Source organism: Artibeus jamaicensis, unplaced genomic scaffold (genome assembly GCF_021234435.1).
Source record: "Artibeus jamaicensis isolate MK-2021 breed Jamaican fruit bat unplaced genomic scaffold, CSHL_Jam_final contig_240, whole genome shotgun sequence".
Taxonomy (NCBI): Eukaryota; Metazoa; Chordata; class Mammalia; order Chiroptera; family Phyllostomidae; genus Artibeus; species Artibeus jamaicensis.
In genome coordinates this window covers 4,048,279-4,099,915 of record NW_026521506.1, presented here as the reverse complement: position 1 = coordinate 4,099,915, position 51,637 = coordinate 4,048,279, and the positions used below count along the sequence as shown (strand labels likewise).

Here is a 51,637-nt window from a genome sequence, read left to right as displayed (position 1 = left end):
ACTATTTCATTTTGTGTGAAACTAACCCATAATTAGTCCAGTAAACCCTAATTAGAGAAATGATTCCTTGAGCTTATATGGAGGGTTTATACTTTTTGAAGTTCTTTCATGTACATTTACTCGTATAATCCTTGCAACAATTCTCTGAGGTAGGCCGAGCAGGGATTATTATCCTTATGTATTAACATTTTTGTTAAATTTCATTTCACATAACTTACTAAATACAGATTTAAACTCAATACTTAATATAGGTCTTTTTACTTAGGTCTTATAGATCACATAAGAACATAATGTATCTGAAAAGTTTACAGTGTAAAACCAAGAAAGTTATAATAGAGTACATTCTTTCACACAATCAAATAACAAACAAACCAACAAAAACCTTCTTGAAAGAGAAACAGGTTTTTCCAGATGAGTTAGGCCATTATCTTAATGATTAACACAGGCCCTTGTTAAATTTCTACTAGGAAATCCATGCACAATGTTTATTTAATAAAAAATAAAATGATTTTTAGCAAGTTTTTCTTCATATCAGAATAATTTTATGGGGAGAAATTTGGAGTCTTTTATTTCTAATACAAGTTCCTCTAAAACATCATGTGTTCATGAACATGTCCATGTTTTTTCCTCAGTACAATTGTCAGTAATCTGGCAGAAGCAGAACCTAATCACTGCCAAACAAAATTCCAATATTTAATGAGAAAATATATTTTTGATGCTTTAGCCAAAAATGTAAAACTTCTTACATAAGCTAGTGGAATTAAAAAGAAATCCTTAGTACCTAGTAACAGAATAAAGCTAAAGAAATTCAACACACAGACTTAAAGAAATTAACTCTGAAAATTAATTTTATGTAATACATATCTATAATTTTGCATATAAAATATATTTAAGTCAAAATTAACTTTTATATAACCAATGAATATCTGTAATTTTGTATATATTTTTGGAATAGTAAAAAGTTTATTGAAACAAGAATTATGTTTTGTAGAATGATCATTGTTTTTTCTTAAAAATATTTTTAAATTTATTTTTTAGAGAGAGCAGAAGCGTGGGGGTGAGAGAGGGAGGGAAACATTGATTGGCTGCCTTGCATGCCCCCAACTCTTGCACCCAGGCATGTGCCCTGACTGGGAATCGAATAGGCGACCCTTTGATTCACAGGCTGGCTCTCAAACCACTAAGCCACAGTACCCAGGGCAGCACAATCATTGTTGAAATACTATTACCTCAATTAATCATACCCTACTCTTTCTTTTTGCAAATTTAAATTCTTCTGGGAAGGTGTGGGTAGAGGTGGAAGAGGGTATAAGGGGGATACATGGTAATGGGAAAAAATATAGTAAAAAATAAACTATTAAAAATTGTCTGGGAAATTAAAAGGAAAATAATCAAAGTTTGGTTTTATTAGGTTCTTATTCTTTATTTGTTTTGAACTAATATTTTTCCAATATTTATTCATAAACCTAAAGTTAACAAGTATAGGACCATGAAAATTTTTCTTGGGCTGTCATTAATTATGGTGCATATAGGGTCTTGGAAATCTCAAATTAAACAGAGTAAGATTAGAAAAAACTCTAAGCAGACTAGCCCTATACAAAGCCAAATGGCCAGTTATGAAGTATTGTATTTGTTAAGCAAATTAGCAGTTTGCAAGAAAAGAAAACTAAGTTCACTAACTTTCGTCTAGCCTTAACTACCTTAAGAATTTTATTTTGGTGGCCCTGGCCAGGTAGCTCAGTTAAAGCATCATTCCGATATGCCAAGAATGTGAGTTCAATCACCAGTCAGGACACACACAAGAAGTAACAATGAATGCACACATAAGTGGAACAAAAAACTGACATTTCTCTCTCTCTCTCCTCCCTCTCGCCCCCTTCCTCTCTGTCTCTCTACAATCAATCAATAAAAACTGTTTTTAAATCTTCCACTTAAAAAAAGTTTTATTTTGGTAACAGTTTGAGACCAATATTGACCTATGAATGTGGATTTATGCAACTCTGAAGGCCTCTTCTTAGAGACTCAAAACCACTTCCCGAGTTTTCTTTGGGACTTTTGTGGCACAATTACTTAAAAATTTCAGACCTAAAAAGGTATTCAGAACTGTTAGTTATTATAAATTAGACAGGTTGACTCCTTCTAACTCTTAAATTTATCATTGTAACTTAACTCTTCACTGAAGCTTTAGCTCTTTCCAGAAGTTCAGGTCTCTTTTGTACAATATCAACTGATTGTTGTTTCACTAGCAGGAATCTTCAAATAGTTCATCCTTTTTCTCTTTAGAAATTACATTTTATTGATTATGCAATTACAATTGTCCCAATTTTCTCCCTTTGAACCCCTCTATCCAGCATCCCCCATTTTCTCAGGCAAATCGCCCACCATTATTCATGTCCACAGGTCATGTGTACAAGTTCTTTGGCTACTCCATTTCCTATACTGTACTTTACAGTCCCATGGCTATTCTGTAACTACCTATTTGTATTTCTTGCGGGAACTATCCTGTAGGTAGCTAACTGCTTTTCAGATTCTCTCTTTAGCCTTTGGCATTTTAATTATAATGTGCCTTGGAATGGGTCTCTTTGCATCTACCTTGTTTGGAACTCTGTGCTTCCTGGACTTGCATGTCTATTTCCTTCACCAAATTACAGAATTTTTCTTTCATTATTTTTTCAAATAGATTGCCAATTTCTTATTCTCTTCTCCTTCTGGCACCCATATGATGCAAATGTTGAAATGTCTTAAGTTGTCCCAGAGGCTGCTTACACTATCCTCTTTTTTTTGGATTCTTGTTTCTTCTTCTTGTGTTCATTGCTTGTTTTTTGGTTCCTTATGTTGCAAATCATCAATTTGATTCTTGGCTTCATCCCCTCTACTGTTGTTTCCCTGTAAATTGGTCTTTATTATAACTAGTGTATCCTTTGTTTCTGACTTGATCTTATTTATGTTGCTGAGGTCCTAAGTTCCTTGAGCATCCTTAATAACCAGTATTTTTAATTCTGCATCTGATAGATTGCTTATCTCCATTTTGTTTAGTTTTTTTTTTCCCCTGGAATTTTGATCTGTTCTTTCATTCGAGCCATGTTTCTTTGTCTCCACATTTGGCTGCCTCCTGTGTCTGTTTCTATGCATTATGTAGAGCTGCTTTGACTCCCTGTCTTGGTAGTGTGGCCTAATGTCGTAGGTGTCCTGTAGGGTCCAGTGGCACAGCCTCCCCATCACCCAAGATGGATGCTTGAGGTGCGCCCTTTGTGTGGGCTGAAGACACCCTCCTCTTGTAGTTGAGCTTTGATTGCTATTGGCAGGTCAATGGGAGGGACATACCCAGGCCAGTCAGCTGCAAGGACTGGCTGTGACCACTGTCCACCACCCCCTGCCCTCTGTGAAGGATCAGCTGTGCAGAGACAAGGTGGGGGCATTCCGACCTGGTCTGTTATCTGTCCACTGGGCACACTGGCCCTGGGGTTTCCTGGGTGGTGCAGGACAAGTTCAGTCCCAACCTGTATTTTGCCCGGGGCCACTCTGCCTGAGCTATAAGGCAATCTGAAATGATGGCTACTCATGCTGGGTTTGGAGATTTCCAGGCAAAGCCAAGCTGTGAATCTAGGCTGACTGCTGGTAGTGTGGGTCTGGGGCTCACTGAGGCCAGCTGTTGCTTGTTTGAGAGGATTTAGGAAGCTGTGAAGCATAAGCCAAGACCAGCCATTCATATGGAAAAGCACCTTGAGTGGGCCCTTAATTTGGGTGGGATGGAGTCATGGGGATCTGCAGAGTGGGAGCGTCAGCCAGGTTGATGGAATCTCAGACATGGCACCAGCCTGCTGGCTCTATGGCTCTGTCTGGGAAGGGTTCAGAAAACAGACAATGGCCTCTACTTGCCCGTCTGGGAGAGCGCCCTCACCTCCTGCCTTGATGCCTGACATTTCAGTTCTCCCACTATATGCCACTGGTGCCTTTCAAGCTGCTACCCTGGTGCTGGAGCTCAGAGGGACTGAGTCTGAGTAAGTCCGTGTGTGGGTTCAAGAACTTCTTGGGACTCCACCAATTTCTTCCACTGACTCAATCCCTACTGGTTTTTGCAGCCAGAAGTTGTGGGGACTTATTTTCCTAGCACTAAACCCTGGGACTCCTCATTGCCTAGATATCCCTCCCCAATTTTTATCCACTACACATGGATGCGGGATCAGCCTGGTCTGCATCTGTGCCCATCCTACCAGTCTAGATGAATGTGGTTCCTTTAATTCCGTAGTTGTCAGACTTCCATTGAACTTGAGTTCTGGGGGTTCTGAATAATGGTTGTTTTATATTTTAGCTGTAATTTGATGTGGTTGTGTGAGAAGGAAAGCTGGGTTTACCTATGCCACCATCTTGAATGTAAGTTCAAATAGTTACCCTTTCATTGCTTGACTGGAGTATGACAATGAGCAATGTGGGGCTATTCTGAACTTAGTAGCAGTGAAAGGTCTGAAGATTGATTTTTGTTACAAAATACAGAGTATTGTATGCAAGATAGTTTGCTGAAAAGTAGACTCAGATGGGGTCTTCAGTATGCTTTATTTTATGCTTCATGTTTTGGTAGCAGAACAGATAGACTGGATAAGCATTGAGTTACAAGGACAGAAAGTTGACCATGACAATCATCTCCAGAGAGTGATTTAATTTACAGGTTTCAGCCATTTATCTGTGGATTCAGACCCCATACCACATTCCACTGGTTTTCAAACTTTAGCCTGCATCAAAACCTCCTAGAGTAAAAAACAGTTGCACGGTTATATTGTTTTTGGTTTAAAAAAAAAAGATTTTATCTATCTTTAGAGGGGAGAGGAGGGTTAAGGAGAGAGGGACAGAAATATCAATGTATCATTGTCTCTCATGTGTCCCTTGCTGGGAACTGGCCTGCAACCCAGGCATGTGCCCTGATTGGGAATCGAACTGTGATCCTTTGGTTTGCAGGCCCACACTTAATCCACTGAGCTACGCCAGCCAGGGCATTTTTTAAAAAGATTTTGTTTGTTTATTTTTAGAGAGAGGGTAAGGGAAGGAGAAAGAGGGACTACAATGAGGTAGAGAGAAAGTGGTTGCCTCTTGTGCACCCCCCACTGGGGACCTGGCCTGCAACCTGCATGTGCCCTCACTGGGAATCAAATTGTGCCCCTTTGCTTCTCAGCCCTCCCTCAATCCACTGAGCTATGCCAGCCAGGGCACACCCTAGTTTCTCATTCAGCAAGTCTGAGATGGGGCCCAATGATTTGCATGCTTAACAAATTCCCAACTGATGCAGATGCTGCTAGTCCCCAGACTGTACTTTGAGAACCAACCACTAAGTATCCTTACACCATTCAGTTCTAACTTTTAATAAGTACATATAATTCTACAATCTTATAAGGAACTAAAATGAAATAGTGAGAAGACAGTTTCAAAAATAATATCGATTTTGAGGAGGTATATTTACCTCAATAAAAGGAATACAGATGACTTTAGTTCTTTAAATGTCCATCTAAATTCAGTTATATTGTGAGTTGAAATTCACATATATGTAAAAAAACCCTTCTAATCTGGTATAGGTACATAAGGTAATTCAGGGAAAATGACATATCTAGGATTTGCTTTTGAGTATGCCAGCAATAAAAGGGAGGGGGTCCTAAGGGAAACAATATTGGCAAAAGATTGACATTTGTTGGAGCTGAATGATGAGTATCATGGGATTTATTACACTTTCTACTTTTGTGTTAGAAAATTTCTGTGAGAAAGCTCTGAAAATTCACATCTTTATCGATATTCATTGAAAATGTAGTTGACATGTAAGAAGAAATGTGAACTGCATTTGAAACAAGGTCCTTACGATAACCCCAGAAACAGTGATAACATAGTCACTGTAGAGCCTAGACCTGAAATGCAGCTCCTGATCTAAATTCCCATGGTGGGCAGAAATAGTTAGGACAAGTAGCTACCTGAAATACCTACATCTAAACTCTCTGCCTTTAGGGATCCTTTATCCCCCCTCCCTTTTTATGCTATCAGATTGCTTGCAGCTTCTGAAAGTCTCTGGGTCACTCACTGCAAACCACACCCACATAAACCCTTCTCTGCCATCTGCCTCAAAGGGGCAGTGGCTTTTAGGTCCCCTGCTTGTTCAAACTTTGTTATGGTGACTATACTGTCTTGGGATAACCAAGCCAATTTTTGTGGGGAGGGGAGAGTTAATTATGATTCATATTTTAATGCATTTAAAAAATCAACTTTTCGCCCTGGCTGGTGTAGCTCAGTGGATTGAGTGTGGGCCTGTGAATCAAAGGATCGCGGTTCAATTCCCAGTCAGGGCACATGCCTGGGTTGCAGGCCAGTTCCCAGCAGATGAATGAGAGGCAACCGTACATTGATATTTCTCTCCCTCTCTCCTTCCCTCCCTTCCCCTCTAAAGATAAATAAATAAACTTTAAAAAAATCAACTTTTCATGCACTTACAGAATTCTGTTCCAACAAATGTCAATTCAGCTCCATTGAATGATTTCTTGGAGCTGAATGGATGTCTTCTTTAAAAAAATGATGACTTGTTGTGTACCTTAATACCTGGCTGAATGGCATAAGGTATATTAAGAAGGTTACATTTTAGTATTTTTAGGAAGGCAAGTCTTTTTTTTTTGTGGAAAAGTACAACATATTACAAAGTAGTAAGATAACATTTTAAAGAATAGTACTTTATTGAATATGTCTTATTCACAGAAAAATAAGCTTTAATCTATGACTGCCAAATTATGCAGTGGAAAGTAATTTTCTTAGTTTTCCATACTGATGGAAAGATTTCTACTAAATGAAAAAAAAAAGCCATAAAATTGTATTCACAAATATAGTACTCTATCTCAAAACATTTCACACAATTATTCACAACACTAATACAATGACATATCAATCAACCATTCATTCTCTCAGGTTAGATAAAGTAAAACAGCAATGAAAAACCACAAAATCTAACAAAAATTGCATACAAGCCTTTGTTACATCCAATCAAAAATGCAAATTTGTAACTAAGCACAGACACAATGACAATATATACTTATATAGTAATTTTAAATGTTACATTAGTGATACACACTACGAATGCAGTAAATGCAAAATCTATACACATATCTGCAAACTTTAGACTTCAAAATAGATTCTTACCACCAAACATTAATGTAGTATTACAATTTGAAGATATATGTATTTAAGATTGTCCTATTGTATTAGCTATAAAGTGTCATTTAATATGTAGTGAAAGTTATGGTATAAAAGAAAAAATAGTTGAAAAATAAACTTTTCAGACCTCTCAGGAGAAGTAGCTTGTAGTTTTTCACCTTCGAACTAAGTCCCAGTCTGGACTGCCACTAATTAGCTATATAGCTTTGAACAAATCACTTCCCTTTTGAGCCTCGGTTACCTCATCTGTAAAATGAGGGGGATGAATTAGATGCTCTCTAAGGTCACTTCTAGCTTTGATACCCTATGATTCTATTATGCTGCCAGTGAAATTCACATTGTGCTGAGTATATGACTCAAATTGAAACTGATTATGAAGGTGGGAATAAGCCAATTGTTTCTATTAGGAAAGCTCAACTAAATTTGAGAATTTTAAAAAGTTTTAAACAAAAATTTAAATATTTTTAAGGACATAACCTATTTATTTATTGTAGTTTACATGTTAACTATGAGGAACACCAAAAAAGATAAGTAAGAGTCACTGAGAGTTATCTACATTTTAGCCAATATTTCCAGAGTCAAGGCAAACTGGAAGGGTAACGAGAGTATTAGGAAGGGGACTAGTATTTATGGCAGGTATTTCACATACCTGATCTTGAACTCTCACAAATGTAAGATAGGCATTAATCTCATTTCACAGATGAAGAAATGGCTTTCTTTTTTAAAAAGCAGACTTCATGAAAAATAACCACACCTGTCCAATATTCCTCCCGTTTTCTTGTTTCTCTAATGGAAATGATACACAACCAATCCCATTTCTCCCACCCCTTCACCCTCTCCTTCCATATTCAACATCTGAATAACCAGGAAATAAAATAATTTGGATCTAAAGGGTACAATACATGCAAATAATGCTGTGGTGGTAGTCTCCCATTCAGAGAGTTCAAAATATCAATTTAATCCACTAAAATGAAAAGAAGAAAAACTATCAAAGTTTAAATATTAGAAAAACACAGAAGATCATAATACAAAGGGCCACATCACATTATATACACTTACGACACTTACCCCACCTCATCTTAGACCCTAACCAAAGGGGGGGGGGGGAAGCAATACCACACACACATAAAAACAAATCTAGCAAAAAAGGTGATATAAAGCCATTAATAAACTGGAATTTATAAACACTAACCCCATTTCTCAAAAATTAAGATAAAGCTTCTGATAACATACCAAATTGTTATGAATAAAGATAACTATTACAAATAACCTGACTCTTCACATGACTAAATGTAGTAAAATAGGTGGTGACTTTGAAATGTTCATACACACAAAAAAATATCTACATGTAGATAATGAAAACTACTCTGAGAAGGGGAAGCAGAGGTTTGGATCTGCTTATACTCTTGACCTTGCAAGTCATCATTTCTTGTGTGTTAGATAGGGAGAATCCAGTGCTTTTTAAAGTGGGAACACAAGCATTGGTTAAGTCTTAAAAATTTGGTTAAAAGGTGGAGTGCTGAGTGATTTAAGAACCTGAAGCAACAGCATTTCTAAACAATTCTTAAAATAAACTTGTTAGTCACATCAGCTTCATGCATTAAATTTCACAAGTCATGGGGAGAAAAAAAGGTCTTGCTTAATTCTAAACACATAAGTTTTAAAATAAGAGTTTTAATGAACTGAGGCCCCCAGAATGGGAAAAGCCTTATGTTAAAACAGTTCGGTCCTTAGCCAACAACTACACTGAACTAACTACCTCACTTGTAGCTGATGTGTCCTGGAAAACACATTTTTAAAAACTTTTAACACTTTCCTCCCCTTGCAATTTCAATGTAAAGCTTAAACTAGACATGCAAATTTTAACTTAATAAATATATAATAGTAAAACAAATCAGGGCAATCGTTATTTTAAAAATCCTCATTTAAATTTGCAATGCTTTAAATGAATATCACTTAAAGTAATAATCAACAGAGGTTAAGAGAACATGACAATACTCTTTCTCTTAGAAAATACAACAATAATTATAATTTTTAAGTCTTAAACTTTTCTCTGCAGTAAAATGCTTCACTCATCTTTACAAGAACAGGTGGTTGTGAGAATCTTGTAAAGCCTGGGTGAGCCCTGGCTAGCATGGCTCAGTGGACTGAGTGCCAGCCTGTGAACAAAAAGGTCACCAGTTCAATTCCCAGTCAGGGCACATGCCTGGGTTGCAGGCCAGGTCCCCAGTAGGGGGCACTCGAGAGGCAACCACACATCAATGTTTCTTTCCTTCTCTTTCTCCCTCCCTTCCCCTCTCTAAAACAACAACAACAACAACAAAAAAACAAAAAAACCCTAATCTTTAAAAAAAGCCTGGGTGGGTATTCTATGAAGGATTTTTAAACTTTTTAATCTATATTGATTCTTATTCAAGTTTTATTTTGTCTTTAGTATTTAAACAAATACTCTTCTTTCCTTGTCAATAGGTTATAATTTCCGAGAGGTTTTTAAGGATCTTGAGAAAACATTTATTTCAGAGTTATCTACTACTATCACTAGTCAAGAAAACAAAAAATGTTAAGTAGAGGACAGACATGACATTTTGTCTTATATACATCTTAATCATCCTAACAGCAAAAACTCACACGAAACTTTACAATACAAGATTATGAAAATCTCAACATGGAAAGCTTTCACTACAACTACAAGCAGTGTATAAACATGCTTCTACTTTTACCTACGTAAGCTGACAGATGTTTAAAATACTGGGTTAACAAACATCTTTTAGTAAAGTGACTTAGGCAGGCTTAAACTAGCAAGGATTAAGGATGAATCCTTACTAATTAATTGGAAGATCTGAGACATATTTTATATTTCATTTTACAAAATCAGGAATATTTATTTTGAAACAAGAGAAGAAGACATGGTCTACCTGTCAGAAAACTACCACTCAGAAATATTTTTCATCCACAAAGCAGGACAAACATAAAGACATTTAAATTTCACATTGGTACCAAAAAAGGTTAACTGTCCTGCCCTCTTGGATTAGAAAAACTAAAGCTGAGCATTAAGTAGTTTTGCAGGCATTTGAACATGCCTAAGCCTTTAAATCAGTAAAATACTTTCTAAAAATTCTGATTACAAAAGTAACACATACTTACAAAAATTCAAACAGAACAAAATGAAAAGTAGAAAGCGAAAGGCCCCTATAAAGCCCCTCTGGGACCCACCCCCCCACCCCCTCAAGAGAACCCACATTTAACAGTTTGGTACCTATCTTTTCTAATCGTTTGTTCTCTACATATATAAAATGCACATAACCTTCATTTGGCTCATTCAATACACGTAGGCTAGATGGCATTGTATCATCAAATACCCTTTTAACAATGGCAAAATCACTGTGTAAAGTCATCCACCAAAGTATGTATAATTTTAAAAGAAAATAGACAAAATAAATCTAAAGCATAAAGACTAGCATCTAAAAATAATGTCTATCTTTCCACCACTGTGGAACGATTCACTCCTTTTTCCACATAAAACAAATTATGTGATTGGAGAGATCAACTCCAATCTCCACTTTTACAAATAACACTCCACCTGCTAGGCCTATCTGAAAAAAAAAAAAAAAGAAAAAAAAAAAGAAAAATTTAGTTGATTCACTTACACTTAAAAGGTAGTCAGTGTACCACAAATACACATTGTGATCAGTTACAATATGATGCTTCTTAGTCTAGGGTTTCAATTAATAATAGAAAAAAAAAGAGGATAGATAATATAGCGAATATCCTGAAAATCCAGAAATTCAAATTTTAGATCGCCAACTATAACACTGACTGCAGTTTACAATTTTTCTTCTTGGGAGCAAATGCTAATGAATTCAATGCTGATTACTTAAATTTGGTTCACATCACACATTCAATCAGAGTAGTAAGAACATAATACATCTACTATAGTTAGATTAAGACATAAAAATTTTTTGCTTGAAAGTAATGACTGTGTAGCACATGGGACATTTATCAACTGCTTCAGCACATTGTTTACAAGTGACCAGATGTCCACAAGGAATAAACACGACAGCAATATTTCTATCCATGCAGATTTTGCAAAGCTTCTCCTCTTGCAGGAGCCTTAGCTGCTCTTCAGTACTAATCTCTGTACAAAGAGAAAAGAAATTAGTTAATTGTAGACTTTCTTACTTGTTTAAATTCACTGAAACAATTTGAACCCCTACTATGTGGCAGACACTAATCAAGTACTGGGAGACAGGATGACACACATGGCATCTGCTCTTAAGAAGTCTGAATGCTAGTGGGAGAGAAGGAGGTGAGCTGAGGCAATGAAGGTAAGCACACAATGCACAGTGGTAAGTGTTCTAATAATGATACGTACACCAAGTGCTCGGGGACAAGATGAAAGAACAAGTTCTTCTGTTCAGACTAGTTGGGGAAAGATTCATGGCTTGGCAGCTGCTGGATAGAGTATCAGGGGAGCAGGGAAGTGGAGGAATAACATTTAAACTGACCAGCAATTTGCCAGGCAGACAAGCAAGGGTTAGGTAAAAGTAGTGCCGCACAAAAGGGCATGGCTTATTCCAGAAATGGAGGGATAGATTGGAGGGACACTTCTGAAGTGGGACAAGTAGGATTTGGCAATTGACTGGATGTGAGGGATGAGAAAGAAACAAGAAATACAGTTGATTTTAATATTTCTAGTGTGGCTGACAAAGGGATAGTGATGCCAATAGGAAATATCAAAGGAGGTACAGGTCTGGGCTGTTCAAGATATTTTTGAGGTGTTTGCAGGGCATGTAGATAAAAATGTCCAGTAGGCAACTGGAGAGTCAAATCTTGAGGTCAAGCAGGAATCAGCATTACAGATAGAGATTTGGGTGTCTTTAGCATATGGATGATACTGAACTACTTGCTTATTAATTCAGCCTTTCCCAAACTAGGTTCTGTGAAATGTTAACAAATATGCCACAAAAACCATGTTTTGTGGTCTTATATAACTGTAATGACAAAAATCAACAGCAGCAGCAGTTAACAGTAATGTAACACTTACTACCACATGCCAGGCACTATTCCAAACGCATTACATACTTTAACAATCTTTGTAATCACTGTACACCAGTGATTTCTAAAGCTGGCTTCACATGAGAATTACCTGGGGCATTTGTAACAGTAGATTCCTAGGCCCCATTCCCAAATCTAAAACATTTGGGGTTGAGCCCACTGGCATTTGGAAACCACTGCTTTCAAGTTTAGGGCCAAATAATGTAGTATTATGTCCCCTCTTAGAAACTTGTAATGCGTAATGCATTTCCTTCTTTAATAATAGAGCTCCTTTTTCATGGCATGCCTTTTAAACTCCTAGGGAACACTACCATGAAAAGAGGTTTGGGAAACAGTGGTTTAATTTTATTCAACCAATACTTACTGAACACCTAAATAGGTCTGGGCACTAGAGATACAACCATTACAAATAGAGACTTCAGTCCCCAGATCATTCACAGACAAGTAAGGGACACAAGTAGCCAGGAAATTATAGTACAGTGTGATGATAAAGGTAGAGTGTGTTAGGAAGAACACAAGAAGGGTGTAAGTGTGTGTATGTATGAACACATAAGGAAAAGCCTCCTAGAGGAATAAACTAGAAAGAGGTAGAAGGCCTTGGGGGACAGGGGAGCGGGAGAAGGGCATTCTAGGTAGAGGAAACAGCATGAGTAGGCTCCAAGAGGAGAGACAGAATAGGGCTAACATGTCCACACGGAAGGCTCGGGAACAGAATTTGAAGGGGAAACAGCATGAAATGAGGCTATAGAACAGGTTAGGAGGAGCCTGATCCTGAGGTATTCGGCAACCCATGTAAAGGAGTCTGTACTCGATTCTCAGGGCCCTAGGAGCCAGTGAAGGGTTTTAACCCAGAGAGGTATGTTCAGATTTGTGCTTCAGAAAAGTTTCCCTGACTAGGGGTGTAAGAAAGGATTGTTTATCTCCTGTTTCTTAAAAGGCAACCTCCTGGGCATACTGAAAACTAAAGGCCCAAACATGGAACTTACCAGACACAAGAACATAAAACACCTACGCTCAAGAAGCTTGTCTAATGGACAGTAATAAAAAGCAAAGCAGTTCCAAAATAATGCTACAAGCGCTCTAAGAGTACTGAGTAGAGAAGTGGGAGCTCTGAACTCTGCTATGGATCCTGGGGAAAACTTCAAAGACATGACCTCTGTGCTGAGCCTTGAAGGATGAGTTAGTTTACAAGATGGATTTTGGGAATGGGGGGAGGGCAGTGGGGGGATGAAACTAGGTATAAAGACAGGGAAAAGGCATTCAAGACAAAGGAAACAAGTAAAGGGACAGCATTATAAACTGACTTACATCATATAACAGCAAGAATGAAATGCATATTCTTGCTACTGTGACAACCAGTGATAAGCAGCCTGAGTTCAACCAGAATATGAAAGAGCAAAGTCACTTGGTTAAGGAAAAGCACTGAGATGACAGGCTTTCTGCTGCCACTCAGAAGCAAAGGGTCTTGGAGATCAGGCAGCAGAAGCACAAAAAAAGCAAATGAGGAGGAACCCAAGCAGCTTGGTGGCTTGGTGTCCAACCCTCCTGCCCTTTACCTATGTGTCTGGAACCAGTCTCACCATGTTCAAGTTCCCTCCTGTAGTGCTCCAAGGTCCCAGCACTGATGGCATTCCCTTTGCCTTGAGTCTATACTGGGTCTCTTTTGTCTTCCTTCCCCCCAGATAGCTTCTGTTCCCATGAACCTTTCCTGGGGGATGAAGAGATTACCCCTCCCAAGTGTGTTTTAGTTCTGTGGGGTTTACCCCAAAGTATTAAAAGTAGCTTTGTAGTTTAAAAAAGGGAGGAAAACAATAAAGTAATTTATACATTACTTTTGGATGTGATGCTACAGTGAGTAGAAAAGAACAATGGGCCAGATACCTAGAGTAGTTGGTTTTAGAGAGACAGACAAGCAGAAGGCTGAGTGCCCAGGGCTGGCAGGATGGGGAATGGGGAGTTGCTGTTTAATGGGCACAGACTTTCAGTTCTGTAGATGAAAAGGATTCTGGACACTGGGTGCACATTAGTGAACGTACTTAACACTACTGACCCATAACTTAAAAATGGTTCAGATGGTCAATTTTGTTATGTGCATTGTACCATAACTTTTTTAATTAAAAAAAGTAACATTGGACCAGAAGTCCAGAAACCTGAATTTCACTCCCAACTATCTGAGTGATCTTGGGCAACAGCACACCTGCACTTCAGTTTTCTCACTGAAGTAATGAAAGTTATATAATCTTGCCCTGGCCGGTGTAGCTCAGTGGACTGAGAGCAGGCTGTGAACCAAAGGGTCGCTGGTTCGATTCCCAGTCAGGGCACATGCCTGGGTTGCAGGCCAAGTCCCCCAGTGGGGGTCACATGAGAGGCAACCACACGTTGATGTTTCTCTCCTTCTCTTTCTCCCTCCCTTCCTCTCTCTCTAAGAATAAATAAATATTAAAAAAAAGAAAGTTATATAATCTTTAAGGTTTCTCTTGATTCTGATTGTTTGAGATTTCTTACATAGACCACAATGGAATGAAATGTCATGCCTACCAAATGCTGATATCAACTCTACTTTTTTCAGCATTGCGTGGAGCCCTTTACTTGAGATGGTGATGCTCTGGGCACAGATTCCCCACCCACCCCCTTGATTAACAGTTTACCTCTGGTAATACTTCACCCTAGCCTTAACTGTTCATTTCATTTAAGTGTGATCATATTATGTTATGGACTAAATGTCTGTCTCCCCAAAACTCTTACTTTGAAGCCCTAACACCCAATGTACTTGGAGACAGGGCCTTTGGGAGCTAATTAGATTTAGATGAGGTCATGCGGGTGGGGCTCCAGGATGGGATCGATGTCCTTAAAAAAAAAAAAGGCAAGAGAAGCCAGAGCATTCTCTTTCGGCCATGTGAGGACACAGAGAAGGCAGAGGCAGCCATCTGCAAGCCTGGAAGGCGTTCTCATCGTGGACCATATCTGCCTGCATCTAGATCTTGGACTTCCCAGCCTCCAGATCCATGAGAAATAAGTATCTTCTGTTTAATCCCACCTGTCTATGGTGTTCTGTCCATCGGTCCAAGCAGACTCACACACAATATTAAAGTTTTTAAAAAAGTCCTTATTTGTTAGATACTTATTGAAGTATTCAAGGTAAATGATATATAGGAAGTCTAGGATTTACTGTGAAATACTATAGCAGTAAAAAAAAAAAATTGGGGGAAGATATGAAACGAAATTTGAAAAGGGCTAAGAATTACCAAAGCTGGTTGATGGGTACATTAGGGCTCATTACATTATCCTCTCCACTTTTGAAGATGTTTGATATTTTTCATAATAAAATGTTACAAAATGTTCATTCTAAGGGGGATGTGATAGGACGGAAATTAATGGGTCACAAAGTCATATAAGATACTATCCATAATGAGGCACTGATAGGGGTCTCTTGCCCGGCATACCTTTCTGCAAGGAAGTCTGACTTGATTCGTCTTGTGTGTTGTCTTTCTGCGCACTCACTAGATCTGCAACCAGAACCTCGAGTGATTTATAGTTGCTCCCAGATGTCTGAATTTTTTCTTCCATTATTTTCTTAATATCCCTGAAATTGAACCCCATTCGTATAGCTTCATGTACCATAGGATTCTGGAGGATTATATCATCTGAAATGAAAATTGGTGAGGAAGAAGAACACAGTTGAAACAATTATTTTCATTAACACAACTCAACACAAACTTTAGTTTAAAAAAATTAAGCAGCAAGAAACGCCCCCCCCCAACAAACCAAAGCTGCTCTGAACAGAAGATTTTGAAATATTTAGGCACTGAAGGATCACTTTCAGAATTTTACAATTGAAAATGGAGTATTTTGCAGCACTATGAATTGGGATTAGATGCTTTAAAGACTTAGTGAAATTAAACAGTGCAAGATAAAGTAAAACAGGTAAGAAAAGTATTAAATGCTTAAAAAATCTGAGCACTTTTCAAATCAGATGTTCTCATGAACAATCAACCTAAGGTACTTAAAGAGCAGATGTCTTCTTTACTGAGCCCCTAGCAATTATTTTGAAAATAAATAAAAATAACAGGAAATAGGGGGAACTCCAGGTGTGACTTTGAAAGTATCAGTTTCCTATTTCTCAGACTTAGTTTCTATAGATAAGGGGGGTGAACTAGATAAGGCAAGGAAGCAAACCAAAACTCACTTTTATGATGCTCAAAGTAGGATACAGTTATGTAAGAAAGTGCTAAAGAGGAAATTCATACCCACTCATTCATCAATTCCACTCTTGGGTATTAAAAATGATGTACATATCTACCAAAGACATACATAAGAATATTCATAGCAGCATTATTTATAACAGCCCCAAACTGGAAATTCAAACATCATCAGGCAAATGGCTCAGTCATTATGCTACATTCGAACACTACACAGCAAGAAAGAAGAATGAACTACTGCCATAGACAACACGATGAGTCTTATAGAGAGCAAAATGTCATCATAATGATGAACCAGAGACAAAACACAACATACTGTATGACTACATTTATAAGATGTTCAAATCTAATCTATGGCAACAGAAGTAAGAATATAACTTGGGGGTGCATATTGATCAGGACCTGTAGGGATTTGATTTTAAGAACAGTATGGTAACAAATATATTTTCTAAGTAGGGAAGTAACTTAAGAGTTGTGTTTAATAAAAATTCTGTCAGGAGGTTAGAGTACAAATAGAAGACCAGTTAAGAGACTGCACAATAGCCTGGATGAGAAAGAAGGGCAGGAACCAAGACAGAACCAGTCGATTAGACAATATTAGACAATATTAAAGAGGTGGAAATTATCAGACCTGGTAATTACTTAAATGTAGCGCGACGAAGGGAAACAAAGAGCTTATAATGACTCAAATTATGGGGCAACTTTGTAAATTGTGATACTTTTAACTAACACGGGGGGGGGGATTGAGCAGGGCTGAATTTGTCTAAGTGGTTTTCAAAAGAGAAGCTGAATTTGAACTGTTTTTGAGATTTCTAGATGGAGATGTCCAGAAGTCAGCTTCCCCCAGTTTTTCTTGCAGTTCCTTCTGTCCATCTGATTAGATATTGTTGGTTCCCTCATGTGATCTCTTCCCCCACTTTTTTTTCTTTTACAATCTCTCTTGATGCTTTCCCTACTACCACAATTTCACTGTCATTTGTATGAGTTCGAAGTTTTAACATTCACCTACTTGGATATCCTGCAGGTACCTGAAGGTCAACTTGCTGAAAACCAAAAGCAGGAACAACAGGATATCCACATGAAAGAGAATTAAATATGCTGCTACCTCATATTATTTACAAAAATTAACTCAAAATGGATCAAAGACCTGAATGTAAGAGCTAAAACCATAATAATCCTAGAGGAAAACATAGGTAACCCCGGATTGAGCAAGGGTTTCTTAGATATGACTTCAAAGCATAAGCAGCAGCAACAACAACAACAACAACAACAAAACCCAGATAAATTCGACTTCATCAAAATTAGAAACTTATATGCTTTAAAGAACACCAACAGGAAAGTGAAGACAACTTACAAGATGGGAGAAAATATTTGCAAATCATGTACCTGATAAGGGACTTACATATAGAGAGAACTAGAGTGTATAAAGAACTCTTACAATTCAATAAAAATACAAATTCCCCAACCAAAAAATGGGCAAAGGAGATGAACAGACATTTTTCCAAAGAAGACATACAAATGGCCACTAAGCAGGTGAAAAATGTCCAACATCATTAGCCACCTGGGACACACACACACACACACACACACACACAATGAGATACCACTACACACCCACAGGATGGCTGTAATAAAAAGACAAATAATTCCAACTGTTCACAAGGACGTGGAGAAACAAACTGGAACCCTCATACATTGCTGGTGGGAATGTAGTTTACTGAAAGATTAAACATAAGAGTTATCATATGGCCCAGCAACTCCATCCCTAAAAATATACCTAAGAGAATTAAAAACATATGTCCACACAAAAACTTTTACATAAATGTTCATAGCAGCATCAGCTATGTCCACCAACTGACAAATAAACAAGATTATCCATACAAAGACAGTTTTCCACCATAAAAAAAGAAATACTCATATATGACTGCTACAAAATGGATGAACCTTGAGGCCATTATGATTCCATTTAATATGAAATAACCAGAATAGGCAAGCTCATACAGACAGAAATAGATTAGAGGTTGCTTGGGGCTGGGGATGTGGGGTGACTGCTAATGGGTATGGGATTTCTTGTTGGGGTTATGAAAATGTGCTGTAATTAAATAATAAGGATGGTTGCACAACCTTGTGAATATACTAAAAACATCAAAATCTATACTTTGTAATGGTAAAAATTTTGCTAAGTAAATGATCTTAATTAAAAAACATTAATCCCAAACCAAGAGTCTTATTAGTTATAAAAAGAATAGTATGCATTGTAAAGATGATTATCAAGAAATGTTATATAGACTCTTTGTTTCTGGATAACTTCAAAAATATAGGCTGGAATAAGTGATTTCTTAAACTCTTTTATTTATTCCCATTACAAAAGCCTTATGAAAGTGGCTCTTAAGCATATTTATAAATACATATAGTATTCTCTTGCTGTGAGTATAGAATGTGGGGAATCACCAGACACAGTCTAAATTAAACTTTCTACTATTTTTGAAACAAGATGCCTCAGTTGAGAAGGGCTGTAGTGTGATGTAGGATTCAGAAGAACTTGTTTACAGCCCTAGCTCCACCAATGATTTATAACCTAACTGTGAACGGGTCACTTAACCTCTCTGACTCTGTTTCTTCATCTGAAAAGTGGGGATAACAACATCTTCTTTGCCGAACATACTACCTTTCTCTGCCCACTTTCTGGTTTTTTAAAATGTCTATGATGAATAAATAATCTTTGTAATAAAATGTCTACCTCTCTGTGAAGTAGTAAGAGATACACAGTGCTCCTCTGTGAAGATGGGAAAGGCACAAAGATGGCATGGAATAAATAAAATGGCAGGTTAGGGCTGAGCATGATGATGGCACATGAGCAGAGCACTGGATTCATGACCCTCATTAACTAAAGAAGCCCCAGAAGTGGTGATGGGCAGGCAGCTTGTAGCTGCTCCTCCCAAGCCTGGAAAAGCTAACTGTCCAACCTCCATAGGAATGTTTTGTATATATAAATATCCCACTGAAATCTATAGGCACATCATTATTTCTTAAATTTATAGCAAATCTCATCTCAAACAAATACGCCTTGGTAAACCTGAAAGAATATGTTTACCTTTCTACCTTATAAATAACAAGTATAAGTTGGTAATGAAATTAAAAGTATATTTATTACAATAAGCATATTTACCAATTTTTTTAGTTAGCGATGGTGTTTTCTCATCATTTCTTCCCTAAAATAGAAATATAAATTGTAAGCTAAAAATTCTTTTTGGTAGAAGGCAAATTACTTACTTTGAAAAGTTACAGTAATCACTAATTAAAAATTGGCTTTATTCCAACTCAACATATTAATATACACAAGGGGTACAGCCCAATGAAGCTAGAAGGAAGTTAAAAGGTCATCTAACCCAACCCATTCACTTTACAGATAAGAAGCTGACATTCAGGGAGTTTAAACAACTTGACTGAGGCAATATAGTTGATGGCAGAACCATAATGGTGACTGTGCTCTCCCAGAGTTGTACTCATAAGTAGTTTAAAACTATTTATGAGTACAAAACACAATGTACAAAAGTCAAATTCCAGAAGGCTGAGAGATTAAAGTGTTTTTGCTCTTCAAGCCCATTTTTGCCTGTAGTGATATTAAATCAGTTCACCCCAATCCCCTTTCGCCAATTTGCTTCAGGTTAAGAATAACAAGTACTTTTCAAGATCTCCCTTTTAAAGCTCACCATACATTATTAATTTAAAATACAACACTGTGAATTTTACACCGAGAAATCAGTGTAAAACAAATTACATAGTATCTGAAAATACATATTCTACAATATTTGACTTACCACAGACTCTTCAAGTAAGTGGGTTAAATGAATATTGTTTACATATTCTTGCCCCTTCTCCTCTAACAGATATTTACACCTAAACAAGAAGGTTCAACTTTAGTAGCTGGAAAATTAGCAAAGTGTATGATATCATCTCCATCATCTTAACTCCATTAACTTACTTATCAGTATTTCTAAGGAGCCACAAAATGCTCCCTTTGTTATGCTACTTATTGTGGGTTCTTTCATATCCATTGTAAAAAAGCCTACTTCCGACAACAACTAAAGTATACATTCCTAATCTGGTGTTTAGAAATGGAATCCTCTGAATATCATAAATACAATATACAAGTAAGTAATGAATGTTTTTGTCACCAGAGATGGTTTATGTGTTTTTTTTCCCTATAAAGTAGGTGACCCCATTTTTATAAACCTGGTGTGAATTGAATTTCAAGGCTTGGGAAGGCAAAAATAGTTGAGGTGAAAAGCTATTCAAGTCTTCCCACTACACATTGTCTAGCTTGGCTGTTACTGAATGAACATTTAAATACCTTACCCTGGAAACCACCTAGCGTGTTCTTCCCAAGGGTTTTCACTAGGCTTCCAATCACTTAGACCTCCTCCACAATGAAAGCACTTGACTCTATCACCTTCACCTAAGAAAACACAGAAGTAAAAATACATGTTATTTTATACAATTAGAAGCTTACACAAAAATACCCCTTTTTTAATGCCATGAAATTAAGCATTTCTAAGTTACGTAAAAATTTATAGGTTAAAAAGACATTCACCATGGGGGGGGGGTTTGGGGCCATGGAATCTAGCAAAAAAGAAAAGGAACTCATGGACATGGAAGACAGGATGGGGATTGGGGGGAGGGGAAGGGTGGAGATAGAGGAGGGTATAAGAGGAATAAGTGGAAATGGAAAAAGACAAAAATAAATATTAAAAATACATTCAAATGCACATCTAAGTAATAGATATGATCATTTGAGGAGGAAATACACATTAAATTCACTGATTCAACTTGAGGTATTTTATAGAACAAAAATAAAACTGCCCAATTTTTATGCAGAAAATTACAATTGTTACATTCTTTTTTAACATATCTCATTTGGGGCCCAAAGTTTACCTTTTCAAATTATAAAACTTTAATAATAAAGTTTAATGCATAATGAAATTATAAGATAAGTTTCTCTAAGGTTACAGCTACATGACACAAAAACCTATGATACCATGTAAGTAAATTATTAAATAATTGATGCGGCTCTTCCTGACATGCCCATGGTAGTTCATTTGACAAGTGCTCATTTGAAGCAAAAAGGCATTATATAGGGCAGCTTTCAAATATATAGTCTCTGTACAAAAGACAGGTATTAATTTTAATATCAGCCAAACTAAACTCTTTAACTTTTCTTATTTTCTTGAGGAGTAGAGAAAATGCATTTAATATATGTATTGAGCACATAGAGTAGGGACTCAATAAATTATAGTATTACTATCTGACCCATTCTTTTATCAGGGACACCCATCATCTTTTGCATGTTATTGTTCTCCATAAAACAATTACATGACTCTTAGTCATGTAATGACTAAGAAGATAAATATGACTCTTAATATAGTATTCCTTTTCATATAAATTCAGTGGTCACATTACATATTCAACATATGGGTTAATGGAATTGGTGATAATAATCACGCCACTCTACACCTAAATATTTAACAGTTAAGGGGGGCTAAAGGAATGTATTTACTTTTTAGGAGCCCTGGGACAGTTGGAAAGTTATTTATTAGCCTGATTTTATAATAAGGTTTACCTAAAGCATAAAATCCAGCTCTTGCAAGCTGCTCCTTGTTAACAGAGTACATCCACATCCCAAAAGTAACGATCCGTGCTTCATAAGCTGCCATGGCTGGATTTCTTGGAGAATTTGTTGAATTTGGGGAATTCCTATCAGAACTCACGGTATCAGATTCACTTTGAATATTAACATTCCGGCCCAAAACAAAGAAGCAATTAGGAAAATGTCGCCTGTGTTCTGACCATGCGCGGTCACGAGGTTCCCAATTCTTTAGTTTTCCACCACAACAAAAGCACTGCACTTGATCATCAACACCTGTATAGAAGAGCCCAGCACTAGCTAACTCTCTTGGGGTTAAATGGGCATAATCTGGCCAGTGCTGAAATGACTTTAATCTAGCTTCTTCACTACACATGGCAGGGTACCTAGGGTAGATGGTGTCAGACAGATCTACAACCTGTCCAGTTCTCAAAAGATAGTCTGCATGAGTCTCAGATGGCCTGTCTAAAACAAAATGGTTTCTGTTCCCCAGATAATTTTCAGCTTTGTACTGACCATTTTGGGTACCAGAAATTGTAGGTTGCGCAGCATTATTTTCAAAATAAAAGCTCTTGATAAATCTGCAATTTGGGGATACTTTCCTGTGTCTTCCAACTGCTGAGTCTCCATATTGCCATCTATCTACTGCTGCGTGACAACTAAAGCACCGCACGGTGTCTCCTTCACCAGTATATAGAAAACCAGCTCGTGCTAGTGTTGATGCTGAAACAGGACTACTACTTGGAAAATTAGCAAAAGTTTCTAATCTATTAAACTCTTCTACAAATTCTTCATCTTTATCGATGTCTGCAGGTACACAAGTTTTAGATCCTTCAAAACAGTTAAGAGTCATCTTCTCTTGAAAATAGGACTTGTCCACCTTTTCTAAAAAGAGAACATTACATTAGGAAATCCAAAATGTGAAACACAGGCAATCACTTTTGATATTAGGAACTAATAAATTACTCACTGATGACATAAAATTACACAAGCTCTAAGAAACATTCTAATTCTAAATACTTGAGTTCAAATCTTAAAGTTAAAACTAGCAATTTTGTTTTCTTTTAGAAGTAATATTTAAGCAAGTAGTATTCATTTTAAGGGCTTATTTTACATAAATATAGAAACTGTGATGCAGAATATATTAAAATTAACCATGTGATATCATTAATTAGAAAAACTATGAAAGAAGCATAAAGTATGCAGATTTTTAAAACCTATGCATAATTGTTATAATGGAACATTATATATTCAAGGCATCAAAGTTCAGTTTCTACAAATTTTTAAAAAGGAATGTTCAGAATGCTAATGAATTAATTTTTAATATTTCTTTACTTTTTGTTTAATAAAAGATAAGTTATTCACAATATTGGTTCCAATAGATTCTTTAAGAACATCAAAAGTTTCTGATTTTCATGTGTAAACAAAGAGGCCATTTTTTGTTGGAATTGAAGCATTTTAGCTGTATATAATACTGCCCTCTAGATGGTGGCTCAGGAGGAATACTAAATATGTGTAGTTGCCTTTGCTTCCCACTTCCCATGGTTAAGGAACTATCTATGCAAATGTTAAGTACTACTGTAGCCTCATTAGATCTGGCAAATTATAGCTGTGTAACATTTAACCCAATTAAAAAAAAACTCAAAGTAAGTAGTTGGGTTATGAGAAATATGGCCAGTTATTTATCCTCCTAACCTGAATACTTCTGAAAGTGAAAAGTGATGCTACTAACAATTACCTGGGACAATAGGCGTAAATCAGGGAGGCAACCCTGATTCTCTGAATCTCACACAGTTCCTAACTCTATATGTACTCTGTACGTGCTTGTAAAGTGCAAAATAAAAGAATAGTCACAATAACGCTGTCTCTACTTCATCTGTGCGTTAATTGATTTCTTGGGAAGAATAACCAACTCTTTTGACATTATGTTGGCACAGAATGTCTTGGAACATCACCCCTTATAGAATACTGTTCAACACAAGGCTTCTGTCTTGCAGGCTGGCAATGGATATCAGTCATTCTGGGCCTTGTCAATTTACAATGGTATTAATTCATATATACCCAAAGAGCTGAGTTATAGCTACATACAACAGTTTTTGGAAGACTGTCTCCATGACTTTTGATTATCACTTCTCAGATATCTGAAAACATTCTGACACTAGCTTCAAGGCCCTCTGTTGAATCAGCATAAACTGAATGAAAAGAAACAAGATTCAAAGAAACCAAGGGTGGATGATAGCCTAATGAGATAATTAAAAAAAAAAAAAAGATTTTATGTACTTATTTTCAGAGAGAGGGGGAGGCAGGAGAACATCATTGATGTGTGAGAAATATCAATCAGTTGCCGCTTGCATGCCCCCAACTGGGAACCTGGCCTGCAACCCAGGCATGTGCCCTGACTGGGTATCAAACCAGTGACGTTTCAGTTTGCGGGCCAGCGCTCAGTCCACTGAGCCACATCACCCAGGGATAATGAAATAAAATTTAACAGAGATATGTGTAAAGTTTTATATTCTGATTTTAAAAATCTGTCACACAACTAAAAAAGATGGAAACCTGGTTGGAAAGACGTCACATGAAGGCAAAGCAGATTAAAATCTTGGGATTTTAGTTAATTAACAATTCACTATGAGCCAACATTACACAACTGATGAAAAACTTAAAGTAACTCCAGGCTGCATTAATGTCCATATGTGCAACATCCAGAGCCAATTCAGCTACACTTTGTCTATTATTTTAAGTTCTGAACAAATTTAGAAGGGACGTTAACAAAGTGTAATATCTAGATGATGAAAATGGTGTCCTATCAGCAATAGTTGGATGGGGCAGAAAGTGGTTATCTCAAAGGGAAAAAAAATTGTGAGGAGAGGGGTATAGAGGATATAATAACTATGTTCAGATATCTAAGACACTGTCATGTAGAAAAGGAATCCAAATTCTATGAAGCTTGAGAGCAAAATTAAAATAAAGAAAACTATAGGCTGTAAACTTTAATCCAATACAAGAACGAACAGTTAAAATAATCAATAGCAGAACAGCCCTGACTGGTGTGGCTCAGTGGGTTGGGCATCATCCTGCAAAGCAAAAGGTCACTGGTTCGATTCCTAGTCAAGGCATGTGCCTGGGTCACAGGTTTAGTCCCCGGTATGGGCACGTATGAGAGGTGACTGATCTATATTTCTCACATCAATGCTTCTTTCCCTCTTTCTCACCTCCCTTCTATCTAAAAGTAAATTAAAAAAATAATCTTAAAAAATGGCAGTACAAAATGAACTGGATTGCCTTGTAGAATATGAGTTCCTCCTACCACTGGAAGATACTTCAGCATGGACTATGAGCAAGTATTAAACATTTCCAAGTCTATAATTACCCTGAAGAATTAATGTTCAGTACAATCCATATGAAAATTACCTTCTGAGATGTTTTATTCCTCAGGTCAAAATAGAAATACAAAATCAACAATCTATTCTCAATTCACAATTGTGTACATTTTATATGTTTAAGCAGCCACCCTATTTGAGATACTATATAAACTCCGTCATTCAATATTGGCAGGAGAATCTCTGTTTGAAGCTTTCAAGTGGAGCCCTCATTTTCCCGGGGGTGGTGGTGGTGGTGGTGGTTATTCCCAAGCTAATAGTTTAGATTTCACAGTTTTGAAAAGCAGATATCTATTCAGAAGCCCTCAACTGAACACTACATATGTTATCAGAGTGAAAGCTTTTGGAGAAGAGTGAAAAAATGAAATTATCAGCCTTGGCTGGTGTGGCTCAGTGGACTGAGTGCTGGCCTGTGAACCAGAAGGTTGTGGGTTTGATTCCTAGTCAGGGCACATGCCTGGGTTGCGGCCCAGGTTCCCCTTTTGGCAGCACGTGAGAGGCAACCAATTGATGTTTCTCTCCCACATTGATCTCTCTCCCCACCCCCCCCTTTTTCTCTCCCTCTGTCCCTTCCCCTCTAAGAAGTAAATAAATAAAGGAAATGATATTAAAAAAATGAAATTACCAGAGAGGTTAAGAGTGGAAGGGAGAAAGATGACTGACAAAAAAACAGAAAACTTGGCTTTGGAGGAAGGTACCAAAAGAAAGGGTAAGAGGACTTTTAAAAACATAGTTTACCATGGGATCTTACCTGTAAGTGGAACCTAACCAACAAAACAAACAAGCAAGCAAAATAGAACCAGAGACACTGAAATTAAGAACAAACTGACAGTGACCAGATAGGATGGGGGAGGGGATAATGGGGGAAAAAGGGAGAAGGGTCATCAAAGAGCATGTATAAAGGATCCATGGAAAAAAACAAATGGGGATAGGATCGAGGGTGGGAGGTGGGAATGGCTGGGGTGGGGGGAGTGGTGAGTACACTCCAGAAAATAAGAGACAACTGTATTTCAACAACAATAAAATAATGTAAAATAAAATAAAACAAAACAAAAAAATAGTTTAAGTGAAATGAAGGCGGGGAAGATGATGTTTAGCAAGTAAGTATATATGGAGCACAGAAATTGAGAATACAGAAAAAATAGGGTATGGGTATTGGAGAAGGGTGATAAAAAGGCCCACGGATGTGAAAATGTCTGAATGCAATAAAGTATGCTGAGATAGTAAGGCTTCTTTGTGAAAGCATATTCAGCCCTTCTAGTGGGTAAGCAGAAAGGTAAGAAGGCACAAAGAAGACAGTCAAAGGAGGCTTTAATATAAATGGGCTAGACAGAAATCCTGAGGGAAACCATGCTTGGGAAAAAATATGGCCCTATGGTAGCAAACGCTGGCAAAACAAAGAATCAGGAAGTAGTGTTACATGTTAATATGAGGGGCATGGAAGATTTCAAGATGTGAGGTGTGTTTAAAGTATACATATACATACAGCCTAGTCAACTAGATAAACAGAGCCATGGGCAGGGGCCAAGGAGAGGAGGCTGACTGCTAATCCAGCAATAATATGGGAATAAAGGAAGCTGGAGGACAGAGAAAAAACACACACAAAAGACCCACCTACCTGGTATCTGAATATAATACAAAAGTTTGCTTCCCCAGGTTTTTATTATTAAATATATGAAACAAAAGCCAATTTAATGGGGAAATAATATGAAATAGGATGTACATTAGACTGCTACTGCATGAAAACATACACTCATGGACAAGACCTGGAAGGTAATTTTTTAAAAAATATTTTATTTATTTATTTTTAGACAGAGGGGGATGGAAGGAGAAAGAGTAGGAGAGAAACATCAATGTGTGGTTGCCTCTCATGGGTCCCCTACTGGGGACCTGGCCTGCAACCCAGGCATGTGCCCTGACTGGGAATGGAACTGGCAACGCTTTGCTCCAGAAGCCCATGCTCAATCCACTGAGCTACACCAGCCAGGGCCTGGAAGGTAATTTTTTAAACCCTCACCAGAGGACATGCTTATTGGTTTTGGAGAGAGAGGGAGAGAAACACTGATGTGAGAAACATTGCTTGGCTGCCTCTCATACATGTCCCAACTGGAGACTGAACCCTCATCAGTTCGGTTTACAGGACAATGCTCCAACCAACTGAGCTACACACTGGCCAGGGTTGAAAGTTTTTTTTTTTTTATATTAGTCTGCATACATTTTAAAAGACTTTATTTACTTTTAGAGGGAGGGAGAAAAAGGGGGGAGAGAAACATCGATTGGTTGCCTCTCACACACCCTCAGCTGGGGACCTTGCCCACAACACAGGTATGTTCCCTGACGGGGAATCGAACCGGTGACCTTTGGGTTCAGAGGCCAGCACTCTAGCTTCCTCCCTTTCTAAAAATAAATAAATAGAATCTTTAAAATAAAATTAAAAAGGAAGCAACAGACAACAGTGCCTTTGATGTAAACATGCTAAAGAAGTAAAATGTTTTAACCAACTCACTGTTCTGTCAAGCACAGAAAAAAGCCATATGCAGTCACGGGTATGCCCTCAGACTTTATACCTGTTTATTACAGATGTTGATATTCACCCAGAAACACATTGTAGGGTTAGTTCATCTTTAAACACAACACCAAACATCTCCTAGCACTCTATAGCTGGAATGGTTTCAGTCTAAGGGAGATACCATATGGCTTAGAAAGGTCCCAGGGATTTCTTTACATCCTAAGCTTGTTGTTCCAGGAGGTCTGGCCCCCAGGACAAGTCTATTGGCTGTTAATGATGATGCAGAAGTTTCAGGGTAGAGTTTTGATCAAGTAAGAGACACGATGATTGCTAACAGCTGCAACCTTGTCAAAAACAGCAAGACAAATCAGGAGAATAATATTAGGAACAGTAGGACTTCTGACAACTCCAGCAAACCCACTGATAGTAGTCTTCTAGGTTATGTACAGCAGACTGAACTGAACACTGAGCCAAAGGATGAAGAAAGTGATGAAGCTGATGTTATTGAAGATAACGGTGTACGCCACAGAAGATTCCTACCTTAGAATAGCTGACAAAAATAAAACAACTTAGTTTTGAGTCTGGATAGAAGGTTTTATTCCTTCTAATTCAGTGAATTTAGTATCCCTAGCAAGTGGTACAAACAGAGAATTTGAAACATGCTCCAGATTAAAAAAATAACTCTTAGAACATGGAACAATTATAACATGAGGAAAAAATTGATCGGATGTTTTCTGAATGAGGCTGTCACAGGACTTGTAAATTTGGCTAGTTCAAGAGCTTTTAAACCCCTGATCCAATGCTCTGGAATAGGCATGAGAACAATAATGTTGCAAGTTAAAATACTATAAAAATAAATAGAAATAGAAAGTAGATTAGTGATTGCCTGAACTGGGGGATGAGAGGAAATGGGGAGCACCTGCAAATGGTTATGGATTTTCTTTTTGGAGTAATGAAACATTCTAAATTAAGTGTAGTGGTGTTTGCACACTCTGCAAATATACTAAAAACCAATGAAATGAACACTTTCAAGTTAACTTATGATATATGAGTTATACCTTGCTAAAACTGTTTAAATGTTATTAAAATAATAGCTTGGTAAATTGTTAGCATGTTCTTTGATAGACCAGATGTCATTTTAAGTCTAAAACAAAGGAACATTTGCTAATGAAGTTATATGCTTTGATATGGAAAGCCAGATGTCACAGTACATTTTCAGAACTAGGTGAGAGTACCAAATCACTTGTTTGAAGTGGTTAAATATTTAACCTGTTGCAAAGATCCCAGTTAAGTTTTCTTTTAGCTACATATTTTAAATTCTAATGTGAAGTCTGCCCTGGCTGGTATGACTCAGTGGATTGAGTGCCAGTCTGCAAGCCGAGAGGTCATTGGTTTGATTCCTGGTCAGGGCACATGCCTGGGTTGCTGGCCAGGTCCCTGGTTGGGGGTGGTAGGAGGCGACTGATTGATGTATCTCTCATACATGGATGTTTCTCTCCCTTTCTTCCTCCTTTCCCTTCTCTCTAAAAGTAAATAAATAAAATATTTTAAAAGAAAAAAGGTTTAGGACATGCGAAGGAGGCGACTGATGTTCCAAGAGGATGAAAAAAATTACTGAAGAAAAAAAAAAAGAATTATGCAAGCAACACAACTCTATTAGCTCCCACTATAGTACTACCATCATGCTGACTGAATCATTATGTAATTAAATAAAGGCATCAGTTTAAAACTCTGAAAATATTTGTTTTTAGAATCTGATCTATGATATATTTGCTGATTTTTTCCACTCAAAACTCCCGAATTACCACTCTTTGTGGTCCCACACTATCCTCTACATAATTTGCTGACAACCCAAGTATACTAAAAGATTTAATAATTTCTGTAGGGGTATGTGTATGTGTGTGTACATGTGTTATTAGAATGTAGGTACTGCCCTGCCTGGTGTGGCTCAGTGGATTGAGCACTGGTCTATGAACCAAAGAGTTGCCTAGGCAGGGGGCATGCCTGTGTTGCAGGCCAGGTCTCCAGTTGAGGGCACGAGAGGCAATCGATCACTTTCTCTTACATATCATGTTTCTCTCCCTAACTCCCTCCTTTCCCCCTCTCTCTAAAAATAAATAAATAAAATATTAAACAAAACATGTAGGTCCTTTATCACGCGGCTGTGTTTTTTATCACATTTGTATTTCCAATGCCTAAAGTAATACACAACACACAGTAGCACTTAAGAAAAATGGTTGAACCACCGCTATTAAGCTATTGTCATTATTATTCCACATCCCAAGCACTACCTCCCCTGGACTCTTGAAATCACTGCGAGTACTAAAAATTATTAACATGCCATTGTGCTTAGGAAATGTGACCAAAATACAGGGTCCAGCAGAAGGCCTGCTTGAGTGTGGTTGGTAGGGTAATAATATGAGAGTAATAATTCATAGTTTTTTTTTTAATATTTTATTATTTATTTATCTTTAGAGGGGAAGAGGGGGAAGGAGAGAGGGAGGGAAACATCAATGTATGGTTGCCTTTTGTGCGTCCCCTGCTGGGAACTGGCCTGCAGGGAACCGGCCTGCAACCCTGGTATGTGCCCTGACTGGGAATCGAACCGCGATCGTGTGGTTCGCAGGCCCGCGCTCAATCCACTGAGCTACACCAGCCAGGGCTTAATTCATAGTTTTAATTTGAACTTTTCACCTACAATGTCACGTAGTGTGCTTGAATGTGATATGTTACAGAACTACATGCTTATGATCTTATTAATAAAAAGGGGCATTATTTGTGCCGGACCCTGTGGAAAATACATGCATACCATGTAAACGGTATAATTCTTCAGTGATAAAAAGCCCATACTAATATCACTTTTCAAAAATATTATAGTACTCATAAAATTTTCCATAGTGGTATCATAAAAATTTTGTATGTGTTAACCAAAAAACACCATCGTAATTTAAAATTGATCTTAAGATTCACTCTTTGCTCAAATATTACAAGTTTTTCTCATCGGTAGCTTTTTCCTCTATAGAGGATCCAACACAGAGATCTTGTTCAGTGAGCAGCGTTCTCCCTGACCCAATGTAGGTCAATCCCTCTTTTAATTATCTTAAAGCATTAGCCAATTAGTTCCCTGTTTAGAAATAGCATTTTGATTTACAATGCTGTAGTATCTAGGAAATATATCTATGTAAATGTGACAGTATAAAAAAGCTGAATTTTTAAAATGATATGCCCTAATAAAAAAATGAAATTTCATTTTCAAATTCAGCTTTTATAGCCTGATGTTTACATTAAAATTCAACATTCAGTCAAATTGTTCATTTACACTATACTAAAATTCTTCAAATGATGAAGCATATTTTCTTATAACAAGTTAAATGGTCATTGAAACAGTTCTGAAGTTAATTCTATTCAATCAGATCAAAAGACCTTTCCCTAAACTTACGCACTAGAGTCATTCAAATAACTGAATGGCATTAATGAGCACTTAGCCCATACACTCAGTCAATAACATAAGCTTACTAATACAACTGTACACAATGTATGCTTGATTATCAAACCTACTTCTGTAAATATCTGCAAGGGCATACTAAGAACTAACAAAAGAAATATCAATTACATGTTCACTTAATTTAGAAAGTTATAGAAATACTTGAATTTGAGCACAGACCTACAATCTTTGACAAATTATTCATAATAATTAACTCCACAGGTATAGTTCCCACAAAATAAACATACAGTAAAGCATTCCCTCATCTATTCTTCAACAAATTTTGGAACTGTGTTCCCCCAAAAGAATGTTGTACATGAAGAATACACAGATTTGAGGCTTAAGAATTCACTAAAGAGCACAAAAGGGCTCAAGATCACTATTATTTCATCTTCCATTTCACTGAAAACTGTTCAGAACTTAGGATGATTTAGTGCTGATTAATCACCAGTCTGACTCAAAAACATACCATGTACACTCTAAACTGTAGATCCATGACACAGATTAATACTATTTATGCTTATTCAGAGCTCAGATCAGAACCTTTCCCCCTGGCCAGGTGGTTCAGTTGGTTGGAGCATAGTTGGTTGTTGGAGCATCACCCCATACACCAAAAGGTTGCAGGTCTGATTTCTGGTCAGGGCGTACAGGAGGCAACCGATCAATATTTCTCTATCTCCTTTCCTCTCTCCCTAAGATCCGTGAACACATCTTCTGGTCAGGACCAACCAAAACCAAAAAAACTTTGCTAACATCACATTAGCCCGAAAATCTCAAGATGGAAACTAACATAATCTTTAATACAAACTGTTTTCCTTTTTAAAAGAAAGGGATTAGCCCTGGCTGGTGTGGCTCAGTAGATTGAGTGCAGGCCTGTGAACCAGAGGGTTGTGGGTTTGGTTCACAGTCAGGACACATGCCTGGGTTGCAGGCCAGGTCCCCAGTAGGGGGCTTGTGAGAGGCAACCACACATTGATGTTTCTCTCCCTCTTTCTCCTTCCCTTCCCCTCTCTCTAAAAATAAATAAATAAAATCTTTAAAAAAGGAGAGGGGTTAGAAAAATCCTACTACCCAGGTTGTGAACAATTTAGTATATTAATCCTTTAAGAACCTTTTCTTTGTGCAGGAGCACATGCACATTTAGAAACTTTTAAAGAGGATTTATTATACATGGTATTTTATAACTTGCTTTTTTCATTTAATAATATATAATAAACATCTTCCCATATGAATTTTAATGTGGATTAGAAAAATTGTCAGTGGATGACAAGTACCTAGCTGTATGAATGTATAACCTCACCAAATCCATACTGCTTAATATTAATTTTAGATGTATATTGTTTAAAAGAGACAATACTCACATGATCAATTCGAGAGGTGCAAAAGTTGCATCCATTCCTCCCCTGTACCTTAAACCTCTGGTTCCCTTCCTAGAAGCAATCACTCTTACCAGTTTTCTGTGTATTCCTCCACAGATGCTCTATGAATATAAAAGCATGTATGAGCATTCTAAAAAACAAATGTTAACATAGTTTATATGCAGGTATGTACCTTCATTGCTGGCCATTTAGAAAGCTAGCAATATTTTACTATTATACTTTTGTTACTACTGTATAAATACTACATAATTTTTACTATTAAAATGTTGGAATGAATGTCTTGTCTAAATCTGTTTATGTCATTATTTGCTCTTAACACTCATATATATAAAATAATTTCAAACAAGAGTGTATCTTAGCATGACCACTTTTTAATCTATCAAGAAAAAGTGGTGAATAATAACAACCAACAAACATATTAAAAATATTAAATCTCTGCCTCACAGGAAAGTTGCTTGGAGAGACCGCAGGGTCCCAGAACGTACACAAACCAACCCACCCAGGAATCAGCATCAGGAGAGCCCAATTTGCTTGTGGGTAGCAGGGGAAGTGACGGAAAGCCAGACCAGAGCCAAGCAAGCAGCACTGTTCCCTCTCGGATCAATGCTTCTGCACATACAGTGCCACAAAGCAGCCATGTGGGTTGCCCCACCCTGGCGAATACCTAGGGCTCCACCCCTAACAGGCATGCAGACAAAAAAACAAAACACAGATCAAAGCTCCAAAAATAGAACTAGGCAATGAAGAGATAGCCAACCTATCAGATGCAGATTTCAGAACACTGCTAATCAGGTAATGGCTGAGTGTGGTCAGAAAAAGAGGAAGAAATAAAGGCTGTGCAAAGTGAAATAAAGAAAAATATACAAGGAACCAACAGTGAAGGGAAGGAAATCAGGACCCAAACCAACAATTTGGAGAAGGAAGAAATAAACATTCAACCAGAACAGAATGAAGAAACAAGAATTCAAAAAAATGAGGAGAGACTTAGGGACCTCTGGGACAACTTTAAACATTCCAACATCCAAATCATAGTGGTGCCAGAAGGAGAAGAGGAAGAGCAAGAAATAGAAAAGTTATTTAAAAAATAACGGAAAGCCCTGGCTGGTGTAGCTCAGTGGATTAGGCATGGGCCCGTGAACCAAACAACCGCGGTTTGATTCCCAGTCAGGGCACGTGCCTGGGTTGCAGGCCAGTTCCCAGCAGGGGAACCTGCTGGAACCTGTAGGGGATGCACAACAGGCAACCACCCATTGATATTTCTCTCCCTCTCTCTCCTTCTCTTCCCCGCTCTCAAAAAATGAATAAATAAAATAAAAATAAAAAATAATGGAGAACTTTCCCAATCTTTCAAAAGAAATAGACTTCCAGGAAGTTCAGGAAGCTCAGAGTCCCAAAGAAGTTGGATCCAAGGAAGCACACACCAAGGCACATCATAATCACATCACCCAAGATTAAAGATAAGGAGAGCATCTTAAAAGCAGCAAGACAAAAGGAAACAGGTACCTACAAAGGAGTTCCCATCAGACTGTCAGGTGATTTCTCAAAAGAAACCTTACAGGCAAGAAGGGGCTGGAAAGAGGTATTCCAAGTCATGAAAGGCAAGGACCTACATCCAAGATTACTCTATCCAGCAAAGCTATTATTTATAATGGAAGGACAGATAAAGTGCTTCCCAGATAACGTCAAGTCAAAGGAGTTCATCATCACCAAGCCCATATCATATGAAACGTTAAAGGAACTTATCTAAGAAGATGATCAAAACTATGAACAGTAAAAGGACAACAAACTCACAACTATCAACAACTGTACCTAAAAACGAAAGAAAACAAAATCAAATTGAGCAAACAACTAGAACAGGAAGAGAATCACAGACATGGAGATCACATGGAGGGTTATCAGCAGAGAGAGGGCAGAAGGAAAACAGGGGAAAAGGTACAGGGAATAAATATAATTGGTAGGTACAAAATAGACAGGGGGAGGTTAAGAATGGTATATGAAATGGAGAAGCCAAAGAACTTATATATATGACCCACGGACATGAACTGAGGGGGGCAGGGGAAGTTCCAGACGGAAGTGGGAGGTACAGGGTTGAGAAGAATAAAGGGGAGAAAAAATGGGATAACAGTAATAGTATAATCAATAAAATATATTTTTTAAAAAGCTGGTTACAAAATAATATTGTGCAGTATAATCCTGATTTAAAAAATATATAAAGTTTAGGCTAAATTATGCATTAAAATTCTACTGTGATTATCTCTTCATAGTGGGATTACTGATTTTTATTGTTTTTCTTAATTTTCTAAATTTTATCCACCAAATATACTAGATTCTAATCAAAAGAAAAAGCAGTTTGGCCCCCACTGGTGTGGTTCACTGGGTTAAGTGTCAGCCTCTGAACTAAGGTTGCCAGTTTGATTCCCATCAGGGTACAAGCCTTGGTTGCAGGCCAGGTCCCCAGTTGGGAGCAGGCAAGAGGCAACTGATTGATGTTTCCCTCCCTTTTCCTCCCTCCTTTCTTCTCTCTTAAAAAAAAAAAAAGAATAAAATCTTTAAAAAAAATTAAAAAAAGAAGAAAAGCAAAGCAAAAGCAGCTGGGCTCTTGATTAGTCAGGCCCCTTGCACAATCCTGTCCAGAAGACTGGGGGCGTTATTTTGGCTATTTTCCATGTAGCAATGTGGAAACTTCATCTGTGAAAACATTGTCCCAGTAAATTATCAATATCAGGGCCTGGTATTGCAAAGTTTTGGCTTTTCATTCACATAAAATAATCTTATGACTTACAAAAAGGAGAGGAAAAGATAGGTTTTTGGTCATTAATTTTTATCTATTCTGAGAATTTTTACCAGTTTGTTACTTTGTAACATTGCTGTTAGATGACTGCCTCTGAGCAACCGTGATGAAAAAGGAGAAATTTTAAATTGATGTCAACATTTTCAATCAGCAAGTTAAAAAAAAAAAAAGGATACAGTCAACTCTTGATAAAAGTAGTAATCACGGGGGGCTAGCCATGAACAAATGTCTTTTGGTCCATCTCTTGGGTGGCAGTATATCACCAGCAGAGAGCTAAGAAACACAGGTGATACCTGATTTAGACTTACTGTTAACTTGAGTTGAAAATAAAAGGACTTGGTTGAAAAATGTTTCTGAGTGACGTCTACTGCTGGAATTCTGACCTGTTCACTCACTGCCTTGTAAAAATAATTCATTTGGAGCCTAGTAAGAAGAAAAGAGTTTCCCCTGATCTTTGGCCAAAATTTTTCCTAAAATAATTTTTACAAAAGGGCAGCTCAAATCAAGTACACTGCAAAGTAAAGCCATTATATTTTACAGACGCTCACAAGGAAAACCTATTCACTATAATTATGTTCTGAATAGGATAACAGAAATCACTCTTCTTTTTCTTTTCAAGAGACAGGGAAAGGAACATCGATTGGTCGTCTCTTGCACATGTCTCCAACTGGGGATCCAACCTGCAACCCAGGCATGTGCCCTGATGGGGAGTCAAACCTGCGACCTTTAGGTTTATAGGATGACACTCCAACCAACTAAAGCCACGCCAGCCAGGGCAACTCTTTCATTTTAAAAATAAGGAAACTAAAGCAGAAGGAAGTTGTTACAATTCTTATTTATTGATTTTTAGAGAGGAAGAGAGAGAAACATCAATTTGCCCTTCCACTTATTCATGCATTCACTGGTTGATTCTTACATGTGCCCTGACTGGAGATGGAATCCACAACCTTGGTGTATCTAGATGATACTCTAACCTACTGAGCCCATAAGGAAGTGAAATATTTGACTAAGACCACACAACTGATTAGTGGCACAGAGCTGGAACTTACTCTACTTGATATTTGTCCAGATAACTTATCCTGACAGAATGATTAGGATGCAGTACTAAAAACCACATGGTTCCATTAAGTGTCATGATGAGGTCCTTAAAAAAAAAAGATTTTATTTCCTTATTTTTAGAGACAGGGGAAGGGAAGGAGAAAGAGTGGGAGAGGAACATCAATGTGTGGTTGCCCCTCACACACCCCACATTGGGGACCTGGCCCGCAACCCAGGCCATGTGCCCTGACTGGGAATTGAATTGGCAACTCTTTGGTTCACAGACTGCACTCAATCCACTGAGTTATAACAGTCAGGGCATGATAAGGTCCTTTTTAATGGATGATGTAGTGAATGGGAAGTAGTGATACTAGATATTTCTTAGAATTAAGTATTCTCTTCCATGATCATGTTGGGATCTCCAGCAAGTACTAAAGTAAGTTCTTGATAAAAGCCAACATCTTACCTTTTTTCCTCAGTAAAAGTATTTAATTCTTATCTGAAAGCTACTCTGCTGTCCACATGCTAACATTTAATAGTTTTGTATTCTGTCTGGGTCTGAATTATAGATATGATACAAAAGTCCTGAGTAGATGAGTTGATTAGAGTGCCATCCCAATATGCCAAGGTTGTGGGTTCAATCCCAGGTCAGAGCACATACAAGAATCAACCAATGAGTGCACAGATAGGTGGAACATATTGATGTCTCTCTCTCACACGTGCTAAAAAAAAAATCAATAAATTAATTTTTAAAAAGACACAGTAAATTTTGCCACAATAAGTGATTACAAGCCAAATTAAAACAATACAAAATATTTAATGAGTGCCCATGTGTACTAAACACTTACCTACAAATTTTCATTTCCCTCCATCCCATCTTTTAACTACATGTAAATACTGTCTCTAATCTACTAAAACATGCTGAATTGGAACTAAAAATTTCTAATCCTACTTCTTTTAACACAAGGGCAAAATTTAAGCATTAACTTGTAATTCCACAGCCCACCCTCTTTTTTCCACATCACCTCTGATAATAACTAAAATATGCAGTACACTTTACAATTTAGAATTCTTTCATAGGATTTAACCCATATAACATATTATAACACCCATTTGAAATATGGGGAAACTGTGGTTTTCTAGCTGGTTGTTACTCACCAAAAATACCATGACCAGTAATAGCAGTCAAAAATTAAACCTAGTCATTATGACCAATATAGGTCTAAGGAAATTACTGCAAGGATTACTGGCAGAAGGGGTAGTCCGGTGAGGTAACACAAAATGTTAGGCTCCTTGCCCTTTCATTTCAAGAGTTGAAAAATTATCTGGAGCCATACGCAGAAAGGTAAATTGCATACCAACATATGCTGATAGACCTGTATTTTCAGGCCAACAAAATTATTACAAGAATAAGTATAAAAGCTCAAACAATATTTAATATCTAGAGATATACTAGAGTGCACAGTGGCACCGGCTTTGCCTTGTTTCAGGAAATCAGTCTCAGCTCACTCAGTTGTTCTCTGTCTGACCATCTGAGTTTAAGCTATTTCCTCCCAGTGTACACAGGAGAGGGGAGGAGGGGAAGCAGAGTTTGCCACTCTAAAATATACCTTTTTGAAATATTAATTATTTTAAGCTGCTTATTTTTAAGAAGCAAAAGGCTTAGAAAGAACCTTTGAACCTCTCTCTTAGTAGCCTAAAGGAATGCAGATAGAAAACCTGCTTAAAGGAACCATCACCTTAGCATAAGATAATACAAGTGTGGCAGAGAGGATCCTGCAAAGTCCGGAGGGAGACCCTCCCCCATTGTTTCTGGCTGGCATGACAAGAATTTATTTACTTATTGCATGTTTGCTTTTTCTTATTTACCTCTAAATTGCCTACTTTTCCTTTGAAGCCCCAGATCCCTGTCTCCCTCCCAACTGCCCAATTTGTCCTTGGGTCTCATATTCTTACATAGCCTCCATGTGTACATACCCAGTAAATCTGGTTATTTTCTCTTTTTAATCTGTCTCATTTCAATTTGATTTTAAACCAGCCATAAGTACTCAGAGGGGTAGAGGAAAATTATTTTTCCTTGCCCACACAGGTAAACTGCACTTTTACCATGACCTAGATCCCTGAAAGCATTTTTATAAAAGCACATCATGCTGTGAATCACATGTACCCTTAACAAAGATTGGGTACCAATCATACCAAAAGCCCCAAATCAAATCCCCAAATGTATCAAATAGCAGAACTACATCTATACCAGTGGTGTCCAGCCTGCGGCCTGTAGGTATTCATGCGGCCCAACACAAAATCGTAAATTTACTCAAAACCCTTTTTTTTGCTCATCAGTTTTCATTGGTGTTTGTGTAATTAATGTGTGGCTCAAGACAATTCTTCTTCCAGTGTGGCCCAGAGATGCCAAAAGTTTGGACACCCCTGACTATGCCATAATTAAAAATAAAAGTCTGCCCTGGCTGGTGTGGCTCAGTGGATTGAGGGCCAGCCTGTGAACCAAAGGGTCATTGGTTTGATTCCCAGTCAGGGCACATGCCTGTGTTGCGGGCCAGATCCTCAGTTAGGGGCAACCATACATCGATGTTTCCCTCCCTTTCTTCCTCCCTTCCTCTCTGTCTAAATATAAATAAATAAAATCTTAAATAAAAAATAATAAAAGTCCTTGCCAAGGACTCCCCAATGTACTCAAAAAATACCAAACTGGTTAATTCTGATCAAAGCAATACCATCAAGAAATATGTTTAAGAGATCTTCATCTTTTGAAAGGCAGTACGCAATGGAGAAAAGCAGGAGCACTGGAATCAGAAAAATCTGGATTTGAATCCTACCTCTGCAACTCAATAGCTATTTGGACCTTGGGCAAGTTGTTGAACCCTTCTGAACTTCCAGATTTTCTCTCCTCTGTGCTATAATCCCAGAATATCAAATTCAGAAGCCCAGCCCTGGCTGGTGTAGCTCAGTGGATTGAGCATGGGCTGTGAACCAAATGGTCACCAGTTCAATTCCCAGTCAGGGCACATGCCTGGGTTGCAGGTCAGGTTCCCAGTGGGGGCCATGTGACAGGCAACCACACATTGATGTTTCTGTCTCTCTTTCTCCCTCCCTCCCCCTCTGTTTAAAAATAAAAAAATAAAATCTAAAAAAAAAATCAGAAGCCCAGTTTCTCCCTCTTCAATTTATTACATACCTACTCTACAAAATCAACCTAAAACATGTCAGCTTTTTAACACAATAATAATACATGTATCACACACACCTCCAACAAGTTAAACCTAATTATTTAGCATGTGAAATTTTAAAATACATGAAAGTATAAACCATAAATTATTAAAAAATGGATCTCCACATTGTTCTTAATTTCTTGTCCCTTTATCTGAGATATTTATTCCAAACAGATTTGGGATTGTTATATGGGATTTTTTCCTTGATAAAATCTGAGATAATCCATTTTTTAAAAAACTACTATAATGGGGTTTGAATCTCTGAATCAACCAGCTCAAACCTGTTACTCTACAGATGAAGGAAATGTGGCATAGAATAATAGGCTGAATAAATAAAAACTATATTTTGAAAGACTTCATGACAAAGGAAATATTCAATACAGAATATTGAAAGGATTAAAACTATATAGAATATAATCCTAAGTGAAAAAGATAAGTAAATATAAAAGAATATGGGTTATACTTAATTATCTGTATGTTATTACCCTGAATCTCATAATTTTTTAAAATAATAAACACATTTCTTTCATAGTATATAATATTCTAAATACTCTCTTCAGGTTTTGAATTAAATGGAACAGTCACGAAAAACAGTTATGGGGGGAAAAAAAAGAAATATGGAGGCACTGAGATTTGGTGACTTGCTCACAATCACACAGCTAATTGGAAACGAAGCCAAGACAAGAAACCCAGTCATCCACACCAGGGTTCTTCCCACTGTACCACATGGCCTCTAGGATACAAAACTAACATTTGTTCAATATCACCTTATTTTACCAGTGTTTGTTTCCTGAAAACTACTCACACAATGAACTTAAGCAGTGCTACAAAGTACACTTTATAATACTGTTACTAGATTAGAGTACAGAGATTAAGTCTGAGAATTAACAGCTAACAGTAATCTTCCAGTCGCAAAACAAGGGCACTACGTTGCCATATTCACCTTTGTAACCCTACCACATGGTACAATGACTGGCACAGAGTAGGTGTTCAATAAATGGTTTTGTTTTTGCATACACCATAGCTTTTTTTCCTGTTAGCACTAGCTATCAGACTTAAATGAGACAAAACAAACAAACAAACAAAAAACCCTACCCCAAAACAATGAAATACCTAAGTCCACACTTTGGGTCTTTAAGCATTTATAATATAAACAAAGAATTCACTAAACAAATTATGTTTACAACAAACGTAAGGGGAATGCTTCTAGTACTAAAATATTTCAAGCACTATACAAATTAATAGTGCATTAATTTCAAGAATTAACTACTGAAATGAGCATGAATAACCTTTAGTCACCATTACTTTGTCTACACAGTGAGTCATCGAATGTACAAAAAAGCAGTAAAATTACAGGTATAGTACAAGTGGCACAGGACTGGGACCCAGATCCTGGCCCAGGCTCTGCTAATAATCAGATATGTAACCTGGGGCAATTCACTTTTTCTTTGAGGTTTGATTAACCTATTCATAAAAACAAAAGAGCTGAACTATTAATCACCAAGGATGTTTCCAGTCTTAATTTTCATATGATTCTTATCCACAAAGATTCTACATTCAGATTTTTTCATTGTGTCAAATTTGATATACTGAATGCTATTTTGCTACATTAGATTCAAAAGCTTAGCAGATTTTCATGTAATTTTCTTAACCAATATCTCCCTAATAAATTCAATAAAAAGTTTTAAAAAGGTTAGCACATTTTGTAAAAATATTTAAAGTCTAGTAGCATAGAATTTTTACCATCTTACATTAGAAACAATGGGAGAAAACCAAAGAAGAAATGTGAGCATGCTTTGCCAGTTGGTCTGACATGAACCACACTGGATCTTACAACACAAACCACTAACATATAAAAAATTTTAAAAACCCAATAAAATCCCCAAACCACTGATACATAAATACATGTATGTATATAAATATATATACAACATTGACATATGCTTATACTGATATACATGTACTAACTTTAAAACTTGATTTCAATTATAAAACCAACACTTAAGAAATTCAGACAGTACATGAGGCCACATGTGAAGTGCAAAGTAAAAAGCCTCTCACCTTCTCCATCCTCCATTAAGTTAACTACTATTAACATTTTTATATATCCTTCAAGAAGTTACAGAGCAATAGAGGAAAAATGGGGACAACTAACTGAACAAAAAATTCGGGGAAAAAAAAAGTTAACAGCATATACGTTATGTGCCTGTGTGTATACATAAATCTTCTAAACCTAAATTTTTGCCACTTCTTGAATGATGAGAGAAAATGTCTCAAGCACCGGCTTCATAAGCATGTTAAGAATACTGAAAGTTATAGCAGAGTTGTATGGCGTAAAGTGGTATCTGCTTCAGAAACGTGCTTTGAACAGAATGTATTTAATTTTTCTGCTAGGAGGCGGCTCAAGGGTAGCAGTTGCACAGAAAATGTGGTTAACAAGGAGGGAGGCAACCTGGGTTCTAATTTAGGTAGTTGAGTAGCTTCAGGCAAGCCATGAAATCTTACTGTGCCTTAGTTACTATTTTTTGTAAACGGTTGGACCAAGATCCCTTCCAACTCTAAAATGTTATAATTCTAAGATGGCCGTCTGTAACTGTTCTCTTGAACTGGTTGTAACAACGTTAAGTAAAAAAAGAGAAATGCTATAGTGAACTCCAGTCTTACCAAAGTAAGTAATTTCTATGCATCGTTAACAATCAAGGTATAGTTGTTACAGAACTAGCGACATGATTATGTTTGAAAGAAAAGTAGGTTATTAAATCGGAGAGGTTTTTACAAAGCTTTGATTGACGGTTTCCTTTTTTTTTTTTTTTTTTGAGGAGGAGGAGGGCCATGGCTTAGTTTCAGTAATAACCAACCATCCCGCCAGAAAAGAAAACAATTACGTGTGTTTCGGACTTAAAATAATGGAACTGAAAGTTAGACTGAATTTTGTTTCACTTACAGAATATGCTGGGAAGATGACTAGGGCAGCAAAGGTTGGAAAGAATTACTACCTAATTTCCTCTTCTGGAAGCTCTCTGGCTCCCATTCTTTCTGTTTCACACGCCCTCCTCGCCCACACTCCACCCCGCTCCACACATGCCACAGGCATCAGATGGGGGTGTCGGAGGGGTCCCTTTGATCACTAAGAAAAGTTCTTTGACTTGATTTACTTTAGAGGTCATGGGGTTCAGGTCGGCACCCACTCGCCCACGCCTTCCAACGACGGTCCCGGAAACCTGGGCCGAGAGCCCCGACCTGCCATCCCCGGCGGGCAAAGGCGGCCTTCCCGCCTTCCCCCCGTAACTCGGGGCCCGCCAGGGGGAGGGGAGGGGAGAAAAGAAAAGGGGAGGAGAACGAGAAGGAAGCCCGTGCGGGCAGTACCCACCGTGCCAGGAGAGCCGGCCCGGATCACCCGCGGCGCCCCGCGCGGTCCGGGGGGGAGGGTCCTGGAGGAGGGGCGGCCCAAGCCCCAATCTCGAAATGCCAACTCTGCTGGGCGGACGACCGGGCCTAAAAGGAAACGGAAGTCCCTTCTTCTCCCTCACTTGCGCCCTCCAGACCGTCCATACCCCGGAGGAATCCCGAGGGACTCGGGGAAGGGGGGGGGGGGCGGCTCAAAGTGGCACCGACACAGTCCGCCCGTCTTACCTCTCCGGTCCCGCCACTCGGGCCCCTGCCGTCTTCTTCCCGCCACCCCCGCCCTGGAGGCCGGCCTCCCGCCCTGTAAACCCCTCCTTCTTCCCCCTCCGCCATTTTCGAACTTACCCCTAGGGCCCGGGCGTCCCTCGCAGAGCGCCCTGTCCACCCAGGGCGCCGCGGTGGTCCTGCCGCTTCCCAGGGCGGGAAAGGGACAGCCGGGACAAATGAAGCCCTCTCCCCCCCCCCCCCCCCCCCCCAAGTTCGAAACCCGAACCTGGCGAGCGGCCGCGCCTGCGCCGTACGCACCGCACAGTCTCCGCCCCCAGCTCAAGTATTTCCTCTTTCAGCTTGGAGGTGTTTTTTGGTTTTTTTTTTTTCCCACGGTTTTTACCTGCTGGTTTTTGAGGCCGCGGAGTAGGGAAATAGAAGTTGAAGGATGAAAAGAGAGCGAACCCGATGAGCTCTTACCGTAGACCAGGCACTGTGGGAGCCATATAACGTGTTCTTTGTTGTAATTTTAACAACCGTGTAAGGTAGGCACTTTCTCATTAAACCCATTTTACAGAGAAAATTGAGGCCCAGAAAGGATAACTACCCCAGTGGCACGCAGGCAATAAACAAGACAACTAAGATTGTAATATGATTTGTGTCCAAGAAGAGAAGGATGAGAAGAAAAGAAAGGAGGACAATTAGTGGGAGCACGAAGGGGATTGAGAAGATGAAGGGACACGTGAAGGCCGTGACTGGTGTAGCTCAGTGGATTGAGTGCGGACCTGTGAACCAAAGAACTGCCAGTTTGATTCCCAGTCAGGGCACATGCCTGGGGTTGCAAGGCCAGGTCCCCAGTTAGGGACATATGAGGAACAACCACACAGTGATGTTTTTCTCCCTCTCTTTCTCCTTATCCTCTAAACAAACAAACAAACAAACAAATAAATAAAATCTTTAAAAAATGAATGAACTGTGGCTGGTGTAGCTTAGTGGATTGAGCGCAGGCCTGTGAACCAAAAGATCGCAGTTCAATTCCCAGTCAGGGCACATACCTGGGTTGCAGGCCAGTTCCCAGCAGATGACGCAGGAGAGGGAACCATACATTGATATTTCCCTCTCTCCTTTCCTTCCCCTCTAAAAGATAAATAAAATCTTTTAAAAATTTTTAAAAAACGAATGAGCACAGAAAGCATAAAGAAGGGAAACAAAGGAAATCTGTATACATAAAATGCTGATTATATCCTAGATTTATTTATATTCACGTATGCTGTAGAATTGTGAGACCAAAAGATGAATTATGTTTCAGAAACTTGGGCTCCCTTAGAGGCTAGCATAGTGAGATGAAAGATTTTGAATGAGAAGTATTTATTTCATGGGGGAGATCTTAAGTATCACCTGCATTTTTAAATGATGCTGCCCATCATGAAAAGGGAAATTGGATTGAATAAAGATTTCTTTTTGGTTCCTAGGCATTTGCTAAGATAGTATCTCCTCTGATCCTCTCCCACTGTCACAGCTCTGAGAATCTCACATCTGACTTACTGTAATAATAGTAAATGCAAGCAAATATTTATCTCATTTAATTCTCACAGCAACCTTATAAAATATGTAACTATCATTATTCCCATTTTCCAGTTGAAGATACTGAGGGTTTGAAAGAAAGTGAAGGGATTAGCCAAAGAACATATGTGCATAACCCATAAACACAGACAACAGTGTGGTGATGGCCAGAGAGAGGGGGTGGGATCTGGGTGGAGGCCACCAAAGGGGGGGAATGGGGACAGCTGTAATAATGTCAACAAAAAACAACAAAGAAAAAAAGATATTGAGGTTTAAAGAGGTTAGGTAACTTGCACAAAGTCACCCTGCTAGTATGTGTGGGAGCAGAAACTGATGCAAACCTAGAGCTGTCTGATTACAGACATATCCAATCATTACTCTGTCTCCTAACATTACCTCTATCCCTAGTCTACTCCCCCGCAATTCAGTCTGCACAAGGCCATTTGAGTTACACTGTTCAATATGGCCTCCAGGATAATGGTAAAACTACTTGACTTCACGTTCACTCTTTCCTTGGTCATCCTACCTATCAACAAACAAAATGGAAGTATTTACTGTGCACCTGCCCATTCCCAACTTTCCTGACTCTTCTATTAATTTGCTCAAACTGTTCCTTATTGGAGGTGAAAAGACTGCCCCTACACAAAGCCTTCTCAGATTTTCTTAGCTGAAGGTCATATGTTCCTCCTCTGAATCCTCTCAGCAGCTGAATTATGGTTAAATGTATATAACATAAAATTTACCATTTTAACTATTTTTAAGTGTAGAGTTCAGTGGCATTATGTACATTAACCACCCACCTCCAAAACTTTTTCATCTTATTTGACACTTGAATTTGTATCTTTGTTATGGAGCACAGTGCTTTCTGCCTACAGTGTAGCTACTGTGTACATGCTTTATCTCACCTATGTTGTAAGATAATTTGTGGCAAGGTCGATATCTAACCCATTTTTTTTTTAATTAAATTTATTTATTTTTTTGAATTGATTATGCTGTTACAGTTGTTCTATTCCCCCCTCCATTTCCCTCCACCCTGCCCCCCCAACCCCACCATTACCCCCCTTTAGTTTATGTCCATGTGTCTCAAGTCCTTTAGGTTCTATATTTCCCAAACTATTCTTGCCCCCCCCCCCATCTATTTTCTATCTACTGTCTATGCTACCTGTTTTCTGTACCTTCTCCCCCCCTCTCCTCCTCCCATTCCCCTGTTGCTAACCCTCCTTGAGATCTTCATTTCTGTTTCCACTCCTGCTCTAGCTGTCCTTTTAGTTTGCTTTCGTTTTAGGTGTGGTTGTTAATAACTGTGGGTTTGTTGTCCTTTCACTGTTCATGTTTCTTTATCTTCTTTATCTTAGATAAGTCCCTTTAACATTTCATATAATAAGGGCTTGGTGATGATGAACTCCTTGAATTTGGTCTTATCTGAGAAGCACCTTATCTGTCCTTCCGTTCTAAATGAAAGTTTTGCTGGGTAGAGCAATCTTGGTTGTAGGTTTTTAGATTTCATGACTTGGAATATTTCTTTCCAGCCCCTTCTTGCCTGTAAGGTCTCTTTTGAGAAATCTGCTGACAGCCTGATGGGGACTCCTTTGTAGGTGACTGTCCCCTTAGCTCTTGCTGCTTCCAGGATTCTTTCCTTCATTTTAATTTTGGCTAATGTAATTATAATATGCCTTGGTGTGTTTCTTCTTGAGTCCAACTTTTTTGGTACTCTCTGGGCTTCTTGGATTTCTTGGAAGTCTATTTCCTTTGCCAGATTGGGGAAATTTTCTTTTATTATTTGTTCAAATAGTTTTTCCACTGGTGGTTGTGTCTTTCCCCCTTCTGGTACCCCAATAATTCGGATATTGGAGCGTTTAAAGATGTCCTGGAGGTTCCTAAGACTCTCCTCATTTCTTTGAATTCTTGCTCCTTGACTCTTTTCTGCTTGTCCATTATTTGCTTTCTTCTGGACCCTTGCATTGATTTGAGTCCCAGTTTCCTTTTCATCTCTATGGGATTCCTGTGGAATTCCATTCATTTCCCTTAATTTAGCCTCCATATGTTTCTCTAATTTGTGGCTGTAATCCACCAAATCTGTGAGAAAGGTGATGACCAGTGTTTTAAACTGTGCATCTGAGAGTTTTGCTATTTCTTCGTCATTTAGATTTATCTCTGGGGCTTTGAGTTCTGCCTGCGACATTTTTGGTCTGTTCTGGCCCTTTAAGTGGGACAAGCGGCGCCTTGGAGTCCCAGGTCGCTGGGTTGTGACGCTGTATGTGGGGGTGTGGTCAGAGCGGGAAATGGCCGCCGCCGCCGCCGCCGCCGCCGCCGCCGCCGCCGCGCCGCCCGCCGCCCTCGCCGCCGCCACGCCCGCCCGCGGCCCGCCCGGGCTGATCCAACCGCTTACTCCCTCACTCGCGCGCAACCAGAGTCAATTCGTTGCCACCGCCTCCCCACTGTGTCGCTCCCCCCGGTGGGCTGCTCGGCGGCTCACCAGGTCCAATCCTGGGTTTGGAACCCGGTAACTGAATTTGCGCGCCGATTCCGCGCCGGTCCGACCGAGCCCTCCTTTGTAAGTCCTCACCGGACACTGGTTTCGCACCTTACCGGTCGGGCTGAAGAATTTGTTGTTAGCGGACTTCCGAAAAGTTCAGTTTTCCGTGTTCTGGTTGTGTTTTGTGATGCTAATATTTAGTTGTCCCTAAACTTGGTTGTGTGAGGAGGCAGGCACATCCAGCTAAACCTCCATCTTGGCGGAAGTCCTAACCCATTTTTGTAATTCCTACAAATACCTGGAATCATCTGTAATTGCACTCTTCTATACTACAACCAATTCATGGGCAAATCCTGCCATCTCAATTTTCAAAATATAGCCAGAATATCACCAACTCTCATCAACACTACTACACCCTTAGTTCACTCTCTCTTGGACTGTAAAAGCTTCTTCACCAGTTTCCCAGATTACCTTCTTGCCCCTTTCCAGTCTATTCATACAGAAGCCAGAGTTATCCTAATAAGTCAGATAGATCATTATCAAATATCAGCTCAAATCCCTTCAATGACTCCCTATTTCACTCAAAGTAAAAGGCACAGATTTACCACAACTTTTATAGACTGTTGTAAGCAGTCTACAAAGGCCATTGTAGCCAACCACCAAGATGATCTCCAGTGATCTTTACCAGTTGCTTTTCATACCTTTGGGTAGTTATCTTCTACAATAGGCCAGAGCTGACCTGTGTAACCAGTACAATATAGTGAAAGTGACGGTGTGTGACTTAAAATTCTAAGTCATAAAAGGCATTGTGGTTTTTGCCTTGCTCTCTGTTTGATTTGTTGCTCCGGGGGAAGCCAAATGTCATGTCATGAGGATACGCAAACAGCATGGAAAAAGGCCCACACAGGGAAAAACTGGGTCCTGCCCTTCTTCATATCTCCTTCTCCCCCTCCCACAATAAACACCAACTTGCCAACCCTGTGAGTGAATCACCTTGGAAGAAAATTCTTCAGGCCCAGACTTCAGACAACTGCAACCTCTTGAGATTCAGAGCCAGAACCACCCAGCCAAGACACTCTTTAATTCCTGTGTATCGTTGCTTAAAATTTTAGGGCAATATGTTACCTAGCATTAGATAACTGATACAAAGATCCTACATAATAGGCATTCTTCTTACCTTTCTATTCTTATCTCTTACTACTTTTTCTCCTTGTTCCTTTAGCTTCCCTGCCTCTGGGTCTTTGCAGTTGCTGTTTACTCTTCCTGGAACACTTCCCCCACATACCTCTTTTACCTCCTTCAAAACTTTGCTTGTCCCCTTTCTTTTTTAAAAAAATATTTTATTTATTCATTTTTAGAGAGAGGGGATGGGAAGAAGAAAGAATGGGAGAGAAATGTCAATGTGTGGTTGCCTCTCATGTGTCCCCTACTGGGGACTTGGCCTGCCACCCAGGCATGTGCCCTGACTGGGAATCAAACCAGCAACCCTTTGCTTCACAGGCCCGTGCTCAATCCACTGAGCTACACCAGCCAGGGCTTGCTTGTCACCTGTCAATAAGGCCTACCATGATCAATCTATTTAAAATTTCAACCTCTCCTCCTATCACTCCCCGTCATATTTCTCTGCTGTCCTTTGTCATCTTCCACGACATCTATCATATTCTAAAATACTGCATGGTTCTCTTATTTATTATGTTTATCTATTGTGTATCTCCTCCCTCTCACTACTGCTAGAATATAAGCTGCAAGAGAACAGGAATCTTTTTGTTCAATGACCTGCTCCAAGTGCTTTAAACAGTGTTTGGCACAATGTAGATACTCAAAAGGTATTTATTGAATGTGTGAATAAAAATTGCATAAGAACTCCAGACCCTCAGTAAACACTTGTTGGGTATATTGTCAGTCGGTAGATGAGGACAGCAAAGGCAGGTATACCTGAGATATGGTGTCTAGGTTTTAAATGTAGGAACACAAAGAGGTATAAACTTAAAAGAACACAACCTATGGAGATGCTACTCTTACCTGTACAAGGATTTCTTGTAACTGTTTTTGGTTGAGAAGGAGGAACTTTGAGAGAGGGAGAGAACAGATATATTAACTTGAATCATATGAAATTGCCAATGGTCCATCATTGTCAAATGTCCCAAGCACCAATTTAATGTGGGTCAACCTAATATGAGAAAGGAAAATAGATGGCATAAAAACTCAAAAGAAATGAGAAAGAAATGAGATCAAGCCTGAATAGTGGCATTAGCCTTGAACAGAAAAAAGGACACACTCTCAGAGGACAAAAGGCATGCAATGTAGTACGTAGAAATTTTGAGGGGGGTCACCATACCTCAATGGCAACTGGTTTCTTTGGAAAGTAAAATTTGTAATTATGTGCTGAGAGGAACAGCAGAATTTTAGCATTAGAACACTTTTTTGCAAAAGCAGTTATAAGTGAAAGCCCAAATAAATAAAATAGATAAAGAGCAGAGTTGCTCTGAGTGCAGGAAGGTGGGGTAAGTCCTGATTTCTATACCTTGTCCTTGGAACCATAAGTCCACAAAAATCCAACACTCCAACAACAACATCAAGGTCAGGATATTGTCATGGTGTGTCTGAAGTAAGGTGGAGGTGAAATCTACTGGAGTTGAGGTCCAGGAGTGAGGCTAGCATGTTGTAGGGGTCATTACAAAGGATGATAGTGGGATGTGTGTTTAGGGAGGAAGCCTGAACCAAAAGCCACAGGTGTCAATGAGTGTGAGGGAGTGTCTTGAATGTAGATAGGTGATAATAGTTAGCAATTACTGACACTGTCTTAAGTGCTTGGCAAAGTTTATCTCTCATAGTCCTTTTAGTAACCTGTGAGCTGAGTGTTATTTTTATTCTTGTCTTGACTCAGAATCTAGAATGGTGCCTGGCATATAGTAGGTCCTTGAGCCAGATCTAACCGTGCAATGGCTTCTCACTTTGTGGAGGCAGGCACAGTGCGCTGAGGAAGCCCAGAGGAGGGTTCCAGACTGTGAGGAGGGTGGATTAGAACAAGTTCCACTAAGACTTCAGTCTTAAAAGATAACCAAGGGTTAGCTAGGTGGAGCAATGGGAGCAAGGCAGTTTAAGCATACATATCATCATGTATTAACTAATGGAAATGAAACAAAACAGCATGCATTTGAGAAATGGAAGTTAATGTCTTGTGGCTGGAGTGTAGCTGCTAATATTTATTGAATGTTTTTATGTTCATACTATGTTGAATGCATTTTATAGATGATCATACTTCATCATCACATCACCCCAAGGATAAGAAAACTGGGGATAGGAGGATACAAGATGATCGCAGAGTAGGTGGAAGTTCCAAACAATGATTATAAGAATGCTCAACGAACTTAATGACAACTTCAACAGCACAAATAAAGGACATATGAACTGTAAGAAAGAACCAGTCAGAAATAAAGAATACAGGGGATCCAAGAGGGCAATTGAGTAGATGGAATGTATACTCAACACCTCCCAAGACCAAACTGGAATCACAACTAAAATATAGGATAATCAACCTAAATAACCAACTGAAAACTAGCTGAACAGAAGCTTCATAACAAAAGATTTACAGAAGCCAAATCAAAATGGTTAGGAAGGACAGACCTGTGAGAAGGGCTGGCTGCACATCCACAGGTGGCAGCGGAGATTCCAGAAGGATATCTTAGCTACAACAGTTCCCTGAGAGGTGTGTGGGGTCTCAACCCCATGCCAGGCTGCCCAGCTCAGAACTCCAGAGCCTGGAAGAAGCATCCACATAATATCTGCCTGTGAAAATCAGCAGAGATTCTGTCTGCTAGGGAGTGTCGGGAGTCTACTAGAGACAGACACCTTCTTAAAAGGCCAGCAGGAATAACCAAGTGAAGACTAGCTGGAAACAAGCCTTATAAACAAGGACTTACACAAGATACCACATCAAGACTGGTAGGAAGTATAGAGGCATGAGAGGGCTGGCTAGGCTACCTTGGGCATTCTGGAGGCATATTTAACTGTAGGGGGTCACCCTAGAAAGGAGGATGTCTAAGCCTCAAGCAGGGGTCCCCACCTGTGACACAAGAGGTCAAGCCTGGGGATCTTCACTGC

At 38.6% G+C, this 51,637-nt stretch overlaps 1 protein-coding gene and 2 pseudogenes across 5 annotated transcripts; 2 read left to right on the top strand and 1 right to left on the bottom strand.

The window, feature by feature from the left end:
• Nucleotides 1-10,388: 10,388 nt before the first annotated feature.
• XIAP (X-linked inhibitor of apoptosis) lies at nt 10,389-43,756 on the bottom strand. 5 transcript variants are annotated; one of them, XM_053662332.1, is made up of 9 exons: nt 43,633-43,756; nt 43,253-43,377; nt 37,122-37,377; nt 22,051-22,959; nt 20,790-20,889; nt 20,252-20,330; nt 19,600-19,642; nt 15,675-15,875; nt 10,389-11,311 (listed from the first exon to the last, which is right to left on the bottom strand). In XM_053662332.1, the coding sequence occupies exons 4-9, from the start codon at nt 22,925-22,927 to the stop codon at nt 11,118-11,120; spliced, it is 1,494 nt and encodes a 497-aa protein (XP_053518307.1). In that variant the 5' UTR covers nt 22,928-22,959; nt 37,122-37,377; nt 43,253-43,377; nt 43,633-43,756; the 3' UTR covers nt 10,389-11,117. The 5 variants fall into 5 exon arrangements, with proteins under 5 accessions (XP_053518307.1, XP_037010027.2, XP_037010026.2 ...); XM_037154132.2 differs by lacking the exon at nt 37,122-37,377 and adding an exon at nt 32,809-32,927; XM_037154131.2 differs by lacking the exon at nt 37,122-37,377.
• Nucleotides 13,619-13,856, top strand: LOC119055849 (small EDRK-rich factor 2-like; annotated as a pseudogene).
• LOC128626920 (partitioning defective 6 homolog beta-like) lies at nt 27,927-28,513 on the top strand (annotated as a pseudogene).
• Nucleotides 43,757-51,637: the final 7,881 nt, after the last annotated feature.

Bases quoted from the DNA above. Each gene is read 5' to 3' on its own strand.
- XIAP (XM_053662332.1), bottom strand. From the start codon at position 22,927: ATGACTCTTAACTGTTTTGAAGGATCTAAAACTTGTGTACCTGCAGAC. The intron at 20,331-20,789 runs GTAAGGTATTTA...CTTCTTGTTTAG, and splicing joins CACGCTAGGTGGTTTCCAGG to GTGTAAATATCTGTTAGAGG. The intron at 11,312-15,674 runs GTATGCCGGGCA...CTCTTTGTACAG, and splicing joins TCAGACTTCCTTGCAGAAAG to AGATTAGTACTGAAGAGCAG.